General features: G+C 37.1%; 1 protein-coding gene and 2 long non-coding RNA genes across 3 annotated transcripts; all 3 read left to right on the plus strand.

Annotated features, from left to right (window-relative positions):
• Positions 1–22,877: 22,877 nt before the first annotated feature.
• LOC145131065 (uncharacterized) lies at positions 22,878–23,984 on the plus strand. The gene has a single exon (XM_079065803.1). The coding sequence runs from the start codon at positions 22,878–22,880 to the stop codon at positions 23,982–23,984; it is 1,107 nt and encodes a 368-aa protein (XP_078921929.1).
• Positions 23,985–46,245: 22,261 nt separating this feature from the next.
• LOC145128502 (uncharacterized) lies at positions 46,246–47,250 on the plus strand. Its single transcript, XR_013716942.1, has 3 exons — positions 46,246–46,640; positions 46,921–46,987; positions 47,094–47,250. It is a non-coding gene; the product is annotated as an uncharacterized LOC145128502 (long non-coding RNA).
• Positions 47,251–47,294: 44 nt separating this feature from the next.
• LOC145134400 (uncharacterized) lies at positions 47,295–49,252 on the plus strand. The gene is made up of 3 exons (XR_013719125.1): positions 47,295–48,294; positions 48,481–48,577; positions 49,075–49,252. It is a non-coding gene; the product is annotated as an uncharacterized LOC145134400 (long non-coding RNA).
• The last annotated feature ends 17,215 nt before the right edge of the window (positions 49,253–66,467 follow it).

The raw sequence follows: 66,467 nt of genomic DNA on the forward strand, positions 1-66,467 counted from the left end.
CATTGCCACTTTTTATTCATTCCTATTCGTGTGTCGGTTAAATATACGTGCTCCATTAACGACTCATAAAGTGCAATGTGTAAAATTATGGGTTAGCATACAAGTTGACATTTTTCCTAAGGTAACTAAGATTGCGAATTTTATAAAAATGTTTAGTTACTTTATTATTCATTATAATTATTAATGAGGATTAGGTTGTCCAATTAAACCTGTTTGGCTAACGACCCTCCACCATACAAGGGAGCGGTGGCTAAGAGGGGATACCGAATGACGATCATTTTATAGGCCGCTTTCTTAAACTCCCCTTATAGTACGAGTTCGTGAATAAGACGTACTAGCGGTTCGACTGACTTGAATTATACATATAGTAATATTATACTTTTAATGTTACATATAGTATAAGGGTGTACTTTTTTTAAAACTTTTCAAAAATACTAGGTCATATTTTAAATTTCGAAAAATTAAGAGATTAATTTTTAATTTAAAATTAAACCAATCATGAATTAAAGATAAGGATATCAAATTACTTGAAAAAATATTCAGTTTTATACAATTGAAACATTATTAACGGTAATTATCCTAATCAATTCATGAGATAACAATAAAACCGAATTTTATGGATGTGACAGCCCACCACGTCGTGGTTGAACAAAATCGTAGGTCTCCACGTAGTGGTGCGGGTCACCACGTCGTGGTGGCGGAACAGAATGACGATTCTGTTTTGCTTCTCCTTGTTCAAGTTCAACGATTGTATCAATCCAATAGAAAACTAAACCTACGATCTGATACCACTAATGGGTATTATGCAAAACATATAATTCCTATGTGTGCATGCAACCCTAATACTTGATCTATGTTTTCTCTAATTGAATATGGAAGTTTGAAGAACAAAATAGAAACCCTAGAACACTAGCATATTTTTGAAAATACAAATAGGATTAGGAGAAACATACCTTGATTGCTATTTAATAATAACAATGAAAATCCTTGTGTTGTTGAAGCCTTGAGAGCAAGCGCCACAAATGTCGCGCCTCTAGTGGTTCACACCCAACACTAGCAAAGGAAGATGATTGAGAGAGAGGAGGGAGGCTAGAAAATTCGGCTATCACTTCAAAAGAATGAGTGGTCGGAAATTCTAAGGTTGAAGCTCTATTTATAGTGCAGTCAGGAAACCCTAGATAAGCCCAAATTCATGATTATCTTAAACCGGGTAATTATCCACCTTCCTGTATATCCACCAGGGATAATTCTAGAATCCCTTAGGCTTCAAAAAACCATCCATTCCTAATGGAGGGTTCTAGATTGCCTCTTGCTCAACTACTGAACAATTGCACTTCAGTCCCTGCACTTTTAATTAATTCCTTTAATCCCAAATTCCAATTAATTTCTGATTAAATATTACAATTTATAATTAATATCTTATTCTCAGAATATATTAACAAATAATTTATTTCAATTTATTAATCAAATAATAAATAAATCTTTCTCTCCAAAAGTCATCTTGTCTAGTTGCTAGTTTTGAGGGCAACCCAAAAGGAATGTACTACTATCAATTCAAGTATATATCAATTATAGTTATGAGCTTAGACACCTAATACAACACCATCATCTCTTCCCCCTATACCGGTAAACCCTTATCAGTAATCTAACACTCACCCACACTAAGATTTTTTCCATCTCGTTCCTCCATTGGACTGCCGACGGAAATCTTAAATAAAAAACGGAGATCTGCAATATAAGATCTGGAACTCAAATCGAGGATCTTCATTGAACCTGTATCTCAAATCTCCCATCACCATCATCATCTTACTGAAGTTAGATCCATCACCACCATCGTATTACTGACCTTGTGATTTTATAAAATATGAAGCACCACCACCGTAGGTGGAGCAAGGTATCGCAGAATGAGAAAATCGAAGCTGCCTCGACGTCTGTTTCTTTCCATCACCACAGGCGACTGTTTCCTTCCACCACTGCAGGCGGCTGTTTCCTTTCACGAGCACCACCATAGCGTTAAATAAATTCCATCTAGCACCATCTCCTTTAGTGTAAACCCGACCCCCATCATCTTCATCAAAAAACTTCAAAATTGGACTGCCAAATCAAAAATTGCAAAGAGCATCGTTCACCTTTAACCCCGTTTTTTATGAGAATCATCTTTCATTTCTGAGATTTCATATGAGCTTTCTTTCATCATCGATTTTAGGGTAGGTTTTGGGTTTTGATTTTTAGATTTGGTTTTGATGTTGGGATTTGATCTTGATCTGGTTTTGATACTTGGGATTTGATCTTGTGATCTCACCTAATGAAACTGATTATGTGGAGGTGGTGGTATCGGAATAGATGGATGGTGGTAGTGTCGGTGACCGGTGGTGGTTGTCGGTGAATAGTGACCGGTGGTGGTTGTGGTGCAAGTGGGAGTTGGGTCCCAATAAATCACTTAATTGATTTTCTTAAATATAAAAAATAATAAAATAATAAAAAAAACTGAAAAGAAAAGAGAAAGGGTAATATAGTCTTTTCATTTCTAAAAGGGACGATAAACGCAATAAAATCATAGCTTAGGGACGGTCCGGGTGCAAAAAAAAACTTAGGGACCAAACCAGTAGTTTTTGCCAAACCACAAGGACGATTTCAATAATTTGTTCTTTCAGATATAAACTTGAGATACAAATAGGTAAGAACTATCTAAAGCCTTAATGATTATAAAGGATGATTTTAAATCATACTTAGTATGATTTACTTTCTAATCGGTAGAAATGTCCTCTTATTATTTCCTTGGGATAACATCTAAATCATTATCAATTGTACTTTGAATACAAATACCAACTAATAAGTAGATAAAACATTTTCTTTATAATATTTTATATGGAAAGACTCTATCCCTATCTTATTTAAATGTTTTGTGGATTTGAAACTTATGTTGGACTAAAGCTTCTAAACTCAATATCTACTAAATACATATTTATATAATACTCTAAATGTGGCTTAGATTATTATATGCAAACCCATCAAGAATAAGTTCTCTTATTCTTTTGAAAGCTAAGTTAGTAGAAAACAAGCTTCTAACAACAAAGCAAGTGGGTGGTACATGGAACTTGAAGCAATTCAAGAACCATAACCTGATGTAGTAACGGTTGGCACTAGCTTTAATAAGGGATTGTTAAACATTAATAATAGTCATTCACAAACACAAATTGTTCGCATTAGTGGTAGAAATCATCACTGACTTGATAAATGTGAAATCTCTCATTGATGAGCTTTTATTGATGGTTTCTGGAAAATCCATCAAATACCAAGATGCTATTTATGTTCTTGAATCTGATATATAACTTAGAGTCATGAACATGAGATGTAATCCATATATAATAATCAAGTGTGGTCTTGATTAACCTTCCTCCCTATAACAATGCTAGAAGGAGTGAGTTATTCTTCTAGAAAGAATACATTACATGAATAACTATACATATTTAAAGCAAGATTTGTTATAAAAGGATTTTATCATACTCATGTCATTGACTATGGTCCTCATCATACTCATGAATTTTTCACAAGTAGCTAGGATTAGATCAACAAGGATATTATTTACTATAATTTCATATTCTTAATATGAGATAAAGCAAATAGATTTCAAGAAAAACCTTTTTTTCTTAATAGACATCTACTAGAAGATATCTATATAGATTAGTCTGGATGTTTTATTAATCCATGTTATCCTAAAAAATGTGTAAAGCTTGAGTTCCATTTGTTGATATTAAACAAGCATCTCAAGGTTGCAATCATTATTTTAATATAAAATCATAAAGTATGCTTTTGTATCAAAATGGGTAGAACATGTATGTTTACTAAGAACTAGTAGGAGCATAGTGACCTTCCTAATCTTGTATGAATAAGACATACCTAATCACAAGAAATGACATTCTGACCATGTCAGGCTTTTTTAACTTGACTCATTTTTTGTTTCTAAAATGAAAGACTTAGGAAGGACAAGATATATTCTTGGAATGTAAAATCTATAGAGATAGATAAAATGAATGTTAAAAGTTTTACTCCCTCCGTCCCAAAATTACTTTCCGCAGACAAAAAACACAAAGATTAAGAAAACATTAATTACCACTAACTTTATTAAATGAAATGAAAAGTATAACCTTTTGTTGCATTTAATTCCATCATTCTTTTACATTTAAATTCATGGTAGGTTAACTAATAATGAGGGGTATTTTGGTAAAAGGGATATTTATTTTTAGAAGCGGGCTATTATTTTGGGACAAACCAAAAAGGAAACATGGACTATTAATATGGGACGGAGGGAGTATATATTTATTCATATATTGAAAGAGATCAAGATACAAGATTCCTTTGGAGAAATCTTGGCATTGTCACATGGTGCTAAGTTTGATCCAGCCTCAAAAGGACCTAGCTCATAGGTTTGAACTAACTAAAATGATTTATATTATATTTGCTTGGAAAATGAATTCATCATTTATGTCATGTTATACATTAGACCTAGTATATGATCATGCTATGATCATATCTTAAGATACCAATTAGATACATGATTAAGTCACCAGATGACTATAGGAGTATTCTAAGAGTACTTTAGAAGAACTAGGATAATGCATATGAGATAATTAGTTTAGAATAAAATCATGTAAAGAGCTACATAAGATTCTGATTTCTATACAAATATATGTACATTTATTAATTATAATTGGATTATGACTTTAGTGTGGGATGAAGAGTAGGTTTGGTTGGAATGAGGTCCAAGCAAAACATAATGACACAATATACTATAAAAATAAGAATACACAACTTTAGAAGTTGAAATCTAATATGATTGGATGAATGAGTTCATTGAAAAACTATATTGATTTCTGCCATTCAAGGATTACATAGAAATATTTGTGATTTCGAGAGTATACTAATTAAGCTAAGAAACTCTGTGTCACGAAAGAACACCAATCATATACTCCAACATATTTAACTATATCTAGAGTAAAGTCAAATATGGAGATGATAGTATTCACAAAATTCACACAAATTACGTTTATTCGAACCCATTAGTAAAGCCTTTCCTCTAAGCTAAGTATGAATGGTCACACTTCATCTGTAAGACTTTATTATTCTAGAAATAGGATTTTGATTTGGATTTATAACATTGTGACAACAAATATTATATAATATTTTGATATATTAGGATATGATCATAACATCAATACTTGTTGTGTTCTATACTAACATGTTTAATCCATGAATAATCTTATTATTCTAAAAGTTCATAGTTGGTTATAATTATGGGATCAATTATGAAGTAAGACTAATATGAATTAGATTGGTTGACTTTCACCAGTTGAAAGTAGGCAATGGGTTGTAACCAAGTTTCATAGGTACTGGTCAGAGAACTAGTATTGAACTGACCCGTGTAAAGACCACCTCATGGATCGCTATCATGAGTGATACTTGATTAAAAGGTACTATCTTTGTATCCTTAACACCTGAGATACATAGTGGGACTTAAGTGTAGGGAGTGTTGTGCTTTGCTATGGTCAAATGTTGGTCCTTAACCGGGCATTTATAAAAGCCATTTTCAGGTATGGTGTGAACTATGCAAGAGACTTATGTAGTTAAGATGAGATTGTTCCTATTACGTGTTGAGAGTTAGACATCTAAGGCGCCTTACCAAAATTTGAACACCTAATGCGATTGATTGCGATCCGTATCTCATGTTCAACATGATGTCTGTGACAAAGGGATAACTAATAAACATACCTTATACACCAGGTGTAGCTTTGAGCTTTTGGGAATTGGGCGTTGATACAATGGCACAAAGTCGTATGTTGATGAGGGCAGTGAAATGTTGCTAGACATTCACCATTGTCTATATTAGTCTAATATGAGTTTTGCACAAGTGGGAGATTGAAAGATCTAGTATGCTCAAGAATCATATTAAAGTGATATTACTAACTAACATATGATACTAATGAGTCACACTAACAACAACTTGATATAATTGATTATTTATTAGAAATTGATTTTAATAAATATTCAATAAACTCCTATAATTAAATGGAAATTATTTATTTCATAAAAATAATATTTTTTCATTAGCAAGTAACATTACATAATTCATATGGTATGAATTAATAAGTCACGCATCACATTTTGGACTAGATAAATTATTTTGTCTTTTACCAAAAAGTTAAAGTTTAATTTTTATAAACTTGGTTTATAAAATTAAGACTTTTCTCTTCCTTTTGTGAAGCATGGCCGAAACATGATTCAAGGGACAAGAGAATGATGTTTTGAATTATTTAATCAAAAGTAATAAGAAGCACGGGGGACAATATAGCTAGTAGAAGAATGATTGCTTAATGGTTGAAGACCCATGAGTATTATGCATACTATATAGATGAAAGAAAGGCTTTCACTTTTGGTTGCTTGCTTTTCTTCAAAACCATAAGATGTTGAGAGTGGTAAGACTCTTTCATCTTTTGCTCATGCATGAAGATTACTTACATTCCTTTCTCTCTTAGAGTTCATACTTTGGTTATAAACTTTAAGCTTAAGAGATTAAGAGTTTTCTTACAAAGAACTAGCATTCTACATCAAGTTAAGTCATTATTGGTGTCTCAAAAGTTCCTCATTATCCATCAAGTTCCAAGCCTCCCACGAGGATCCAAAGAACTACAAAGGTTGTTATTTCTTCAGCTTGTTCTTTGGTGCTTGTTTTCTTTCCAAACTTCGCAAGAATATCCTTGGTGGGTATAAACTTATTTTATGTTATTCAAAATTTCTAAGCCTTCCGTTGCTAAATCTTATGTTTTTGAAACTAATTTTTGAATAAAAACCCAACAATCTTTACGTTATCCTTCTTAAAAATCCAATCTTCAACCAAGGTAAAACTTGGTTTAATCTCTCACCATCTACCAATTTGACCCCAAATAGAGGAAGTCACAAGAAAAAAAAATAAAAGATGGTCAATCGTCTTATTATGGTCATCGCAAATTAGAACATGAATGGAGTCATCATATATACATATTTATCCGACAAAATTACAAATTTGGTTCCTGTGGTTTGTCAAAAATTGGGACTTTGGTCCAAAAAGTTTTGGAGTTGCACCACTGGTCCAAAATAAGAATTTTATTGTGATTTTGGTTCTTGGTAATTGTGAAAGTACTATTTTTCCTTTATCATTTTCTTTTTCTATTTCTTTTATTTACTAAATTATTTTTAGAACTCAAAAAAGCAAAAAGAAATTAAACCTTCCACCTAATAACCGCATCCCACCCAACCTAAGCCCTTCATCTTCTAACACACACCCACCCACACACACACAAACACTTCTCTTTCTTCCTTATCTCGTCGGACATCGATGGAAACCACCGGACCGTAGAAAATCACCACCATTCTCGTTGGAAACCAACGCCAAATCTTTGTCACCGTATTGGTTCATCTTCACCACACGCTAGTGCCGCCGGTGATTAGGGATTTTAGGAAATCCTCTAGCATCACCGTCCTCATTTTCTGAAACCCTATCGCCGCCGTCGATCCGACGAACATATCTGCTGCAACTTGACCCTATATGTAACATCCCGTTATTTTCTGTTTGTAAAGTCAACTCTAATCAACTAAAGTCAAACAAAGGTCAACTAAAACTCTTTTTATTGTTTGGGTTTTCTATTTAGGTTATAATAATAATAACCTTTATTTGTTAAAATCCTTAAATTATATACAATTGAATTTGGAAGGAAAAGGCTTGAAAATACGAGAAGCTTCGCAAATTATCCCTTCGCTTCGGACCGCAAAGAGTTTACGGCCGTAAACTCCTCGCAGACCGTAAACGAGGCTTCGACCGTAAACACCTTGCCGTAAACCCTCGGATATATTTTCCCCAAAAATCATACTAGTATATATATATATATATATATATATATATATATATATATATATATATATATATATATATATATATATATATATATATATATATATATATATAAGATTTAAAAGGCTTAGGGCTGATAACCCACTTTGGTTCCTTTTTCCTTGTTTGGATGTGGGATTACAAGTATCAGTTATTTGTCCGAGTGTCATTTAAATTTTAGTTATATATATTTGTATATGTATACAAGTATAAAAGTTTATTCAGTTAGATTCAATTACCCTTTGTACACGTTAACCAAAGGATCCCATACATGAATACTCGTTATCAAATCAGAAAGTACATATAAATTATAATAGGTATAATTTATGATATATAGAACATTAATTCACAATACTAGTATACTAGAGTACATGGTTTTACAAAAACAAAGGTTTAATTCAAAACTATTCAAGGGTATACATTCTTTCAAATACATGTTAAGAGTACTAATTCAAGGATATACTATCAATCATTTACTTTAGAATGATTGGGTTTTTCATTACTGTTATACATGTAACGTTATATGCTTTTATGAGACAAGTAGTATAGTTAGTTTAATTCATTTTAAACGATACAGTAAAGTCCTGATATTATAACCAGAGTCTCCAGCAGGGGATCGAAACAATGGGTGTATAGATCTATATTGGGATTGACAATCCCGCACTCGGACTGCTAGCTACAGTCAGGCATACACGCCTGTGAGTGACAATTGTTATCATCAACTTTCAGCGCATACATAGCGTTGGCTCAGGCCATCTAGTTAGTATGGTTATAATAACTCATTAAAAGATATTAACAATACGTTAGTGTATAATTAACTAAACTTAAGTACATTTTCAAAGTAGCAGTTTACAAGATACAGTTTACATAAAGATTACAAACACAGAACATTGGTTTACAAATTGAACAGTTTTATACAAATACAACTACTTTTCATATACAACAGAAAATATAGGATTTTTTGGAAACAGTTTACATATTCAAGAAACAGAAAGCATTTTTACAAAACATAAATACTTATGCACTCACTCAACTTTATGTTGATACTCTCTTTTCAAATTACTTGTATTCTCAGGGAACCCGTAGACAGGTACACCCCGAGCTTTTGAGAAGATGGAGCTGTTTATGTTTTGTCTTCGTCTTTTGTACAACTTTTAGTTTCAGTATACAATATGAAACACATGTAAATATTTATACTTTTTAATGCAATGGTTGTTTGTACTTTGATTACTATATTACATGTGTTGTGATACTACAAATGAAGTCCTCCACCCCCGAACGTTTCCGCCGTCTGGTTTGGGGGTGTGAGAGATTGGTATCAGAGCAATGTTTATAGTGAACTCAGTATATCAATCCATAAAAGATATACAAACTATAAATACATTTGGGGCTGAGAGCTTTGACTATAAGTATACTTTTAAAAATTTAAGTATTTTTACAAGAAGTGTACTAACACTCATACCTACAAGTACAGTATCATAGTCATAAGAACATAAAAGTATTTGGATGTTGAACACTACAGTCAAACCTGGACAGTTATGTAATCAAAGCTGGGATTAATATAGCCTGATCAACTATATTGATTTGAGATATGACCAACATGTGTTTGGGAGTGATAGTGGTGTTGTGGCATGTCTAAAACTTACCATACATACTCAGAAGAACTTTAGATCAGAACATAAAGATTAAAATACTATAGGGGTATTTTAGGCACTATATACTAATAACAAACATGTGAAAACAATAGAACAATTAAGGGTAGAACTATAAATATTAAGAGTATATTACAATTATATATAAATAAAGTTATATAGACTTAGAATATGTGATTTAGCTTCATTTCCTGTTCCTTGTTTGGTTGTGGATTTAGAGCCGGGTCATATAATCAAAAGTCGGTTATACCCAAATTATTTATAATTAGTATACACTTTATAGTTATAGAAATACCTAAGAACAAGTCATACATAATACATTACTTGATAACTATCGGTCTCTTTTGTAGTCAATCGTTACTAACTATATTCTATATCTCTTATCCCTATTCTCGCTTAGATAACACTGGCTGAGTTGAGATTTCATCCAAATGATACCCGTCGCCATTAGGAAATATTCTACTCGTTTCCTATTTCACTCTTTTGGTTATAGTTAAGTCTATGGATAGGTTTTAGTGTTATTTTTCAGGTTTTTCAGTAAGACCACGAAAATTTTATTTTCGATAGGTCTGTATGATGTCGATATTTTTCTTAGAATTTGGTGTATTGTAGACCTGTCTAGGGTCAATTTTTCCAGACTTATGTATTCAATATGCCAATGTAATCGACATGTATTTTCGTACTCTTGAAAAATAACCATTTAATTTCATATTATTCAGTTACAAGTTACACTTGCCATAGACTTCTATTTCCAATTCATTCCAAGATTCATATTGAACTATATGTTTTAGTTCAGAGATATCAGAATTCATATTCGCTCTTGATATCTTATCATCTTAGTATCTTTTGACTTTTATAGAAAAAGATGTCTCCTTGTAGAAATCCAAGACGTCAAAATGTTAATGAACCGCCGGTGCCACCTCCGCCACCACCTCCTCAGTTCGACCCCGCTATGTTCCAAGCGGCGGTCACGGCGGCTGTAGCTGCTGCTATGGCTCAGATCAATACTTCTGGAGCTAGTGGTTTAGGAGCTGGTGTAAATCCCCCTAATCAGGGTGAAGGTCATGGGCATTCGTGAGAATGCACTTATAAAGATTTTACTAATGATAAACCCAGGACCTTTAATGGAACTGGAGGAGTTATGGCATTAAGGCAGTGGATAGAGAAGACATCAGCAATTTTCGAAATTTGCTCCTGTCCTGACAACAGCAAAGTCAATTTCGCTGCTTGCACTTTTTCAGAAAGAGCTTTGACGTGGTGGAATGGTCACGTTAAGTCACTTACTCTAGTAGTGGCTAATTCGATCAGCTGGGAGAATTTCAAGGGTATGCTTATGCGGGAGTATTGTCCGCGAGGCGAAGTTCAAAAACTTGAGGATGAGCTCTGGAGTCTCTCAATGGTTGGTTCTGATATATCAACCTATACTAGTAGATTTTGTGATCTGGCAATCCTTTGCCCGGATATGGTTGCTCAAGAGAGCAAAAAGATTGAGAGATATATTTGGGGATTGTCGCCCCAAATTCAAAATAGTGTTTTAGCTTCAAGGCCTGTTACTTTTGACAGTGCCAAAGAGCTGGCACAATCTCTTATTGATCATGGAATCCATCAACACTCGGTGGTTGCTACATCAGAACAACCAAAGGGAAACAATTACAACAACAACAACAAGAAGGGTCGGAACAAGAGGAAGGGCAATTTTTCACATGATTCCTCAAAGAAACAACAACTGGCTACAGTCAACGCTGCGACTGTACCTAATGTTGTTCCTGTTAATCTAGCACCAGCTAAGCCATATGCTGGTAATCTCCCTAAGTGCAACAAGTGCAATTTTCACCATAATGGAAATTGCAGGGAAATGCAGTGTCGTAACTGCAACAGAAAAGGGCATACCGCCCGATTTTGTAGAACACCACCCCAACCACTTAATCAAGTACCTGCTGCTGGAGTAGGTCAAGCGTGCTACAATTGTGGTGAAGTAGGACATTTCAAGAGAGATTGTCCTAAAGCTGGAAATGCAGGTGGAGTGGGGAGAATTCTAGCCTTGGTCCAGGAAGAAGCAGTGGCAAATCCCACAGTAGTTACGGGTACGTTTCTACTCAACAACACTTATGCATGCATTCTATTTGATTGTGGTGCTGAGAAGAGCTTTGTGAGCCATAATTTCAAACACTTACTAAATCAAAACTCTCAACCATTAAAAGAAACATTCACAGTCGAAATGGCTAACGGGAAATCCGAATCCACCAACGAAATATACATAGGATGTACTCTTACCTTGAATAACTTTTCGTTCCCAATTGACCTTATGCCGGTCTCTATCAAGAGTTTCGACGTAATAATAGGTATGAATTGGTTGTGTCCTAACCATGCTGACATCCTATGTTATGAAACAGCTATTCGTCTGAAATTACCAACTAATGAAACTCTTATTATTTACGGCAACAAACCTGGAACGAACCTCCAAATCATTTCTTGCATCAAGGCATATAAGTACCTTCGCAAAGAGTACTGTGCTTTCTTAGCTGACGTGGTAGACAAAAAGCAAAAAGTGAAAGATATCGCGAAAATTCCTGAAGTCTGTAACTTTCTCGACGTTTTTCCCGATGATCTTCCAGGAGTACCTCCTGAACGACAAGTCGAGTTCAGAATCGACTTAATTCCAGGGGCTACCCCTGTCGCCAAATCTCCTTATCGTCTTGCACCTTCAGAAATGCAAGAATTATCCAGCCAGCTTAACGAACTCCTTAGCAAAGGTTTTATAAGACCAAGCTTCTCACCCTGGGGAGCACTAGTTTTGTTTGTGAGGAAGAAGGATGGATCGTTCCGTATGTGCATAGACTACCGCGAGCTGAATAAACTTACCATTAAGAATCGATACCCTCTGCCTCGCATAGACGATCTGTTCGACCAACTTCAAGGTGCGAGCTACTTCTCAAAAATAGACTTAAGATCCGGGTATCACCAGTTACGGATTTTGGAGAATGACATTCCCAAAACTGCGTTCAGAACTCGTTATGGTCATTATGAATTCGTAGTGATGCCATTTGGATTGACGAATGCACCTGCTGTGTTCATGGATTTAATGAACAGAGTGTGCCGTCCATTCTTGGACAAATTCGTCATAGTCTTCATTGACGACATCCTTATTTACTCAAGAAGTGAAGAGGATCATAGCCAACATCTTCATCAAGTTTTGCAAACTCTTAGAACAGAGAAACTTTATGCGAAGTTTTGAAAGTGTGAATTTTGGATCAGGAAGGTTGATTTCCTAGGTCACGTGGTCAGTTCAGAAGGAATACACGTTGACCCTTCCAAAATAAAGGCAATTGAAAACTGGTCAGCACCCAAAACACCTACAGAAATCCGTCAATTCTTAGGTCTTGCTGGCTATTATCGCAGATTCATCCAGAATTTCTCTCGAATAGCTAAACCTCTTACCACTCTGACGCAAAAGGGTGTAACTTTTAGCTGGGGAGAAAGACAAGAAACAACGTTCCAAGCACTGAAACGAGCTTTGTGTAGTGCACCAATCCTGTCTATCCCTGAAGGGACAGAGGATTTTGTAGTGTACTGTGATGCTTCAAATCAAGGGCTTGGATGTGTTCTTATGCAAAGAGGAAAGGTGATATCCTATGCCTTAAGACAGCTAAAGATACATGAAGTCAACTATACAACACATGATCTTGAGCTGGGAGCAGTGGTATTCGCTCTGAAGATCTGGAGACATTACTTATATGGCACAAAATGCACAGTATTCACGGACCATAAAAGTCTCCAGCACATCTTCAATCAAAAAGTGTTGAACATGAGTCAACGACGATGGGTGGAGCTACTGAACGACTACGATTGTGAGATTCTTTATCACCCTGGTAAAGCTAACGTTGTAGCTGACGCCCTTAGCAGAAAAGAATACTCGGGACGCCGAGTAAAGTCGTTGACCATGACAATCCATTCACATCTGTCCACACAGATCAGAGAGGCTCAACTCGAGGCCTTAAAACCTGAAAACGTGGCAGGTGAAATTTTGAGAGGAATGGATAAAAATTTCAAAGTCAGGGATGATGGAGTCTATTGTTTCATGAACCGGATCTGGACACCTAAGTTTGGTGGTTACAGAGAAGTAGTCATGAATGAAGGCCGAAATTGCTACCTTTGTGGGCAAGTGCCTTACTTGTGCCAAGGTGAAGGTAGAATACCAGAAACCTTCAGGTTTATTGCAACAACCTGAAATCCCTGAATGGAAGTGGGAGCGGATTACAATGGATTTCATAACCAAGTTACCCAAGACATCGGGTGGTTATGATACTATTTGGGTAATCGTCGATAGATTAACCAAATCCGCACACTTCTTACCAATCAAGGAGTCAGACAAGATGGAGAAGCTAACAAGAACTTACCTCAAAGAAATCGTTAGACTGCATGGTGTTCCAATATCTATTATTTCCAACCAAGATAGTAGTTTCACTTCTCGTTTCTGGCAGTCTTTACAAAAATCTTTGGGAACTAGGCTAGACATGAGTACAGCCTACCATCCTCAGACTGACGGACAAAGTGAGAGGACAATTCAAACTTTAGAAGATATGTTGCGAGCTTGCATGATAGACTTTGGTAAGGCGTTGGATATTCATTTACCCCTTGTCAAATTCTCGTACAACAATAGTTATCACACTAGCATAAAGGCTGCTCCTTTCGAAGCTCTCTATGGTCGTAAGTGCAGATCCCCTCTGTGCTGGGCTGAAGTGGGCGATACGCAATTAACTAGAAGTCAAGTTCCTGACGGTGCCCTCACTGGTCCGGAAATCATTCGCGAAACCACGGAGAAAATCGTACAAATCCGGGAGCAACTTAAAGCTTCCAGAGATAGACAGAAAAGCTACGCTGACAAAAGAAGAAAACCTTTGGAGTTCCAGGTTGGTGACCGCGTCATGTTGAAGGTCTCACCCTGGAAAGGCATGATACGTTTTGGAAAGCGTGACAAGTTAAATCCAAGGTACATAGGACCATTCGAGATTCTCGCTAGAATCGGTCCCGTAGCTTACAAACTCCGTCTACCTCAAGAACTAAGTAATATACATCCTGTTTTCCAAGTCTCAAACTTGAAAAAGTGTCTGTCCGACGAGACTCTTGTTATCCCACTTGACGAGATCGAGATCGACGAGAGCCTCAACTTCATGGAAGAACCTATAGAAATCCTGGACCGAGAGGTCAAGCAAACGAAACAAAGCCGTATCCCAATAGTGAAAGTTCGCTGGAACGCCAAGCGAGGACCTGAATTCACTTGGGAGCGCGAGGATCAAATGAAACTGAAATATCCTCACCTTTTTACGTAGTTATTTGTAATAACTTAGTTGCTTAAACTCTAAATTCGGGACAAAATTCTCTCTAACGGGGGGGATAATGTAACATCCCGTTATTTTCTGTTTGTAAAGTCAACTCTAATCAACTAAAGTCAAACAAAGGTCAACTAAAACTCTTTTTATTGTTTGGATTTTCTATTTAGGTTGTAATAATAATAACCTTTATTTGTTAAAATCCTTAAATTATATACAATTGAATTTGGAAGGAAAAGGCTTGAAAAACCGAGAAGCTTCGCAAATTACCCCTTCGCTTCGGACCGCAAAGAGTTTACGGTCGAAAACTCCTCGGACCGTAAACTCCTCGCAGACCGTAAACGAGGCTTCGGTCGTAAACACCTTGCCGACTTCGGACCGTAAACTCCTCGGCCGTAAACCCTCGGATATATATATATATATATATATATATATATATATATATATATATATATATAGATTTTCTTCATTTTTCATCATTTCTCTTCCATTTCAAGTCTAGAAACCCGATTTCTCTCTCAAGTATCATAGGATCTTCATCTTGATCTTCCAAAAACGTAAGAATTCTTTCCATTTGATTTGTTGATATCCTTCAATATCAAGTGAATACACATGAGTTCATCCATGAAATCTCTTCTTTTGACTAGATCATCAAGTGTTCTTCATTTCACCAAGAACACCAAGAACACACACTACTGTTTTTGGACCTTAATCACCCTATCAAGCTTCTAAATCGTAAGTATACTACCCTTAACTTGTTGTATACTTGAAATACTTGAAGAACACTAGGAAAACATCCAATTGACAAGAACAAAGGGAGTTTACGGCCAAGACAATCTCCTTTGGCCGTAAACCCTTAAAATGGTGCCATATTGACCCTAAACTCTTCTAGGAGCTAAACTTGTGAACTAGAATACTTTTTGGAAAACCATTAGACCTTGAAAACATCCAAATCTCATGAACAATAGGAGTTTAAGGCCAAGACAATATCCCTTCGCCGTAAACCCTAATTAGTGATGCATATGGACCACAACTTCTTCCTAAGGCTTGGATTTAGGGCTAGAACACTTCCTTGTGGATTGTAAGACCTTGAAACACCTTTTGACACAAATCATCATGAGTTTACGGCCGTAAACTCATGAGGCCGTGAACTCATGACCGTAAACTCATAGAATGGCCATACACCCTTAGTATACAATCATATGTGATTGTAGTACTTCAAGCCTAGGGTTTCCTAGTCTAATAGGGTATTATTTTTCATGATTAGTTGTTATAAACACTAATTATATCCATATATGTATCATTATATGTTAATAGGATCCGTTGTGTTCAAGACTTCACTTGACACTTAGCATCCTACACCAATCTTACATTTGAATAACTTACAACAGGTGAGTTCATACCCCCGTATTTTCATAGTTTTTACTGTTTTAAGGGGGGGAATACAAGTCTAACACAAAGATTTTTTGTTATAACAAATGATTTCAAATGGATTAGAGTTATTATAACAAAGGATTTCAAATGGATTACAGTTATCAAAACAAATGGTTTCAAACATCTTATCAAAATGAATTTCAGTGTCATCAAATGAAGTGGTTTAAAGTGTTTGTTTCAAAAAGACGTCAAGTCACCAAAATGGATTTCAAAATATAAAACTTCTTTTAAATGTTTATTACACTTATATTTTCCCCAAAAATCATACTAGTATATATATATATATTTATATAAATAAGATTTAAAAGGCTTATGACTGATAACCCACTTTGGTTCCTTTTTCCTTGTTTGGATGTGGGATTACAAGTATCAGTTATTTGTCTGAGTGTCATTTAAATTTTAGTTATATATATTTGTATATGTATACAAGTATAAACGTTTATTCAGTTAGATTCAATTACCCTTTGTACATGTTAAGCAAAGAATCCCATACATGAATACTCGTTATCAAATCAGAAAGTACATATAAATTATAATAGATATAATTTATGATACACAGAACATTAATTCACAATACTAGTATACTAGAGTACATGGTTTTACAAAAACAAAGGTTTAATTCAAAACTATTCAAGGGTATACATTCTTTCAAATACATGTTAAGAGTACTAATTTAAGGATATACTATCAATCATTTACTTCAGAATGATTGGGTTTTTCATAACTGTTATACATGTAACGTTATATGCTTTTATGAGACAAGTAGTACAGTTAGTTTAATTCATTTTAAACGATACAGTAAAGTCCTGATATTATAACCAGAGTCTCCAGCAGGGGATCGAAACAATGGGTGTATAGATCTATATTGGGATTGACAATCCCGCACTCGGACCGCTAGCTACAGTCAGGCATATACGCCTGTGAGTGACAATTGTTATCATCAACTTTCAGTGCATACATAGCGTTGGGTCAGGCCATCTAGTTAGTATGGTTATAATAACTCATTAAAAGATATTAACAATATGTTAGTGTATAATTAACTAAACTTAAGTTCATTTTCAAAGTACCAGTTTACAAGATACAGTTTACATAAGGATTACAAACACAGAACATTGGTTTACAAATTGAACAGTTTTATACAAATACAACTACTTTTCATATACAGCAGAAAATATAGGATTTTTTTGGAAACAGTTTACATATTCAAGAAACAGAAAGCATTCTTACAAAACATAAATACTTATGCACTCACTCAACTTTATGTTAATACTCTCTTTTCAAATTACTTGTATTCTCAGGGAACCCGTAGACAGGTACACCCCGAGCTTTTGAGAAGATGGAGTTGTTTATGTTTTGTCTTCGTCTTTTGTACAACTTTTAGTTTCAGTATACAATATGAAACACATGTAAATATTTATACTTTTTAATGCAATGGTTGTTTGTACTTTGATTACTATATTACATGTGTTGTGATACTACAAATGAAGTCCTCCACCCCCGGACGTTTCTGCCGTCTGGTTTGGGGGTGTGAGACTATACCCCATCGATCTTGTAAATTACGAACCCCAAACGTCGCTAGAAAATCGAGGGAAAAGGAGATCGTATGAACCGGAGAAGAAGGTGGTGTTCGCGGGTATGAGCTGGAGAAGAAGATAGGTTTTACCAGATCTAACCCTCGTCATACCGGCCTCGATCTAGCCTAAACTCTGGTGACTCTGACGCTGGCAGAGTGTATCTGTGTCGATGTATGGATACTTTGTAATTTGGGGTTTATGTGTTAGGTTAGATCTTCATCTTTTTAAGAAAAATCGAGATCCTCATCAGGTTTCTAGATCTTCAACCATTGTGTATTTCTGACATTTCTTTCCTTGATTTCTAAATTTTATGTATGAGATGAACACAAGATTAACTGTGGAAAAATAATCTGATGCTTATATGTGTGTGTTTGTATTGAATCTATTTCTAATCTTCATCTGGAAATGGTTTCCAGATCTTCATCTATTTCATCTTTGTATGTGTGTATTAATCAGGACGAGAAAGTGACGGTTAGGGTTTACAAATCTGATAGTTCTTGAGATTTGTTTGAGTTCATCATATGATGGTGACTAGTGGTGGTGGCAGCGATGATGACCATTGTTGGCGGCGATGGTGACCGGTGGTGGTGGTGGCGTTAATCGGTGGTGGTAGACCGGTGATGGTAGTCTGATAGAGAGAGAGAGAGAGACAGAGACAGAGAGAAGTAGTATTTTATTTCTTATTTTCTTTTTAATTATTGTAATAAAAGGAAAATGAAAAAAAAATTAAAAGGGGTAAATCCATCATTTTGAAAAATTTAAAAGCCTTTTGGACTAAACTTGCAATAACATAAATTTTTTAGAAAAGTGATGCCACTCCAAAACGTTTTGGACCAAAATTTAAAAGCCACATGAACCAAATTTTCAATTTTGTCATTATAAAATCATGTGGCCTCCATTTCACGATATTGTGCTACAAGGTATTGAGACTTGTGGCATGATCTAACATCATGTTTCCAAATCCAACTTAACGAATAAAAAAGGAAATTGATGGAACTGAGAGGAAAAAAAAAATCATATTCTTGAGTTTCTGAATGAAGGGAAGTCGAAAGATAATTTTCTCTTCTAACTTTCATTTCAATTTGTAAATTTTTAAAACAGAATTGAATAAAATGTTTATTTTTTTTTCACTTTTTTTTTTCAACTCGAAAACACCAAAATACAATTTTCTTTCTCTTTTGCTTTCTCTTATTTTCTCTCCTTATTTTCGTTCCTTTTTTTTTTCTTTGGTTAAACTCAAGAACAATGCGTAAAGAAATAGGAGTATGCCTACAAAAAACTAAAAGAGAATCTGAATTTCGTGTCGTCATAAGTGTGAATGATATCGTTAAGAAATTTATGTTTGACAAAATATGAAACTACCAATTCGCCCACACCTTACGCATCCTCCTAGTAGTTATAAAAGTTATATTGTAGTTTTCTAGATTTATATTGGGAAATCTCCAGAAAAGTCCCAATGTTTTGGGTTAATTTACGAAATAGTCTCATTTTTTTACAAAAGAGTCCTAAAAACCGGGTAACATGTTGCATTCTGACCTTTTTTGCCGGTTCAACCAGTAACATATTAATTTGATATTATTTAATAAACTGACCTAAAATATTGAGATTATTTCGTAAACCGACCAAAATATTGGAACTTTTTTGCAAAAACTTTTATTTTATTTTTATTATTTTATTGAAAACTCAAATAAATATATTATTTTTTAAATTTGCTATTATTAATAATATTAAATAAATGCATATAAATATATATATATATATATATATATATATATATATATATATATATAAATGTATTTATACGTAAAAAATACGTATAAATATAATAAAAACGTATGACATGTATTTATATATTTTTATACCTTGAAAATGTTTTTTAAAGTTCTTTTTTCATTAAAATATATGTATCCGTTGTTGAGAAAGAACTGGATGATGATAGAATATATCAGTACAATAAACATACCAGACCATGCTTAAGTCTGGTGGACTAGGCGATGCTTAAGTATGGTGGACTAGAAATGTATGGTGGACATATGACCATACTCAGTATGCCTAAGTATGATGAATATACGACCATACTCAGACCAGGTCATGCTTGAGTATGGTGGACAGACGACCATACTCAGCTTGCCTAATTAACACGATCCATACAAAAGATTTGATCAGATAAATGAAGTAACAAAAAGTACATCTCTTCAGTAAAGAGAATATCATAGACCAATCTTCAAATCACTTAAGGTCAGGAGTGTATTCACATCAATCTTCATCAGCATGTTCACAAAAAGCCCACACAATCTTATTATCATCAAAAACTTATCTCTACATGTATAAAAACGTTTAAATAAAAAAGAGCTTTAAAAATGTTATATATATATATATATATATATATATATATATATATATATATATATATATATATATATACACACACACGTTGTTGAGAAAAGAACTGGATGAATATGGTCGTATGTCCACGATACATATGAATGATGAGTATTGTCGTCTGTCCACCATACAGTTCTCGTCTAACATACTTAAACATATTCTAATTCATCATAGTTAAGTATGGCTTGGTCATTTCGTTACACATATATGTTCTATCATCATCCAGTTCTTTTCTCAACAACGTATAAATACGTTTAAATGAAAAAAAAACTTTAAAAATATTTTTAAGGTATAACATTATACAAATATGTTTTTATATGTATTTATTATTTATATGTATTTTTTTACGTATAATATGTTTGTATATGTATTTAAAATATATTTATATATGCATTTATTTAATAATATTAAAAATAACAAATTTAAAAAATAATATATTTATTTGAGTTTTCAATAAAACACTAAAAAAAAGAAAAAATAAAGGTTTTTGTAGAAAAGTCTGAATATTTTGGGTTAATTTACGAAATAGTCTCAATATTTTAAGGTCGGAATGCTACATTTACCGGTTTTTAGGATTTCTTTAAAAAAAAATTAATTTTGAACTATTTCGTAAACTGATTTAAAATATTGAGACTTTTCTAAAGATTTATATATATATATATATATATATATATATATATATATATATATATATATATATATATATATATATATATATATATATATATATATATAATCAAAAAAACGTTGTCATCGGCGATTTCGGATCCCTTCCTGTCATCGGCGGCCCAGTGTCCGGTCCATCCCTTCTTCTCCGGCGGGTTCAAACGCTGGCAGGGCCTGGGTCTCATATCTCTTCTCTGTTATGATCGAGTTATTTTGTTGGGGTGTTCCTTCCAGTTTCGACCCTGGGGCAATATATGTATTGTTGGCGAATCTGCTTCCAATAGTGTTTCATCCAATGGTCTCCATTCATCTCGTTCTTCGGTTGGTGAGGGTTGGAAAAAGAATAACAATCATATTCAAAAGATCCCCAATGAAAGACTCCATGCATCATGCAGGTCTGAGTCACATTCGTTTTATATTACAAATTTCCCAGATTACATTATTCATTCAGATATATGGCGTGCATGTTCTCGGTTTGGAAAAGTTTTTGATGTATTTATCTCTAAAAAACTGTCACGTATGGGGAAACGGCTTGGATTTGTCATATTTTCGGGTAATGTTAACATTGATCATATGATCAAGAACCTTTGTGATGTGTGGTTTGGGTATCACAAGTTGTTTGCTTCTGTCCCTCGTAATCATAAGAAAGAGTCTGACTCCCATAAGGAACCACCTAAGGTGGAGAAGAAACGGGAGAATCTTCCTGTTTCATATGCAAATGCAGTAAGAGGTGGTAAAAGTGAGAATCCTCCAGCAGACAAACAAGAATCAACCATTGTTCTTGAATCTGGGAACTTTGTTATTGAAAAAAAAAATTAGCGTGTTTAGCTAAGGCCCGTGATTTCAGTACTCTTCATAATCTGGGAATGTTGTGTCATGACGAAGGTTTTGATGAATTTATTATCCGCTATGTGGGTGGCTTGTGGGTGATGTTTGAATTTAAATCCAAAGAAGCATGCAAATTTTTTTTGACTAATGATGCGGTTAATCATTGGATCATTGAAAAAAGAAAATGGGACAAAAACTTTGTGCCATCTGATCGTATTGTATGGGTTGATGTTGAAGGCCTCCCGTTACGCGCTTGGAGTAAAAAATCTTTTAGACATATCTTGGCCAAATGGGGTTCAATTGCCCATCTTGACGATAACATTGGAGAAGATGTGTACAAATGAAGCCAGGCCGACAACAACTCAAGTTGTCATGGTCCAGTTCGTGTCGGTCACCAGAACCCCAACAATCACGATCCAACAACACCCTGTTCACAGAATGAAGCCAGGCCGACAGCAACTCAAGCTGCCCCTGCTGCTGTTAAATTTGCGACAACAGATAATGTTGCTATCAAAAATGCGACAACAGCACCTGCTGATGTTCCGGATTCTATCTCGACAGCCTCAACCCCTTTTTTCTCATCTAATCTTCGAAAAAATTATGCAGATAATCAGAATACAAGGGGCAAGAATGATGTTCTTATCGAAAACTTTTCGTCTAAGGACAGGGATCATATTAAACCGACGGGTTTTTCTGGAGGTTATGGACGAGTCTCGGGAATTAATTGTTCTGAAGACGATCTTTCGCATCCCCCGGGTTTCTCGAATCAGTGTTTTTCGTTTTCAGGGAATAATCAAAGTAGTTCAGGTGGCATTGATAAAAATAATTCATTTCTAAATGAATTACAAAAAACCATTGCTATGGGAGAATCGTTGGGGTATAATATGGATGGTTGCATGGATCGTGTTACAGAGATTTTAAAAGGGCACGTTGAAAGGCAAGTTCCAAAATGAATTGCTTATCAATTAACATCCAAGGGGCGGCCTCCTATAATAAGAGGAGTTGGATAAGAAAATTGAGTAATCGTTATAAAATTAATTTTTTAGCTATTCAAGAAACTAAGTTGGAGAGTGTTGACTTAGTTATGCCTAGATCTTTTTGGGGTAATTCTTCTTTTATGCATGCTTTCTCTCCTTCTCGTGGAGCTTCTGGGGGTATTCTTGCTATTTGGGATGTGGATTTGATTTCTCGTAATCAATTTTCCGTTCATGATGGCTTTGTTGTTATTGAAGCGGTATGGGTTCGTTCGGGTCTCCAAGTGAACTTTATTGTTGTTTATGCTCCTCAAGGGTTAAGTAAAAAAAGACTTCTTTGGATTGATATTTATAATATTATATCTAATTCTTCAGGGGAATGTATCATTATGGGTGATTTCAATGAAGTTAGGGATGAGTCTGAGAGACTGGGGTCAAAATTCAATACGTCTTCTGCGAGAGTTTTTAATGATTTTATTAATTCTCTTGACCTGGTGAATGTTTCTTTGGGTGGGCCTCGATTTACTTGGAGCGATAAATGGGGTTCCAAATTTAGCAAGCTTGATAGATTTTTGGTTATGGAGGGTTTTTTGGATTCTTTTCCTCACCTTTCAGCTATGGTTTTGGACAAGAATATTCCTAATCACCGCCCTATTCTTCTATTGGAGCATCGGGTAGATTACGGTCCGACACCTTTTCGTCTGTTTCATTCTTGGTTTGATATGGAGGGGTTTGATGATATTGTTCGGGAAGTTTGGACTACCTCATTGGTGGAGATGGAGTTGACTAACCCTTGGGTTATTTTTAAGAAAAAACTTCAGTTTCTTAAGTCTAAACTCAGGGAGTGGAACTCTAAACACCGGGATATGGCAGCTAGTAAAAGGAAGAATTTGCAAGATTTATTAGATTCTATTGATAGTATGCTCATGGTGGATGAAGGTTCTGCTAACTTGAGAGAGCAAAGAGTTTCTTTATTGAAGGAGATATCGGATCTTGATCATTTAGCTCAAGTTGATCTCGCTCAAAAAGATAAAATTCAGTGGGGCATCGAAGGGGATGAGAACTCTAAATTTTTCCATGGTATGCTTAATCGTAAAAGGAGACAAATAGCTATTCGTGGCTTGATGATTGATGGCGTGTGGGTGGATAATCCGGTCACGGTTAAAAAGGGGTTTCATGATTATTTTCAATCTTTATTTCAGAAGAGTACTTCGTGAAGACCGTTTATAGATGGTGCATTTTTTTAGTACCTTATCCCAAGTGCATGTTGATTACTTGCAGTCTCCTTTTTCTTGTGAAGAGATTAAAACGGCAGTTTGGGACTGTAGGTCTACTAAAGCCCCTGGCCCTGATGGTTTTACTTTCGGGTTTTTAAAGAGATATTGGGATCTTGTTGCTACTGATGTTGAGGCATTTGTTCACCATTTTTTCCATCATTCAGTTATCCCTAAGGGGTGTAATGCCTCGTTTTTCACTATTATCCCTAAAGTCAGAGATCCGAAGACTCCAAAAGATTTTAGACCCATTAGTCTCATTGGTTTCCAATACAAAATTATTGGCAAACTTCTGGCTAATCATCTTGTGGAGGTTATTCATAGTGTTGTTAGCCTTGAGCAATATGCTTTTATCAAAGGTAGACAGATCCTAGATGGTCCTTTTCTCCTTAATGAATTGGTTGCTTGGAGCAAGTCTTCCAAAAATCCTCTGATGTTTCTTAAGGTTGATTTTGAGAAGGCTTACGACTCCTTATCTTGGGATTACTTATTGGAAATCATGTCCATTATGGGATTTGGGTCTATGTGGTGTCGGTGGATTAAGGAGCTTTTGTCGACCGCTAGGGCTTCTGTGTTGATTAACGGTTCCTCGACTGATGAATTCCAAATTCACCATGGGTTGAGACAGGGTGATCCTCTTTCACCTTTTCTTTTTATTTTGGCTATGGAGGGTCTCCATATTGCTTTGATGAGGGCCCGAGCTGGGAATGCTTTCAGAGGGGTTTCTATTTCAGGGATTGAGATTTCTCATCTCCTGTATGCGGATGATGTTATGTTGGTCACTCCTTGGGATCCTGAGAATGCTAATTATATTCTTCGTATCCTTAGATGTTTTTACTTGGCTTCAGGGCTTAAAATCAATTTACTTAAAATTAAATTGATTGGTGTGGGAATTCCCTTTTCCCAAGTTCTTGTGGTGGCTAATAGGATTGGTTGTGTTGCTTCCATGCTTCCTTTTTTTCATCTTGGTATCCCGGTGGGTCAGCCTATGACGTGAAAATCCTCTTGGGTTTCTCTAATTGATAGATTTCGTTCCAAGTTATCTACTTGGAAGGCTAAGTGTCTTTCGTTTGGGGGTCGTCTTACGTTGGTGAAGTCTGTCTTGGGATCGTTAGGGAGTTAATGGATGTCCGTTTTCCTTGCTCCTCTTTCGGTTTTGAAGGCTCTTGAAGGAATGAGGGCGAGATTTTTTTGGGGTGCAGACAGGGATGATCGTCGTATGCATTGGGTTAGATGGGATAGAGTGTTAGCCTCCAGGGATGAAGGAGGATTGGGGATTGGCAGTCTTTTCTCTTTCAATAGGGCTATGATTTTTCGATGGTGGTGGAGGTTTTATCATTGCCCGGATCTTCTATGGGTTAGAGTGATAAAATATATATATGGTTTGGATGGTGCTTGTAGGAATTTGAGATATCCTACTTCTGGCTAAGGTCCTTGGGGTGGGGTTGTTCGTATGCTCTCCCAGTTACGCCAGAACGATATTGATCTACAATCTCTTTGCCCTATTAGAGTTGGAGATGGTACTCGCACTTCTTTTTGGCATGATGTTTGGAGGGATGATATGCCTCTATCGGCCTCTTTCCCTAGAATTTATGCGCTGGATTTGCATAAACATGTTTCTATCACAGACAGGTTGTCCATGGGATTGGAGGTTAATACTCTTAGAGTTGGTCCTAGAGGTGGAGTGGAACAGGAGCAATGGAATAACTTTATTTGTCTTATGCAGGAATTCCAACTCAGGTCGGTCCCAGACAGACTGGGTTGGGTTAATGATGTGTCAGATACTTTTTCCATATCTTCAGCTCGAAAATTCTTGGATGGTTTTACGCTTTGCAATGGAGGTATTTCTACTCGTTGGAATAATTGGGTTCCAATTAAGATTAATATTTTTATATGGAGGATTAGATTATCTAGTATCCCTACTAGAGAGCGTCTTTCTTATAGGGGTATTATGGTGGATTCCATCCTTTGTCCGGTATGTTCTTCTACAGTGGAGACTGTTGATCATATTTTTGCTAATTGCTCGGATTTGATTGCTCTTTGGTCCCGTATCGCGATTTGGTGGGGTGTTAATTGTCCTTCTCAACTGACTGTGGATTTTCTTTTCAATTGGGCTGCTACTACCACATGGAAAATTGGTCAACGCAAAGCTTTTGATGCAGTTATCTTGACTACTTTTTGGTGCATTTGGAATTTCAGGAACGGTTTGATTTTCAGAGCGGATACGCCTAAGAAATCTTTGTTTTTTGATGATGTTGTTCATAAATCTTATGTTTGGATTTCTAGTAGGTGTAGTAAAACCAAGATTAGTTGGTCCTCTTGGCTTCATAGTCCTATTTCTGCTACTAAGTTGATGTAATTCTTTTTCTAGCGTCTTGCTAGCTAATAATATTCCGCCGTTCCATATATATATATATATATATATATATATATATATATATATATATATATATATATATATATATATATATATATATATATATATAAAACGAGGTTTTTTAGGGAACTCTAGGAATCTTTATTTTATTATTATTATTTTTTAATAACTAGTTAAAATAGTGACCAACTATAGAATGTTTTTGTAAATTAGAATCGGTCACTAAATGGTTCGATAGCTAATCCGCTGCTAAATAATTTGATGCTAATCCGTCACAAATACACTGGCCGCAATTCCGACCCTAACCGTCCGTTGCTAATCGATTACAAATTTGTCTCTTTTGGTTTTAAAGTTCGTTGAGAGTTAGGTGTATCATATTAGCGTTGTTTCCGTCACTAAATCAAGTTTTATATTGCTATATATTTGCCATTGATCCTTATGTAGCAAACAAATTATTGAACAATAGTTCTTACTCTTTTAAAATAGATAATTTAATGGAAAACAATTTGTTGTAAATCATATCCATTTCATTTGGTAAATTGAAAGTTTATTTTGCTTGTGCAAATTATCATTAGTTGAAATTATTTCTTTGTTCAAACATATAAACCCGAGTAAAAGTACATAAAACCTGAGTAAAGACCGAAATTATATGTGTTGCTTGAAAAAACCTCCTTGCTAATATTGTATTTATCATATGGCGTGCTACCAACCATTCCAACCGTCAACTTAATGTATGGTCATATTTATTTTATCTAAAAACGTAGAGATTTGTGTGTATTCTATTGTGTAGTCCAATATCACTTTCATCATTCCTTTAGTTCGATAGTGATTTCATGTAAACTCTTCCATGAAAGAAGACATACGGAACCCACAAATACTGTTTTAAGTGGAAGAATTAGATTAAGTAGCGAGGTGATATTATTGCAGTAAACATGTAGCTTTCAACAATCTTATATGTGGACCAAATATCATGTGGCTGAGAAAACTTTGAAAACTTCATGAATTTATGTAATAAAATATAGTTTGTATGGGATTCATGAAAGGAAAAGGTCATGCATGCATAAGAAAGTCATGGAGGTTAGCTAGAAGCATCTCCCTTTCACATAAGAATTTATTGTTGGCAAGGTTCTACGAGAGTCCAATTAAGATTCAAAATCCCAGAGGACGATTAATGTATAACTAAATAGTCATGACGCATAAATGTTGCTAATTCTCAAAATCATCATGATCATGATTCATGAGATGCCAATTTTTCATAATTAAAATGGCCTTTATCACATCCATTGAAGATAGTAAAAAGATGTATAGGTGAACAAACAAACCAGGCTTTCTCGAGTTTTTTGGATTAGACTGGATGGACAATGATGTCATCAGATTGGATTAGTCGTGACTCGTGACGATTGAGGGTTTAGCGGGCTCAAGTTGTTCAATTTGGAATGCTCTTTATCCGGGATTGATCCTACTTTTCTTTGTCCTGACAAATTTTGACCATGTCAAATCTGGTAAACTTTTATAGTTCTGTTATTTTTTTATAATTATATCTATTTCATTTTTTTTATAATCATTTAAGATTTCGTTCATAATTTTCAAATTTCAAATATAAACTATATATTTTTTATTTTTCTAATTTATAAAGTTTATGAATTAATCATTTAATAGTCTTTCGATCTCATGTTACACGATTCCATAAATAGAAGCAAACATTGTCATAACAATTCTATATAAATAGAAGTCTTTTGATGCTTCAGGTTACAAAATTCAAGATTAGATATGATCAAGAACGAAGGTTAATATCTCGTACCTTAGAAGCTAAAGTTATGTTGCGTATGTGCAATATGAACCGAGACACAAGCATGGCTACCGACATTTGTTAAGTGTTGGTTCATTAAAATTACTTACAAATGCAAGTTGTTCTTCTAGGATCGTTAGATATAGAGATTATTTGCGCCAATCTTATATGATATTCTCTTTAAAATTGCATCCATGCATGGCGAGTTATGATGATGCATGTGAAAGGGAAGATAAATATTTATAATTGTAATGGAGCAAATATTATGATTTTTATCATAACGTACGTAAGAAGATTATGATGAAGTGCCCTTTCATCACGTGGAAGGTCATTGCCCCTTTTTAAAGAAAAAACTCGTCTCATTGCCCATTTTATTTCATACCTCGTCCATATACTAATATAAATGGTTGGATATTAGGTTAATAAAAATACTTATGGTCGGTAACAACGTATAAAAAAGAGTTTAATTCGAAAATTAGGATCCTTGTTAGTATTATAAGCGTTTATGTCAAATATCACGGAACTATTATCATAATATATAATAATTTAGTCTCTTTTTCTATTAAATAAAAAATGTCACATCTACTTCACGACTTTAATAGAACTTTTATAGCTGAAAACTAACTGTGTTTACAGAATTGACTTTATTACTCCGAATATTACACGACATTTAGCAAAATATATAATATTGATTCAAATTTGTGATACGATATAATTTTTTATATCTAAGATTGTTAAGATCAAAATCACATATAAGATTGTTTTCATTTTAGAAAACGTGATCGTATAATCCTACTAAAAGCATATTAACACTACTAGAATAGAGACCTTTAATGACATGCAAACAATGACATGTAAAAGTGTTTGTCCTAAAACTAATGTCATCTCTTTCAAAATTTGAAAAAATTAGGACAAGCATTTTTGTGTGTCCTAAAATTGGCGTCGCTTTATGTATATATATATATATATATATATATATATATATATATATATATATATATTAAGAACGTGCGTCTCCTTAATAGCTAAAGAGGAAAATGAAATCCCCACAAATTTTGAACACCCGCCTTCATCTACCTCTGCACTCTCTCCTCTAGATCTCCACCCGCCTTACATTCATTCTCTCTCTCTCTCTCTCTCCCTTCTTTCTCGTCTACCCGATGAAGATCGACTTGCACTCCCAAAAGTTACACAACTCCACTCTGAAACCAGACACAAAATCGAGACCAAGTGATCTTTTTTTTTCACCAACTCATTCCATACAACTCCACGTGAGTGCTTTGCAACCAGACAAAAAATCATTCAAAGAGATTTGAAGGTTCTCGATCCCCGCTTCACCTCCCCTCTACCCTAATCCATTTTGATCTGACGACTCCTCATTGTTATTTCATATTTGAGACTTCTCTTTCATTAGAAATAAGATGTAGAAAGGCTAGTTATGGGGTTTTGAAACTATAGGGATCAAATTGGAGGTTAAAGATTAGAAATAAAAGGTTGAAGGTTAGATTTTGGAGGCATCAGAAAGAAGGAAATGAAAACGGAGGGGGTATCAGGTTCGAATATTGTTCACTTCTTCTTCATGTATGTGCCCATTAGGGATGGCAACGAGGACGGGTATGCTTGGTTTCATGTTCCCCATCCCCATAACCGAATCCCCGTCCCCATCCCCTTACTCGACCCCATCCCCATCGGGGATTAAAAGTCTATCCCCATCCCCATCCCCGATGGGGAACGGGGATCCCGAATGGGGAATCAAGGATTTTTCCTCGTTATAAGGTTTTAAACTTTTAAGAAGAACAACTCAAAGTTTTATATTAACCAACAAAACAAAAACTAATACAAATAATATAAAGCACTATAATCACCGAATGTCTTCAAAAACGAACAGTAACATTCAAACAATAAGATTCAAGTTTACAAATTAAACCACTTTTTTGAAAAAAAAAACATAAACATCAAAAAAGTCTTCCAAAAATTACACAAGTTTGAATATTGAAAAACCTTACTGTGTCTTCTAACATTCACTTATGCATTATGATTTATGAATTGATTAAAAATAAAAACATAAATAATACTATATATATATATATATATATATATATATATATATATATATATAATTGGTGATTTTATATCACTAATGTTATTTAAGTGTAATGGGGTTAATTTGTTGATCAATGCCACTTTGACAATTATTGAACAAATCGGTATGGTGCGGAGTGCACATTTGTTTAATTTTGTCTTTGTTGAAAGTATACTGCTATTTAGGGGCGAAGCCCCTAAACCGACGGGGGTCCGGGGGCAGCGCCCTTGGGAGCGGGGTCCAAGGGGCGGCAGCCCCTAGCGGGGTCCAAGGGGCAGAGCCCCTGGCTGGAGTCGAGCTTATGACGTTTTGACAGTTTTATGACATAAAACTGTCATGTGGCAGTTTTAAGACTGGAAGTTTTTCTGGTTATATGATCATATCCGAAATCTGTTGTTGGTACTCTTCTTCTTCATAACATCTTGAACATTCTCTCTTCTGATTTCTCAATTCTGAGTCTTATCCCATTAAAGATTGGGAGTACCACCCAAATACTTTAATCTGAAAGTGAAAACCACAATTCTCTGAATTTCCAAGCCTTTTCTATACCCCAAATTCTTACAAAGATTAAAGTATTTCTGTGATCATGGCAAGTGGTGATTCTGTGAAGGAAATGACAAGTAAGTTTGAAAAACTGAACAAGTTTGAAGGGCAAGATTTTCGTAGATGGCAGAAGAAGATGAAGTTTCTCCTTACCACTCTGAAAGTGGTGTATGTTATGAGTACACCCATGCCAGTCTTACCAGAATCTGTTGAAGATGAACTTTTGGAGGCAACTAGAAGAAGATCAAAGTGGGAAAATGATGATTACATATGTCGTGGTCATATTCTCAATGGTATGTCTGACTCTCTTTTTGATATATATCAAAATTTTGAATCTGCAAAAGAATTGTGGGATTCTCTTGAATCCAAGTACATGGTTGAAGATGCTTCTAGTAAGAAGTTTCTTGTTAGTAACTTTATGGGTTACAAGATGATTGACTCCAGGCCTGTTATGGAACAATTCCATGAAATGTTAAGGATTTTGGGACAGTTTGCTCAACACAATCTAAAAATGGATGAAGCCATTTCTGTGGTTGTGATCATTGACAAACTGCCCCCTTCCTGGAACGATTTTAAACACAATCTGAAACATAACAAAGAGGAATTGACTTTGACTCAACTTGGAAGCCATTTAAGGATTGAAGAGTCCACAAGGACTCAAGAACTTGATAAAAATCCTAAAGGCAAGAACCGAGTTGATTCCTCTTCTGTGAACATGGTGGAAGGAGAAAGTTCAAAGAATCCCAAGAAGTCTAATGGAAAAAGGAAGTTTAAAGGAAAGGATGACAAGTCTTCAAACAAGAAGGCTAAGTTGGTTTGTTGGAATTGTAACAAACCGGGTCACTTCAAGAAAGATTGTCGTCTTCGCAATGTGAACAAGGATGGTGTTGGACCAAGTGGATCCAAGGATCCAGAAAAGCAACAAGGTCAGATTTATGTTTTCATGCAGAATTCTAAATATATAATCAGAATTATATTTCTGTGATTTCTGAAGCATTTTATGTGCAGGATGATAATGTTGCATGGTGGGTTGATTCGGGAGCAACAAGTCATGTCTGCAAAGATCTATATTGGTTCAAGGACTTTCAACCAATTGAAGATGGATCTGTTGTGAAGATGAGAAATATTGCAACTGAACCAATCAAGGGCATAGGATCTATTTTACTTACTTTTAATTCTGGGAAATGTTTATGTTTGAACAATGTTTTATATGTTCCAGGGATTCGTAAGAATCTCGTGTCTGAAATTGTATTAAATAATAGTGGTTACAAACAAGTGTTAGAAAGTGACAAGTATATCTTGTCAAAATATGGTTCTTTTATGGGATTTGGCTATATATGTAATGAAATGATTAGGCTTAATATTAATTATCCTTCTAGTGATAATTCTGTTTACATGGCTTCTAGTAGTACTAGCAATAATATTCATAAATCTGAATTATGGCATGCTAGACTAGGACACATTCATTACAAGAGATTAAAAGACATGTCTAAAATGAGTTTAATTCCTGCTTTTGATATGCAAAATAATGAAAAATGTAAAACATGCATGCTAACTAAAATCACTAGACAACCTTTCAAATATATTGTTAGGGAAAGCAAGGTGTTGGATCTTATACATAGTGATTTATGTGATTTCCATGCAACACCTTCCCTTGGAAACAAGAAGTATGTTGTTACTTTTATTGATGATGCATCTTGATATTGTTATATCTATTTGTTACATTCTAAGGATGAAGCACTTGATAAATTTAAAATTTATAAATAACAAGTTGAGCTTCATAAAAATGAATTACTAAAAGTATTGCGTACTGATAGAGGTGGTGAGTATTATGATCCCGTTTATTTTGAATCAATTGGAATAATACATCAAACCACAGCTCCATATACACCACAACAAAATGGTGTAGCTGAAAGGAAGAATAGGACTTTGAAAGAAATGGTTAATTCCATGTTGTCTTATTCTGGATTAAGTGAAGGATTTTGGGGTGAGGCAATGTTAACAGCATGTTACATCTTGAATAGAACTCCAAATAAGAGGAGTAAGAATACTCCTTATGAAATTTGGTGTAAAAAGGTACCAAATTTGATTTATCTCAAATTTTGGGGTTGTAGAGCAGTTGTAAGGCTTACTGAACCCAAAAGGAAAACATTGGGTGAAAGAGGTATAGATTGTATCTTTATTGATATGCTGAGCATTCCAAAGCTTATAGATTCTATGTTTTAGAATCTAATGACTCTGTTTCTGTAAACACTGTTATAGAGTCAAGAGATGCTATCTTTGATGAAGAAAGATTTACATCTATACCTAGACCAAGGGACATAATTCAGCAATCTTTCAGCAAGAGCACAACTCAAGCTGGAGATGATTCTGGTGGTACAAGTTCTGTGCCTGAACTTAGAAAGAGTACTAGAGCTAGAAAAGCTAAATCTTTTGGATCTGATTTTCAACTATATTTAGTTGAAGGAACAAGGAATGAGACTATTTCTCAACATCAATATTGTTTTAATATTGAAGAGGATCCAAAGGCATTCAGTGAAGCTATGGCTTCTAGGGATGTTCATTTCTGGAAAGAGGCAATTCATGATGAGATTGATTCTATACATAACAATACTTGGGTATTGGCTGATTTACCTCCTGGTTGCAAGGCATTAGGATGTAAATGGATCCTCAAAAGAAAAATGAAAGTGGATGGCACAATTGATAAGTATAAAGCCAGATTGGTTATCCAAGGCTTTAGAAAAAAGGAAGGCATTGATTTCTTTGATACTTGTGCTCCTGTTGCCAGAATTTCTACTATTAGATTATTATTAGCTCTTGCAGCTATACATAATCTTGTGATTCACCAAATTGATGTGAAAACTGCATTCTTGAATGGTGACTTGGATGAGGAAATATACGTGAAACAACCTGAAGGGTTTGTGATGCCTGGAAATGAACACAAAGTGTGCAAGTTGAGGAAATCATTATATGGTTTGAAACAAGCACCAAAACAATGGCATCAAAAGTTTGATGATGTTGTATTGTCTAATGGTTTTGCATTAAACCAAGCTGACAAGTGTGTATATAGCAAATTTGATACTTTTGGTAAAGGAGTCATGGTTTGCTTATATGTAGATGATATGTTGATTTTTGGTACTGATTTAGAAGAAGTTGATAAAACCAAGAAATTCTTATCATCTAGTTTTGATATGAAAGACATGGGGGAGGCTGAGGTAATTCTTGGTATAAGAATTAGAAAAGGAAACAATGGGATTTCAATTTCTCAATCTCATTATATTGAGAAGATATTGAAAATGTTTAACTTTGAGAATTGTTCTCCTGTTAGCACTCCTATAGATCCTAGTCTTAAGCTTCTACCTAATAAAGGATCTCCAGTGTCTCAACTTGAATACTCAAGGGCTATTGGTTGTCTAATGTATGCCATGATTAGTACTAGGCCTGATATAGCATATGTTGTGGGAAGGCTTAGTAGATATACTAGTAATCCTAGTTCACATCATTGGCAAGCTATGAATAGAGTATTCAAGTACTTGAAAGGGACCATGAATTATGGTTTAACTTATAGTGGATATCCTTCTGTTTTGGAAGGTTATTCAGATGCCAGTTGGATTAACAACTTAGAGGATCACTCCTCTACAAGTGGTTGGGTGTTTCTTCTTCGAGGAGGTGCCATTTCTTGGGCATCTAAGAAACAGACTTGTATTACTAACTCAACCATGGAGTCTGAGTTTGTTGCATTGTCTGCTGCCGGTAAAGAAGCTGAGTGGCTAAGGAATTTGATTTATGAAATTCCATTATGTGTAACACCTCGATTCTCAGATATTGATTTATATAAGAACTTCTTTGATTTCAAGGTCTACTCGACGAGTTGGTTGCCCTACTCGTCGAGTAGCAGCGGGTTGGTCCACGTAATTTAGTGACCTACTCACCGAGTCCAAGAAGGGACTCGACGAGTAGGAGCTGGCAGATGAAACCCTAAATCCCGGGGTATTGCATCCTATTTAAAGGATCATTGTCCTTCCCCATCCTCCCCTTTATAGTTACTTGACACCCTTAAACCCTAATTCGTGTGAGTGTACTCCATTTGTGTTCTTAAGCGTGGGAAGAGGATTTTTGGTGGGAAGAAGCTTGGAGATCAAGTGACTAGGAGCAAGGAACGTGTGGAACCAGAAATCTACCTCAGTTGGCATCCTTTTTGGAAGGTATTAAGCCGTTATCCTAACCCCCCTTTCATTCTAGATTTATTTTGGGTGGATTTTAGGGCTTTTCTAGCTTATTAGGAAGCCTTTCTTGTGTCTGAGCTAAGATCTGAGGTTACAACCTCGGATCTGAACTCTCTTGGGTCTCTATGTCCATAAAGTTTCTAGCTTTTGCAAGAATGAGACTCTCCTAAGGTGTAAAGCTCCATTAGAAGCTTAGATTGGTCATTTAGAGTCTCTAGGGCCTTGCATGCACGTAAAGTTTGCAACTTTACGTGATAAACATGCCTTAGAAGCTTGGATCTGCAATATGGAGTCGTTGCATGGCTTAAAAAGTACCTGTATGGATGAAGGTCTGAAGGGACTCGACGAGTTGCATAGTCAACTCGGCGAGCCACATGAAGATGGTCCTGTACTCAACGAGTTGGATGAACAACTCGGCGAGTCCGTTGAAGATTGTCGTAGACCCGACGAGTCAGTAGAATGACTCGGCGAGTCGGTTAGGGTTTTCCCAACCTTCGGACACGTATGAACTCGACGAGTTGTAAAGGGAAAACTCGGCGGGTTGGCCAAGGGGTTACGGCCACTGGTACTAGGAACTCGACGAGCCACTCGAGTGACTCGACGAGTTGGCGAGTCATGCCAGGAACTCGGCGAGTAGCTAAGGGTACTCGACGAGTTGAGGTCAACATGGACTGTTGACCTTGAAAGTTGACTTGGACTTTGGGCAAGGGTTGACTATTGGACTTCTGGAAGTATCTTGGGAACCTATGAACTTTGTGATGTGTCGGATATAGGTGGTGGTGTTTGTGGTGGTGACCCGAGAGTTGAGCTTTCTAGTTTCGGACGACAGTTGCAAGGTGAGTTATCCTCGCTATACTAAGGGGTCTAAGGCACCAAGGCCGGCCCATTGAATATGTTATCCAAGTAGTGTTATTATGTTGAGTGTGGATTAGTGATTGCATGCTAGTGGTTATGCCACTTGGGTAGATCTGTAGGGTTACCGGCGTTGTTATATGATTATTTGCATGCACAGTGGTTATGTTTATATGTGGACATGTTATGTTGGATGGGTTGAGGTGATACTGCTCCGTGCGGTAACCAACAAACCCGGGAGCATTCCAGATGCGAGCTAAGGGAGACTCGTACTGTGGGCTCGAGAGCATTCCAGTTACGAGCTGAGGGAGACTCGTACTGTGGGCTCGATGGCAAACCAGATGTGAGATGTGGGCCCGTAAGGCAATCCAGACTCACACTGTGGGCCCAGGGGGTAATCCAGTTTGTAAAGCTGTGGACCCAGTTCATGTTGTTGTTTATATATGTTTTATGTGCAGTGTATCGGTATTTTGGGGGAACTCACTAAGCTCTCGGGCTTACAGTTTCAGTTTATTGTTTCAGGTACATCAGGGGATCGCGGAAAGGCGAAGGCGTGATCGTACAGCTCCTCATGTTTTGTTTATGTTTCCGGGAAAACTTCGATATTATACATTTTGAAAACCGGTGTGTAATGTTTTGATGAATTTGGAATGAGTTTTAAAGTTAAATTTGGAAAAAAAATTATGGGTGTTTCAAGTTGGTATCAGAGCCTTGGTTTGAGTGAATTGGAGGAACATGCGTGTGAATCTAGTCTCAAATCAAGGAAAGGTTTTCAAATGATTTCTAAAAATGGTTTTTCAAAATAAGTGTAGGAGGATGAGGGTGTACGATCAGCCGGAGCCAGTAAGTAGACCCCAAAATGCCATACAGTTATTTGATTATGTGATATGTTAGAACATCATGCTAGAGATAAGCTAGGGATCTTCAGGAATTGCATGATAGAATTTCCTGATTATATGATGCCTGCTAGCCTAGGGTTTTCCTTATATGAAATTGACATCATTACTGTAGTTGCTTAGTGTATGCATTACGGTTATACATAATTAAGATCTTATAGCCTGAGAATGTTCGATTTGGCCTTATGTTCTGCTCTTGTTTGATTGGGAGCTTAGGGTAGGATTGGATATTCGAAAGTCTATAGGGTCCATCATTATGTATGTCTAGCATACACTAGTGCTGCAGGGTTGGTGAAAGTTTCATGGATGGGTGGGTTGTGAGAGACTGGGAGGCCAGTTATGAGATATTTAGCATTCCTCTAGGAGTGGAGATTGAGCGCTCTCTATGCTTATGTATTATTAGGGTGTTGTGGTGATACTTGATACAAATATGGGTAGGTGTGGAAGGTAGTATGGGCCCGTACTACTGAAAGCACAGGACGCATACGTGTATTAAGGAAGTCACAACCCCTAGGGTTAGTTGGGAGTTGGCTCCCAATTATTTATGTGGATTATCTGATATCTTGTGGTATGTTTCAGAATGGTGATGACGAGACGCTTTGTGGCTGGATCCGGTTCAGGATCAGGATCAGGAGATGAAGGCCAGGAGGGGCCAATAGCACCTGAGCCCGTGGTGCAGATGAGTACAGAGGAGTTGGATGCCAGGATTCGAGAGATCCTGCATGATGAGGTTGTTGTTGCGTACCGGGCACAGCTGCCGGAAATGTTCGCGTCGATTAAGACCGCCATGGTTGAGTACTTTGATGAGCACTACGCAACTCTTGCAGAGACAGCTGTCGCGGCAGCTGCATCAGCTGTATCCGCAGAAGGGGGAGGAGTTAGTAGGGGCTTTCAGTATAGGGACTTCGATAACACGAAGCCACCTACTTTTGATGGGACGCAGGACCCCATCAAGGCTATGAGGTGGATCTCAGATGTGGAGGGGTGTTTCTTTACCTGCTCGTGTCCTACTGACCAGAAGTTCAGGTGTGCTCTAAACCTGCTAAGCTCCGGGGCCAAGGACTGGTGGAGATTTGCGATTGGGTCGTACACTGATGATCAGAGAGCTGCTGTTACTTGGGAGCAGTTCAGGGACATGTTCCGCGCCCGTTACATTCCGCGGGTCGAGCGGGAACGTTTGGCACAGGAGTTTCTGATTTTGAGACAGGATGGGGAGTCGGTGACGGAGATTACCCGTATGTTCACTGAGAGGGTGATGTTTTGCCCAGAGTTTGCTTCCGAGCAGGCCCAGATTACCCGTTATTTGAGCATGCTCAAGACGGATATCTGTCAGTTTATGTCTACCCAGCGATGTGATGCTCTTCTGGAGTTGTAGGAGGCCGCTAGACGGCGTGACTTGGAGATTGAGCTGCAGTTAAGAGAGCAGCGGTAGGCCCCGACACAGTCTCAGCCGGCGCCGAAGCGGTCTAAGACCGCTGATACTAGGACCGGGGGTCAGCAGAGCCGCACTTGTGGGAAGTGTGGCAAGGGTCATTTTGGTGTGTGTCGAGCTGGTAGTGGGTGCCACAGGTGTGGCAAGGAGGGGAATTACGCGAAGGACTGTCGTCAGGCAGTGCCAATTCAGGGTATGAGGTTATGTTATCACTGCGATCAGGTTGGCCACGTGAAGGCCAACTGTCCGTTACTTGCCGCTAAGTCGGCGCAGGCTCCCGCGCCGGCTACACTGAGGATTACCAATGGGAGGTAGGGTAGGGCAGAGCCCCCGAAGGCTCAGGGGCGTGCCTTTCAGCTTACGGTCGAGGAGGCGAAGGCAGCACCGAATGTGGTTGCTGGTATGTTTCTATCCTTTATCTCATTCACTATATCTGTTGTATGCTTATCTGTTGTACCTGTGATTAGGTACGTTTCTAGTGAACTCCTTACCTGCATTGGATTTATTTGACTCGGGGGCGAGTCGGTCTTTTGTATCTCAGACATTTAGTAGGGAGTTCAAAGTGCCAGTAGGCGAGCTAGAGTGTCCGTTGCGAGTGTCTATCGCCAACGAACACGGGGTTTCTGCTTCTTCGATCTACCGAGGGTGTGAGATGGAGATCTTCGGGATACCTTTTCCGATAGACTTGATTTCGATCCCCATGAGGGATGTATGCGTGATTGTGGGGATGGACTGGCTCAGTTATTTCGGTGCCATGATTGATTGCAAGGGTCAGTGGGTAGTGGTTTGAACCCCAAGTGGGGGAGAGTTGATTGTATATGGTGAGGACACCAGAGTGGGATCAGGGTTTTGTTCAGCCGCCAGGGCTCGGCAGTATATTCAGCACGGGGGTGAGGGTTACCTAGCGTATGTATTGGATATGCGAGCCAGGGATCAGATTTCGGTTTCCGATGTTCCTGTGGTCAGGGAGTTTGCAGATGTGTTTCCGGAGGAGTTGCCAGGGATACCTCCGGAGAGGCAGGTCGAGTTTCGGATCGACCTGGTTCCTGGTGCGGCCCCTATCGCCAAGGCGTCGTATCGATTGGCGCCACCCGAGATGCAGGAGCTGTCGTCACAGCTGCAGGAACTGCTGGGCAAGCAGTTCATCCGACCTAGCAGTTCTCCGTGGGGAGCACCGATTCTTTTTGTCCGGAAGAAGGACGGTTCGCACCGGATGTGCATCGACTACCGGGAGTTGAACAAGTTAACAGTGAAGAACCGTTATCCACTCCCGAGGATAGATGATCTCTTCGATCAGTTACAGGGCACATCTTGGTTTTCCAAGATCGATTTGAGATCCGGGTATCATCAGGTTAGTGTGAGGGAGGAGGACGTGGAGAAGACCGCGTTCCGGACGCGTTATGGACATTACGAGTTCGTGGTGATGCCGTTTGGGCTCACCAACGCGCCAGCAGTATTTATGGCTCTGATGAATCCGGTCTGCAGACCGATGCTCGATCGTTCGGTCATTGTGTTCATAGATGATATCTTGGTGTATTCCAAGACCCGAGAGTAGCATGAGGAGCATCTACGGGAGTTATTGGGAGTCTTGAGGCGAGAATGGCTCTATGCCAAGTTCTCGAAGTGCGAGTTTTGGTTACGAGAAGTCCAGTTCCTTGGACACCTCGTTAACCAGGAGGGGATTTTGGTCGATCCGGCCAAAATCGAGGCGGTCATGCAGTGGGAGGTTCTGAAATATCCCTCGGACATCAGGAGCTTTTTGGGATTAGCGGGGTACTACCGGAGATTCATTCAGGATTTCTCCAAGATTACAGTACCTGTCACTCGTCTGACGAGGAAGGGGGTGGGTTTCTGGTGGGGCCCTGAGCAGCAGAGGGTGTTTGAGACCCTCCGACAGCGGTTGTGCGAGGCCCCAGTCTTGACACTCCCGGAGGGAGTTGAGGATTTTGTGGTGTTCTGTGATGCATCCATCACAGGTTTGGGGGCGGTCCTCATGCAGAGAGGACGAGTGATAGCTTATGCATCGCGGAAGCTGAAGCCGCATGAGACGAGATACCCTACACACGATTTGGAGCTGGGAGCAGTGGTGTTTGCTCTCAAGATATGGAGACATTACCTATACGGGGTCCGTTGCACCATATACACGGATCACAAGAGCTTGAGGCATATCATGGATCAGCCGGACCTGAACATGAGGCAGCACAGGTGGCTGGATGTAGTCAAGGACTACGATTGTGAGATCCTTTACCACCCCGGAAAGCAAATGTGGTGGCGGACGCTCTAAGCTGCAGGTCAGCTGGGTCTTCCACCCCAGCGAGATGTATGAGGATAGCGGTGGATTCTCCGCTTGTAAGTTTGATTAAAGATGCCCAGGTTGAGGGCATGCGACCGGAGAATTGGAAGCTGGAGAGGATCAAGGGTGAGAGTACCCAGTTTGTGTAGGATAGCCGGGGATTGTTGACCCGATGCGGTCGAGTTTGGGTTCCGATGTCCGGTGGGGTCAGGCAGACGGTCATGGAAGAGGCTCACAAGTCTCATTTTTCTATTCACCCGGGGGCCACCAAGATGTAGAGAGACCTGAGTTTGAGTTACTGGTGGCCATGTATGAAGCGATAAATCGCTTGGTATGTCGAGAGGCGCTTGGCCTGCAGGATGGTCAAGGCCGAACACCAGAGGTCGTATGGTAAGCTGCAGCCTCTAGAGATTCCCATGTGGAAATGGGAACAGATCACGATGGACTTCATTACCAAGTTGTCGAGGACGGCAAAGGGATTTGATGCTATATGGGTCATCGTAGATCGATTAACCAAGAGCGCCCATTTCTTGGCTATTCGGGAGAGTTCTTCGGCGGAGAAGTTAGCCGACGTGTATGTTCGCGAGATCTTCGCTCGCCATGGAGTTCCGGTATCTATTGTTTCCGACCGAGATGTTAGATTTACCTCACGATTCTGGCAGAAGTTCCACGAGGAACTGGGCACGCGGCTGCACTTTAGTACAACATATCATCCGCAGACCGATGGTCAGAGTGAGCGGACCATTCAGACCCTCGAGGATATGTTGAGGGCGTGCGTTATTGACTTAGGTGGGAGCTGGGATTCCCACCTGCCCCTTGCAGAGTTCGCCTACAACAACAGCTATAATTCCAGTATTGGCGCCCCGCCTTTCGAGATGTTGTATGGACGGAGATGTCGCACACCGGTTTGTTGGGGTGAGGTTAGACACAGGGATGAGGCGGACGGAAGTAGTCTTGCAGACTACTGAGAACAGTCAACAGATTCGGCAGCGTTTGCAGACCGCTCAGAGTCGGCAAAAGAGTTACGCCGACAGACGTCGATCTGAGTTAGAATTTCAGGTGGGTGATATGGTACTCCTGAAGGTATCACCCTGGAAGGGTGTAATTCACTTCAGGAAGAGGAGAAATTGGGGCCCCGTTACATTGGGTCGTTCAGGATCATTTCCAGGGTTGGCAAGGTGGCTTACAGGTCTATGAGCGCCTGAATTACGTAGAGAGGCCTGTGGCCATACTGGAAAGGAAGATGAAAGTCCTGCGGAACAAAGAGATACCTTTGGTAAAGGTACAGTGGGAACATCGGAGGGGGTCCGAGTGGACGTGGGAGCGAGAGGCAGAGATGCGGGAGCACTACCCGGAGCTGTTCGTCGCGACAGACTTCGAGGGCGAAGTCTAGTTCAAGTGGGGGAGAATTGTAACACTTCGATTCTCAGGTATTGATTTATATAAGAATTTCTTTGATTTCAAGGTCTACTCGACGAGTTGGTTGCCCTACTCGTCGAGTAGCAGCGGGTTGGTCCACGTATTTTAGTGACCTACTCACCGAGTCCAAGAAGGGACTCGACGAGTAGGAGCTGGCAGATGAAACCCTAAATCCCGGGGTATTGCACCCTATTTAAAGGATCATTGGCCTTCCCCGGCCTCCCCTTTACAGTTACTTGACAACCTTAAACCCTAATTCGTGTGAGTGTACTCCATTTGTGTTCTTAAGCTTGGGAAGAGGATTTTTGGTGGGAAGAAGCTTGGAGATCAAGTGACTAGGAGCAAGGAACGTGTGGAACCAGAAATCTACCTCAGTTGGCATCCTTTTTGGAAGGTATTAAGCCGTTTTCCTAACCCCCTTTTCATTCTAGATCTATTTTGGGTGGATTTTAGGGCTTTTCTAGCTTATTAGGAAGCCTTTCTTGTGTCTGAGCTAAGATCTGAGGTTGCAACCTCAAATCTGAACTCTCTTGGGTCTCTAAGTCCATAAAGTTTCCAGCTTTTGCAAGAATGAGACTTTCCTAAGGTGTAAAGCTCCATTAGAAGCTTAGATTGGTCATTTAGAGTCTCTAGGGCCTTGCATGCACGTATAGTTTGCAACTTTACGTGATAAACATGCCTTATAAGCTTGGATCTGCAATATGGAGTCGTTGCATGGCTTAAAAAGTACCTGTATGGATGAAGGTCTGAAGGGACTCGGCGAGTTGCATAGTCAACTCGGCGAGCCACATGAAGATGGTCCTGTACTCGACGAGTTGGATGAAAAACTCGGCGAGTCCGTTGAAGATTGTCGTAGACCCGGCGAGTCAGTAGAATGACTCGGCGAGTCGGTTAGGGTTTTCCCAACCTTCGGACACGTATGAACTCGGCGAGTTGTAAAGGGAAAACTCGGAGGGTTGGCCAACGGGTTACGGCCACTAACACTAGGAACTCGACGAGCCACTCGAGTGACTCGGCGAGTTGGCGAGTCATGCCAGGAACTCGGCGAGTAACTAAGGGTACTCGACGAGTTGAGGTCAACATGGACTGTTGACCTTGAAAGTTAACTTGGACTTTGGGCAAGGGTTGACTATTGGACTTCTGGAAGTATCTTGGGAACCTATGAACTTTGTGATGTGTCAGATATAGGTGGTGGAGTTTGTGGTGGTGATCCGGGAGTTGAGCTTTCTAGTTTCAGACGACAGTTGCGAGGTGAGTTATCCTCGCTATACTAAGGGGTCTAAGGCACCAAGGCCGGCCCATTGAATATGTTATCCAATTAGTGTTATTATGTTGAGTGTGGATTAGTGATTGCATGCTAGTGGTTATGCCACTTGGGTAGATCTGTAGGGTTACCGGCGTTGTTATATGATTATTTGCATGCACAGTGGTTATGTTTATATGTGGACATGTTATGTTGGATGGGTTGAGGTGATACTGCTTCGTGCGGTAACCAACAAACCCGGGAGCATTCCAGATGCGAGCTAAGGGAGACTCGTACTGTGGGCTCGAGAGCATTCCAGTTACGAGCTGAGGGAGACTCGTACTGTGGGCTCGATGGCAAGCCAGATGTGAGATGTGGGCCCGTAAGGCAATCCAGACTCACACTCTGGGCCCAGGGGGTAATCCAGTTTGTAAAGCTGTAGACCCAGTTCATGTTGTTGTTTATATATGTGTTATGTGCAGTGTATCGGTATTTTGGGGGAACTCACTAAGCTCTCGGGCTTACAGTTTCAGTTTATTGTTTCAGGTACATCAGGGGATCGCGGCAAGGCGAAGGCGTGATCGTACAACTCCTCATGTTTTGTTTATGTTTCTAGGAAAAGTCTGATATTATACATTTTGAAAACCGGTGTGTAATGTTTTGATGAATTTGGAATGAGTTTTAAAGTTAAATTTGGAAAAAAAATTTATGGGTGTCACATTATGGCCCAAACCGATATCTACTATTTCTATCAGATGTGATAGTGCTGCAACCTTGGCTAAGGCTTATAGTCAAGTGTACAATGGAAAGTTTAGACATTTAGGTGTTACACATAGCATGATTCGTGAGCTCATCATGACTGGTATGATATCTGTGGAGTTTGTAAGAACTCAGTTTAATTTAGCCGATCATCTAACCAAAGGGTTAGCAAGAGATCTTGTGCACAAGGCTGCTGTATGGATGGGTTTAAAGTCCACTTAAAATCTTTTATATTGAGATACCCAATTCCCATCTAATGTAATATTAGATGTTGAATTCAATGTGGAAAGCTTGATATTTGAAGATTGGAACACATTATTATCATCATCCCAAGGTATGTGTTCAGTACTGCAAGTTAAGGAGGTTGAATTTATATTCTTAATAGTTCTTTTGAAAAATTGCATTTGCAGGTGCAAGAATAAAAGGACTGCCTATATAAGCATGAAGTTTAGCTGCTTCAAGAAGTTAGGACTTGGCTTTGATATGCTTATTGAAGGATGGGACACAAGCTAATAAAATATAGTGTTAAGTTAGAACTTTGAGAATGTAAATTGTTGTGTATATTATCTTCATGTATTCACTTAGACTAGAAAGGGTTCAATCCTTAGTGATACCCTGATATTCGAATATTTGGAATGAGTAATATACTAATGTAAAATTCAATCGTCACGATATTTCATTGATGCATCAGTTTGTTGTTGTTATGATTTTAATGTTAAGTTAACCAAGATTACACTTAAATGGGGAGGTTTGTTGGTGATTTTATATCACTAATGTTATTGAAGTGTAATGGGTTAATTTGTTGATCAATGTCACTTTGACAATTATTGAACAAATCGGTATGGTGCGGAGTGCACATTTGTTTAATTTTGTCTTTGTTGAAAGTATACTGCTATTTAGGGGCGAAGCCCCTGAACCGACGGGGGTCTGGGGGCAGCGCCCCTGGGAGCGGGGTGCAAGGGGCGGCAGCCCCTGGTGGGGTCCACGGGGTAGAGCCCGTGGCTGGGGTCGAGCTTATGACGTTTTGACAGTTTTAGGACATAAAACTGTCATCTGGCAGTTTTAAGACTGGAAGTTTTTCTGGTTATATGATCATATCCGAAATCTGTTGTTGGTACTCTTCTTCTTCATAACATCTTGAACATTCTCTCTTCTGATTTCTCAATTTTGAGTCTTATCCGATTAAAGATTGGGAGTACCGCCCAAATACTTTAATCTGAAAGTGAAAACCACAATTTTCAAAATTTCCAAGCCTTTTCTATACCCACAATTCTTACACACACACACACATATATATATATATATATATATATATATATATATATATATATATATATATATATATATTTCAGGCACCCAGGGCCGGTTTCGGGTATGGGTATGGGTACCCGACAAGTAGAACCTTCCCCGTCCTCATCCCCGTTTTTTGCATTTGGGTAATACCCATCCTCGTCCCCGTCCCTGGTCAACTCGGCGACTTACTGGTCAACTCGGTTTCGGGTACCCATAGGGTACTTAGTTTTTTTTTTGCCATCTCTAGTGCCCACTACTCAGAAAAAAACATTGAATAACTAGGGATTTTTCTCCCAAAATGGGAGCTCGAACCATCATTCAAACGGACTCCCAATCGGCCTCCACCCAAAAGAAATCACAAACTTTACAATCGACTCAATAAAGATCATACAATGCCAAATTTGAAACCAACATTCGATTTGATTGGAACTTCTCCGGGTCTATAAGCTACGGCTAAATCTCTAATCTCACCAAAATCGCGACTCAGGATCTTTTCCTTTGGTTTCCCCTACAAGGCACATCCATGTAGACATTCCTTCATCTCGTATCAGTTACTTTCATGTTGGTGTTGTGTTTAAGAATTTTTCTCTCTCTTCGTTTGAAAGCCCCATAGATGGTACCCCCAACATCTTTCAAAATTGTACAATTTCAATCTTGCGATCACGTAAATTACACTCCAAAAGTTTAAAATTTGTTTGGATTTCATCACAAGAATACATCCAATTTGTTAAAACATTGTTATACATACGTATTTTGTATCTTCCATTTTCTAATCCAAGTACAAACTATCTTCTTTAGTAATTAGTCACTAAATATAAGAAACCTAGTTATGTGTCATCTAGTAATTAGGGTTTTTTTAATATCATGTTGTCAACTAGTTGATAAAATGTTTTTTTGCTCACCTAGTTCGAATAAAATTTAATTTTTTAGCAAGAGAATTGACATAGATACAACCTACATGTGTAAATTGACAAGGTATTTCAGTAATTTCTAAAAAGAATTAAATTTTGATTGAGGTAAGACATCATAAAATATTTTTGTAAAGATACAGGGCTACAAACATGGCATACAAAGCAATAGTTGAATATGGTCTCAATAACACCATAGGTCATATCTTATTCTCAACACTTTCAAAAGGTGGGATGGATGATTCTGATGGATCAATGGGTTTTGGAAGGGATCAAGTTTCATTTTACCTTTTTATCTTTTTTCTGTTGCTGAATCTCTTTTTATTTTTACCTTTTAAAATATGTAAGAGCATTTTACACATGATATAAGGGCATTTGGTGGATCTCGTTCAAAGGGATGCTAAGTTAAAGCTTCAATAAGCACTACCTGATGTGACCCTTTCTGTCATGCATGCAAATCCTACTGTTTTGGAGGGGCTTGGTAAAGTAATCACATGTTCTCATTATTCGTATTTGTGTGTTTCTTTCTTTTTGAGTTAATGGACTTGATGCATTAAGAACTTGATCTGGACAGTTATATAGGGTTGTCTCTTTCTGATGTAAGGGTATTTCTTTTTTTCTTAATAAGCTTAATGTTTTTTATTTTGTGGTTTTATGTTAAAAAGGATCAATGTGTTGTCAGTTTAGCATACCAATTTGTTATTATTGTGTATTGTATCTTGAATTTTGAATGGGTATGATGGTTCAGTGTTTTTGAATTCAACAGGCAAGTACAAAGTGGGAATTTTGAAATTAGCAAACCTAGAGTAGCAGTAGCAGAACACATATCACAGGTGCATCCAATAAGAATTTCAATCTTGATGCTTATCGTTTTGATTACTCTTTTCATTATTAAAGATGTCATTTTATGTTTCTTTGACTTTTTTTATTTTTGTGCAGGTCAATCGCATTAGGGAGCTTCCCCATAACATGAATATAGTAACCACACACACAAATAGTCCTGATGTATGCACAAGTACTCAACTTACACACTTCATTCTTTCCATGTTTAGCTTGTTTATATAGATAAACTATTTCATTATGATTCTTTTCTTATTTCTCGAGCTTAAATTATTTTTACATTTTCTTTCTTTTATAAATCAAGTCCTTATCTGGGATGTTGAAGCTTAGACTAATCTCCATATTGTTTTAGGAGCTACAGAGTCTATTCTTGATCTGGTGTGTCCCTTTAATAAAAGCCATAGATATTTACACACATTACTTAATTATCTTCCTTTTTTGCCTTTACCTCATTTTATCCTCTTTATATGCTTCTTTATCAATTTGATACTACTTCATATTGCTCACCTAGCATATTTTGACGGGTCATCAAGAAAATGCAGATTTTCTCTTACAATCTACTGAATTTCACCCTTTGAACTTTTTGGAGGTGATACATATGAAAAGACACTTTCTTGATCTACTATGCAAAACATGGCTATTTTAACGGTTTTTGATATTGATTGATTCATAAGAAGTTTTGATGAGAGATTTTTAAGGAATCAACAAATATATAATTCGGTTTTTTGTTTTTTGTTTCTTGTGTTGGAAGGTAAGGATAGGTCAGTTGTCTTGTGGAGTATTCATGATCATATTTCTAATTTGGAAACAAAGACAGGTAGGGCCTATTTTTTAAAATCCGGAGAAATTTGGGATTGATCGTAATAATGCTTTTGCATTCTGGGACTGGGTAAGAGGGTGATACAGTGGTAAGATAGTCTTTTATTACAATAATTCATAAAGAATTGAAGAAAGAAATGAACAAAAAAGAACCCATTTTTTGAAATGATTTTACCTACATGATATGTGATTTTTCATTTTGATTAATTTCACTTTGTAGTGATGTTGGAGTGTTACCTTTCTGGTAAGAAACTACTATTTGGTTCGAACAATTCACTATTTTTGTAATCAGATTAACTATGTGCGCAAAATCATATAAAAACTAATTTTTTACAAGCGTTTTCTCTATTTATGTTTGATTATTATATGTTGCAACAGGTATGGTCACTATAGGTATGCTACTTGCTTGGTCTTTTATGATGATCAGTCACTTCTATTTTTTGGAGCTGAGGATCGAACTGTTCGAGTCTTTTCACTTATGGTATAACATTCATGTACCCATTTACATCCATGAATTTCAGTTTTAGGGTTTATTCCAATAAACTTAACATATACAATAAGGGGCATGGTTTATCAAATGGAATTAATAATCAAGGATTATAAAGTTTAAGGTTGCATATATATTATAAGGTTTGTGCTAATTGCTAAATAAGCATGAATAATGTAGGTATTGTTGATATGTTTGAAAGTAGGCGTTAGAATAGGTAAGACGATACAAGATGCACAATAATAGGCTGCCGAAAATTCCCTTCACAGCTTGGCTGGTGAGAAATTATCTTCTTTACCTTAACATGATTGTGTGCTATTTCATGCATTTAGGCATTTTTTTAGTTAAAATGTAAGAAATTGCAGCATACTTTAATTGATTTGACTTGAAAAAAAACATAATTTACTCTTTTTACTACACAAGTCCTTTTATGTCCCCAAGTGCAAGAAATAGCAATGTACTTTGCTATTTCTTCCATTTAACTTTCCCTTTCCACAAATAAGTTGAAGTAAGTTGCTATTTCATGCATTATGGACACTTTTTGGTTAAAATGTAAGCAATAATAGCATACTTTAATTTATTCGACTTCAAAAAAACATAAAATGCAAGAAATAGCACCATACTCTTTTTTTTGGTTAAAATGCAAGAAATAACAACATACTTTAAAGATTTATATTATTTATTATTATATCATATACTAATTTCTTTTGAGTTTTGTGTTAGATCTTATTAGATATAAAAATTCAATTAAGTTTTGTGGTGTTAATATGCAAGGTGTAAAGTCGGGCAATAGTTCGAGTCAGTCAAACTAGTATCTACTAGTATCTAAGTCTTCTTTTTGTACCTCGATGATGGAACACGAATGGACTGCTGCCAAGTTCTTGTGGTTCTACTACTATTTGTTGATGAGTTTCATCTCCTTAACATTTGATGCATTACATTTATATACCATTGGAACAATTATTTATATGACATTAAATTTGATGCAATGTATTGTATTTTTTTACATATGCTATTTTATTTTGTATTACGAGACATTAAATGTGTGATTTAATTTAAAAATTAGTAAATCTATAAATAATATTTTTTAAAAAAATAAAATTATGACAAGCAAAAACATGTGTCGTCTTCCTTTGTGATAGAGGATTTAATGACACGTATTGTGTGTTGTAAATACATGTCGTAAGCTTATGACACGCAAATGTGTGTCGTCTTCCTTTATGACATAGGCTTTAGTAATACACATTTCCATGTCATCTGTACCCCTTTATGATAGACAATGTGTGCCATTAAATGTATGTTTTCTAATAGTGATTCATGAATCGATTAACCATTCAGTTGACAATAAATACTTTAAAACATGAAAATTATATAACATTTCAATAAACAATTCAAAATTAGTTATGGAGAGTTCATATAACTCAAAACAAAATATTAGATTTAAAAAAAAAAACAATCTTTCGATTTACGATCTTACACAAAAATGATCATAGCATGAATGTGATCAGTTTATCTAGATGAGATCTTACGATCGTACAATTAGGATTACAATTTTAACAACTTTGTTTAATATATATATATATATATATATATATATATATATATATATATATATATATATATATATATATATATATAAAAGATGATATAGAAACTAGTTATTCTGGAAAAACAAAAGAACCACGATCAAAATAATTCATAGATGTGATTAAGATAAAAAAATTTAAATAATTTTTTTAATTAAATTAATGGTTAAAAAAGGATAATATGGTAAAAAAGTTGTCGGTTTTTTCTGGAAACCACACCTAAATAAAACATGTAAGCCTTATTTATCGCAACCCTATAACCTATTCTCTCTCTCCTTTCTTAAATCACCGTCATCACATCCTTTTTTTAATAACCCCATCGATTCTTCATTATCTGACTCAAATCGTCATCAACTATGTAACACATTACTTTTTGTTAGATTAAGGTGTCTATGGTTCTAACTAAATTGGTATAATGTTGAAGAATAAAAGTAAAGTCTGTTTTGGGTTGCCCTTATAACCAAAAAATAGCTTAGATTGATTACAGGAAAGAGTTAAAATGATTTATTAATATATTATATGATTAATATATCAATTAGAATTAGCAATAATTAATTAAGAATTAGTTGTAATTAATTTGGAATTAATTATGGGTTAATTAGAGTTGATTAAAGGTACAAGAGCTAAGTTGTAATTGTTCAATAGTTGAACAGCGGGGTGGATCTAGAATCCTCTATAGATGGCCGGTTTTTAGAGCCCTTTGATAGAGTTCTGGAAGCCTTCATTTGATAACCAAGAAACTAGATAATTACCCGATTTAAGATATTATTATTATATGTTCAAATCTAGGGTTTTCAAGGTTTTCAGGCAGCTATAAATAGAGCCTTGACCTTTTTTATTTTCGGCTATCACATTCCTAAGAGGAATTTCGAAATTCTCCCCTCTCTCCTCTCTATCTTCGAGTTTCTTGCATTGTGGGTGTGAAACATTAGAGGCTCGCATAATTTTGGAGCTAGGTTTTACAAGGAGACAAGAAGACTTTGAGTAGCTTGCTTGGATCTACAAAAGGTATGTGTTCTAAACATGAACTTCAAATTCATAGGGTTTGGTTGTGTTCTTCATAAGTATGTTGCTATTATATGTGAAAAAGATATAGATCCAATTTTAGGTTGCATGTAGCCTTAAGTGTTTAAGTGAAATTCCGCATGTACATTGTATTGACAACCCAAAAATCCCATTATTTCTAACACAAAGTATACCCAAAAAATTTGTTTTTAAATCATAGTTGAATGGGTTTCGAATCAATAGTAGGCCTCATTCACGAAGCCGTGCCATAAGAGGGGTATAAGGAAAAGACCTATAAAATGACCATTGAATCAGTGTCCTTTTCACCCACCGCTCTTTTGTGTGGTGGAGGGTCTTTAGATGAATGGTTTTGATAGTACATAATCACATCAAGAGTATAATGTATGAAGTACTAGAACATTCTAAAATTCCACAGTAGTTACTTTAGGAAAAATGTGAAATTGTATGTTAATCCATATAAACGCACATCATTTCTTTGTGAGTCGTTAGTGGAGCGTATGTGGTTAACCGACACACTAATGTGGGACTACAAAGTAGAAATGATGGAACATACTCGAAATTTATGGTTGTTGATGGAGCGTGTGTGGTTTACAACCATGTCAATGTAAGATTATAAAGGACCTCGACCATGTCAAGCCGGTTAGCATGACTATTCACATCTTATTTGTGATCCTCGACATCCCAGTCGCAAATTGAAGAACATAATCGAGATTAAAAATGATATTGAAAAGTTCAATGAATCTCAAATAATCTAGGAATTTCATATTATATTGAAATTGGTAAATTGCATTACTTACCTAAAATGAATTCGTAATTAGATTAAGACATTCCTCTTTTTAATTTTGAATTGTATTTTCGGATCCTAGCGCTGAATATTAATTTGGGTTAAAATGTTAAGGAAATGAGTCAACTAACTAAAATCTTGTCTCTTATTTTAGATGTCACGAAACGTCAATCTTCCTCCTCCTCCTCCAACCACTCACAACTTCACTCTCTTGTCTATCTTTTCAAAAGAAAAGCTCACTGGTCCCAACTACATGGACTGGTTGCAAAATTTGAAAATGATATTGATATATGAAAATAAAGAGTAATGTCTTGATAATCATGTTCCTATGATTAATAAAGAAACTACTACTCCAGAAGAATTGGCTAAATATACCCAACAAACTGATGATACAACAAAGAGCGCTTGCATTATGATTGCAACCAAGGCACCAGAGCTTCAGAAGACCTATGAGGACTACTAACCCTATGAAATGAACCAGGACTTGTCTAATATGTTTCTGAAAAAAGTCAGACAAGATTGCTACGAAGTCGTTAAGGCCCTAATGGCATGCAAATTAAAAGATGGGGAATTTATGTGCGCTCATGTGCAGAAAATGCAGAGGCACGTAGAGAGATTGGAGAAGCTCAGCGTGAAATTTGATAAGGATCTTGCCATTAATATGGTGTTTAACTCCTTTCCCAATACTCATGATCAGTTCATCTTGACCTATCATTTGAAAAATACTGAGACCACGTTGATTGAGCTTCACAATCTATTACAGACAGTTGAAGCAGGAATGAAGAAGTCTCATTCCAATAGTGTTGCGACTTCCCCAATCATGGCCATCCAACAAGGAAAGGGTACGAAGAGAAAGGCCTATACCCAACCCAAGTGGAAAGGGAAAGGCCACATTCGAGAATCAAGTGGGTCAAAGGGAAAGCCCAACTGTGATACTCCTCCTGTTGCGGACCCAAAAGAGGTCATGTGGTTTCATTGTGGGCAAAGGGGCCATTGGAGAAGAAGTTGCCCCAAGTACCACCAAGAAGTGAAAGAAGCTAAGAGAAAGGTTTCAAGCTCTTCTGGGGCTAAAGGAAAGTGAAGAGGTTGAACATGGGAAGCTAAACCTGATCATGGGGAATAAGCGAAAGTCGGATGTTACCAGGATTAGAACTTATGAGCTCGTGTTTGATAGTGTTAGGATTGATTTAAACAATTGTTGTTATTCGCCATAAATGGCACGAAACATCATTTCATTTCATGCTTTATTTAGAAAAGGATTTCGTTATGGTTTTGATTATAATGATGGTACAATTTATTTTTATCGCAATGATGCATTTATTTTCAAAGTTTATCCTTGTGATGGTGTGTATGAATAGTTGTTTGTGTGAATGAATTAGGCAATAATGTTTATGACATTTATTCTTTTAATATCATAGACAAAGCATGCTTATGACATTGTCGTGTTGGGCAATTCAACAAGAAACGCATCGCCCAACTCAAAAAGGATGGAGTGTTGGAATCATTTGACCTAAAATGAAACATTGAATGCGAGTCTTGTTTGTTGGGCAAGATGTCTAAATCACCTTTCACTGGAACTTGTGAAAAGAGGTGAAGATTTGTTGGCTCTAATCCATATTGATGTATGTTGCCCGTTCACATCTTCCGCACGGGATGCTAATCGCTACTACGTGACGTTTACTGATGATTATAGTAGGTATGGCTATATCTACTTAATCAAGCATAAATCAAAAACTTTTGAAAAGTTCAAAGAGTTTAAACACATAGTAGAGAATCAATTGCTCAAGAAGATAAAGATGCTCTGATCTGATAGAGGTGGAGAATATCTTAGTATCGAGTTAAACGACTATCTGAAAGAATGTGGAATTGTTTCACAACTGACACCTCCTAGGACGCCACAACTTAATGGTGTCGATTAATGGCGTAATTGGACCTTGTTGGACGTGGTTCGTTGCATGATGAGTCGAGCTTCACTCCCAATATCATTATGGGGTTATGTTTTAGAAACAACAGCCTATATTGTAAATCTTGTTCCTACCAAGAAGTTTGCCAAAAACCCACATGAGATGTGGACAGGGAAACCTCCCTCGCTCGCACACATCAAGGTCTACGGTTGTGAGGTTCTTGTTAGGCGCGAGAACCAAGCTAAACTAGAACCCAGAGCTGAGAGATGTATTTTGATTAGTTACCCACAAAGGTCCTTTGGATATTTGTTCTACAGACTTAGTGACAATGCGGTCTTTGTAGCTCGTAGGGGCATCTTTCGCGAGAGAGAGCTCATTTCCAAAGAGGGAAGTAGGAGTAAAATTGATCCTGAAGAAATTCAAGAGACATCCAGTGAAGGAATCTTCGATGACACTACCTCTCAACCTGAGGCTGAACCTGTTGAGCCAATTGACACTTCATTACCTCTTCGTTGTTCCAGTAGGATTAGCGCACCACCTTCGTTCTATGCTTTCCATATAACGGCAGATGGGGATACGTTTATAAGTGATGAAACATTGGTAAATTTGGATGAGCCGGCTAACTATAAGGAAGCGATGGAAGGCCCCTGAGGCGGCTAAATGGAAGTGGCAATAGATAGCGAGATCCAATCCATGTATGACAACCAAGTGTGGACCTTCGTTGATTGAGCACCTGGTCGAAAGACTGTAGTTTGTAAATGGATCAACAAGAAAAAGAAAGACATAGATGCTAATGTATAGATCTTTATGGCAAGGCTAGTTGCAAAGGGATTTACTCAAACCCAAGGGATTGACTATTATGAGACCTCTTCACCAGTTGCCAAGATTAAATCAATTAGGATAATGCTTGACATGGTTGCTCATTAGGACAATGAAGTATGGAAAATGGATGTGAAGACTGATTTCCTTAATCAGAAACTGGATGAGGATGTTTACATGGCTCAACCAAAAGGTTTTGTGCATGCTAAATTCCCTAATAAGTTGTGCAAGCTAGAGAAGTCCATCTATGGACCGAAACAAGCATCTTGTATCTAGAATATTTTCTTCCATGAAAAGGTCAAAGAGTTTGGATTTTATAGAAGTGAGGATGAGTCTTGCGTGTATGTCAAAGCTAGTGGGAGTATAGTGACCTTTCTAGTCTTGTATGTGGATGACATACTACTAATAGGAAACAATGTTTCAACGTTACAAGAAGTTAAGTCTTGGCTTGGGAAATGTTTCACTATGAAGGATGTAGGAGAGGCTATGTATATTTTGGGGATTAGAATTTACAGGAACAAGCATAAACGCTTACTAGGACTTAGCCAGAGTACATCCTTGGATAAAATACTGAAGCGTTTCAGTATGGAGAACTCCAAGAAAGGGGACCTGTCCATGCATCATACTATAAGTTAAGCAAGGTTCAATGCCATATTAGGGATAAGAAAATAGATACTATGAGTTGAGTCACGTATGCTTCGGTTATAGGATCGATCATGTATGCTATGTCATGTACTCGACCTGATGTGACTTATGCTTTGAGCATGGTTAGCATATATCAAGGGAATCCTATTTTAGCTCATTGGATTGAAGTGAAAAACATTCTTAAGTATTTGGGAAAACAAAAGATACGATCTTAGTTCTTGGTGGAAAAGATTAACTTAAAGTGAGTGGATATAGTGATGCCAATTTTCACATAGATCGGGATAATAGTTACTCTCAATCTTGATGGGTCTTTCTATTTAATGGTGGATCGATAACTTGAAAAAGTTCCAAGAAACAAATAGTGGTTGATTCTACTTGTTAACCAGAGTACATCGCTACAAACGAGGCAGCAAAGGAGGCCATGTGGTTGAATAATTTTATTGGAGATCTTGGAGTTGTTCCATCAATCCAAGAACCAATAGAGATTTTCTACGATAACGAGGGTGCGGTGGCTTTGACCAAAGAAACTAAGTATCATGGTAGATCTAGTCACATCAAGAAAAAATACCACCACATCAGACATAAAGTTGAAAAAGGAGCACTCTTAGTGAATCGTGTCTCATCAAAAGAGAATCATGTTGATCCTCTCACAAAGGGTTAAGAAAGATCAAACACTTTGAGCATTCTAGGAGCATTGGGCTAAGAGATGATATTAGATTCTAGATTTTAGTAGTTAGTTGATGTTTTGAAACATTGTAGCAATAATAAATTGTAACTGAATGGTGACTAATTAAATATATACTTATTTGTATTCAAAGTGTATATTGCCATTTGTCAATTAATTTATTCTTGTGTTTCGTTTTGCATGTTTTACTTCCAGAATATTAGTTTATTGAAAATGCCACTGTAAGTCATACTTTGGAAGTAAGTATTGATTTAAGAATGTCATGAATCGTTTGTAGATTTTCCATAGGGATTGGACATAACATAGGGATTGCTGCAAGATTCATGAGTACTTTGAAAATAGGGATTTTGAGTATTGGTTAAACCCGCGCTTAGAGATTACTTCATGGATTCAATCACGGGTAATTCTAAGACGATAATATATTCTATTCTTAAAATAGTGATATATAAGTCATATTTTACAAAATCAGTTGTGCATTGGTTTACTCTAACGCATCTCGTAACTAGGTGTTATAAACTGTAATTCCATGCATGATTTAGTGAGTAAAATTAATGATTATATAGTCAAAGTTTATTCGTTCCTTTTTCCTTAACATGAAAAAGCAATATCTTTGGGCCCCTCGGTGATTTGATGTTGACATTATAATGATGGGCCCAGCTAAGACTAAATTGATGTGTTCAGTTAGTTCTAATGACGTCTCGCGTCCATACGATATCAGAAAGAATGAAGGGATAGTTGATCACTTATCTTAGGACCGACATCTAATCAGTATTTGGCAGTGTCTTTGGAAAATAATTGTTACTTGTTATTCAGAGTTGTACTTGCAATTGTAGTTAGCGACTTATCAGAGTGGGAGACTGTTGGATTAAGGTGTCTAAGGTCCTAACTAAATTGGTATAATGTTGAAGAATAAAAATAAAATGCTTTTTGGGTTACCCTCATAACCATGAAATAACTTAGATTGATTACAGGAAAGAGATAAAATGATTTATTAATATATTATATGATTAATATATTAATTAGAAATAGCAATAATTAATTAAGAATTACTTAGAATTAATTTGGAATTAAATCTAGGTTAATTAGAATTAATTAAAGGTACAAGGTCTGAGTTGTAATTGTTCAATAGTTAAACAATGGAGAGGAACTAGAATCCTCTACAGATGGCCGGTTTTTGGAGCCCTTTGATAGGGTTTTGGAAGCCTCCATTTGATAACCTGGAAACTAGATAACTACCTGAGTTGAAATATTATTATTTTATGTTCAAATCTAGGGTTTCTAGGGTTTCCATGTAGCTATAAATAGAGCCTTGACCCTTGCAATTTTTAGCTATCACATTCCTAAGTGGAATTATGAAATTCTCACCTCTCTCCCATCTCTCCACTCTATCTTCGAGTTTCTTGCGTTGTGGGTGTGAAACATTAGAGGCTCGCATAATTTTGGAGATAGGTTTTCCAATGAGACAAGTAGACTTTGACTAGCTTGCTTGGATCTATAAAAGGTATGTGTTCTAAACATGAATTTTGAATTCATAGGGTTTGGTTGTGTTCTTCATAAGTATGTTTCTATTAAATATGAAAAAGACATAGATCCAATTTTAGGTTGCATGTACCCTTAAGTGTTTAATTGAAATTTCGCATGTACATTGTATTGAAAACCTAAAAACCCCATTATTTTCAACACAAAGTATACCAAAAAAAAATTTATTTTTTAAACCATAACTCAATACGGTGTACACTTGTATTAACCAATCGATCGATACAAGAATTTATCAAAAAGGATCGTACATAAAATAATAATAATACAAGATCAGAGACGGACGTTACTATCTCTTTGCGACAACTTTATTCCCTTAATGAATCTACATGAACCTGAAAGGCACAACAAACACAAATGTTAAGCTATAAACCTTAGTGACTAACCTACAAATCATATAGATATAATTTCAACCACATTATTGTGATAGATAAATCCTTTCTCCAACACCATAACGACTTTCAGTTTATTACCGAAATTATATATATTTTTTACTAAATATAAATTATCAATAGTTACATCCATCTCAAATAATTTCCAATGATTGCACCATTACATATTCAACTATTAATAGGTACTTAACTTATAGCTCAACCAACGGCATGATTATATATTATTAATAGGTACTCGACTTACAGCTCAAATCATTTCCAATGATTGAATATCTGTTTCCAACAACATTGGATATCTCGCCAACCAAATGTATATTCCCCACTCTATCATCTTTAGAAAGACTATTAACATCCATTTTATCTGTCACCATAAAACTTCTAACACATAAATTTAATAAATAATATTATTAACTATTATATTGATATCTATTATACTCTACGGTCTATTAAGCCATAATTTAACAAGTACAACCATTTATTGATCCAATAGTTATACATAATTGTCTAATACACCCAGTTTATTATATAAATCACTAACTATTTAATAAAAATCCAATATTAATAGCAATTAGCACCAATTCATACATCGAACATATATTGCCTTAAGAGGCCCGTTGTAAGGATTACCAATACATCAAAAATACATCAATTCAATTATAACAGTAACACACCTAATGTATATTTACTTGAAACAACCTGCAAAGCCACATCATTTAATGGATTTTGACTTGCAACACACTAAAAGTTACACCATTTTCACTATGGTTTTGTACACCCGTAGGTAAGTCCTATCACACTATATAAGACTTCATTATTTATCACCCTGAGTATATTTACACCTAAAGGAATGAAGCCTTATGTAAGGTCGAACCTTTCAATCTGATGAGTCAAGTACTAACACACGCTGACCATCAGTACCAACGGAAGCGCCAACACCAACTCTAATGCACGTACTTACAAGCATCAGTGTCAGTGTGTGATCTATTATACTAGTATTTGTACTTTGTTCTTTGTATTTATAGTATTGATAGTTGTCAGTTAACTGATCCTTAATCTGGTGATTAGGATCAGTCTGTATATTTGGATTAGAATCAATCCCTTAATTTTGGGATCCATTGTTACTAGTAAACTATATATTCATGTAATTGGGTTGTTCTCATTGCAACCCTAATCGTCTCTTTGTGCTGCTTCTCTTTGTGAGAACCATTTCTTAGTGAAATCATGTTTGTGGTAACTCTGTGTTATTTGTTATTGTTCTTTTACTTGTTTGTATCCGATATATAAACCTTCATGTGGTATCAGAGCAGGTTTTCTGATACATTCAAGATATCATGTCTTCTTCGTCGCAGTACAATCCAAAATCCTTTGCAGCAAACAAAATTCCATTGTTTGATGAAAATAATTTTGCTATATTGAAGACAAAAGCCATGGTTGTTCTTAAAACCATGGACTATGACATGCTCAACATCATTAATCATGGTCCTCACATTCCTATGTATCAACCTATGATGGATAATGTGCCCACTGGCGGATTGAAGTAGAAGCTGAAAGTCAAGCTACAATGAAGAAGATAGAAGACTCATTAGATGTGAAAGCAAGGGCTGTCATAGAAAATTCTCTTCCTTACCAAATTTATCACCTAGTTCAAAATTGTGACTCTACACAAGAAATGATGGAGATGCTGACAGTGGCATACGAAGGCACTGTATAAGTTCAAGCAACAACTATCAACAACTTGAACCGGAGATATGAGCATTCTTTGCTCAGCAAGGTGAGACACTGACCCAAACCTTTAATAGGTTTAACTGTTTAGTGAATGAAATGCACAGGTTGGGCACCACTAAACACTCATCTCAGTTGGTGCTAAAGTTCTTAGACTCTTTGGGAAAAAAAACTGGGAACATTACGATGATTTCCTCAAGAACAGCGATAAGATCCACACTATGGACCTTAACACCTTGTTTGGAAATCTGCGCAACTAAAAAGAAACAAAGGCTCTTCGTAAATACATAATGAAGGAATCTAACAATAAAAATATGTGTCCATGTTCTAGAGAAAGGAGATGCTTGTCTGTGTTAGTGACTCTAATGTTGGATTAGTGTCTAAGCATGTAACCATATCTGGTAAGTACTTGACCCGGTTGTGCATGGTCCTTTTGGGTTGCCTTCACCAAAGCAACTTGACTGGAGAAATAATAGAGAAAGAGGTTATTATGATTTATTAATATATTATAAGAATAATATATTAAGAGAGAAATCATATTTGTTTAATTAACATTGGTCAAGAATTAATTAAGAAATTAATTTTGTGATTAAAAGAAGTTAATTGAACTAGGGGGACTGAACTGTAATTATGTGATAGTTACAAAGTTGGGCAAGGAAACCCTATGGGATAGGGTGGATGAATTCAAGGGGTTAAAGGCCTTAGAATTCGTCCAAAGATAGGGCTTCTATAATTATCCTTGGGATGCTTGGTGGTTAAGCAAACAGATAAGGATAAGGACCGAAACCCTAATTCCTACACTTATATAAAGGACCCTTGGCATAAGAAATTCGGTGACTTGATCCCTAGAGTTCCTAGAGCTGAATTTTACCTCTCCTTTCTCTCTCTCTCTCTCTCTCTCTCTCTCTCTCTCTCTCTCTCTCTCTTACTTCTTCAATTGCTCTTGGTGTTTGTGAGCCATTAGAGGTACTACACTTCTGGTACTTGCTTTAAAAGATAAGAAGATTCAAGAAACAAGTTGTTATTACAATATAACAACAAGAGGTATGTAATTCATTCTTCCTTATGATTTTCGAAATTACTAGGAGCATGCTAGTTTTTCTTTTTGTGTTCCTAATGTTGTATGACTAATAGTGAAAACATAGATCCATATCTAGGGTTGCATGCACACATAGGATTGTTTGTATAAAACCCATCAGTGGTATCAGAGCGTTTGGTTTTTGTTTTCAATTAGTTTTATTCAAAAGTATTAATTTGACATATTAGGGTTTATAGCCAATAAACCCTAAAGGCATAATTTTCGAAATTAGGGTTCATAAACCCTAGATTTCGAAATTTGATAGGGTTTCCCAAACCCTTTCCTTAGCCTCCAAGATTTCGAATTTTAGGGTTATCCAACCCTAGGGTTTTCGAAATTGCCTCCTCCCCAAGATAAGATTCCTAAATTTAAGGAATTTGGATAATGCCATATCTTGTAATTATCCCTTTAAATGTTTAATATGGTAATTAAAGATTTTTGAATTATCCCATCCCAATTTTTGAATTTTAGGGGATTTAAGGGATTAGGTTAAATTAATTGTTAATTTAATAGATAATCTTTCAAGATTTTATAATTCAAATTAATTGTTTAATTTTGGGATAATTATTAAATCAAAGTTTTAAATATTTAAGATTTTAAAATTAAAAGGTTGTAATTTTCGAAAATTTTAAATATGATTAAAACCATAGTATTTTGAAATGCTTAAAATACACCCTTATACTATTATAATATTATAAGATTAATAATTATATATATGTATAAGATTAAGATAGTCTTACCGTTAGTAGGCCTCATTCACGAAGCCAATCTATAAGGGGGTATAAGGTTATGGCCTATAAAATGGCCGTTTAATGGGTGTCCACTCTCACCCACCGCTTCCTTGATTGGTGGAGGGTCGTTAGCCGAATGGGTAGGATAGGGCAAACCTTTCTCATTAATAAGTATAATGAATTATAAAAGTAACTAAATGTTTTTCAAACAAGTCCCAATCTTAGTTACTTTAGGCGAAAGTGAATTGATGCAATTCCATGAAATTACACTTTGTACCCTTGCTAAGACGTTAGTGGAGCGTGTGTGGTTAACCGGCACACTAATTGGGCTCTAAGCAAAGGTGGCAAAGGGTGACTCAATGTTTGTCATAGTTCGATGGAGCGTGCGTGGCTAACTGGCACATCGAATAGGTCACTGTAACAATGAGGGCACCATGTACATTTGCATGGTTATTCACACCCGCTTTGTGATCCTCGGCATCCCACTCACAAACTAGAGGGGCATATCGAGATTTAAACATGCCATTTAAAAGTTCAATGAATCTCAAAAGATCTAGGAGTTTTCAATACATTTAAAACTTAATCTCTTTTTTGTTTTTCATGGTGGAGAATTAGTGAATCGTCATTCACTTACCTTCAAATTATTTACTTGTTAGATTACAGCATCCCTCTTCTAATTTGTAAATAATGTTGTTGGATCCTAGCCCTAATTTCTCATTTGGGTGTTTAATTGGGGATTCATTTCTAATCAAACTTTTTTCTTTGTTCTTTTCAGATTTCGAACGTCAACAACAACGCTTCTGGTTCAACTTCCTCTGGCTCGTTCTCACTCATGAACTTGTGTGGGAGAGTGATCTTTGACGGGACCAATTTCAATTATTGGATCCACAACATTCGAATGGTCACTCGTTACGAGGACAAAGAGTATGTCCTCGATGAGAAGCTGAAGGAGATTGATATCAACACTGCCTCTGCTGAAGAGATCGCGGCCTTTGAGGCCCATGAGCGTGATGCCACGAAAGTTCATTGCATCATGTTGGCGACTATGACTGCAGAACTCCAAAAGTCCTATGAGGACATGTACCCCTATGAGATGCATCAAGATCTGCTGGACCGCTACCACCAGAGTGCTAGGCAAGAAAGGTACGAAATCATCACTTCGATGATCACTACCAAAATGGGTAATGGAGAGTCCCTTACCGCTCATCTGCAAAAGATGCAGAGATATGTCGATCGCCTGCTAAATTTGAATGTGAAATTTGATGAAGAGCTGGCAATTGATATCATCCTTCATTCCTTGCCTTCCTGCTATAGCCAGTTCCGCATGACCTAGCACATGAACAAGGAAGAGGTCTCTTTGAGCAAGCTTCAGGGATTGTTGAGGACTACTGAGAGCAACCTCAAGGACAAATCTGTTGCATTAACTCCAAATCCCGCTGCTGCCCCTGTCTTGGCAATAGGGCAAGGGAAGGGTAAGAAGAGGAAGGCTCCCTCAAAGAGCCACCACAAGGGAAAGTCCCAAGATGGTACCTCTTCTAGTGGAACCAAAGTTGGTTCTGCTAAACCCAACTCTAACCCTAAGGAGGCAGAGTGCCACAACTGCCACAAGATAGGGCATTGGAAGAGAAGCTGTCCAGAATATCTGCAAGCCATCAAGGAAGGGAAGATCAAGCCATCTTTCGCAGGTATTTACACAGTTAAATCTAAGGATGTTGTTTTCACATATGTTCTGATTTGCAGGGACTAAGAAGAAATAGGGATGTGGAGCATGGACGGATAAATCTAATCATGGGAAACAGAAGATCATCGCATGTCACCAAGATTGGAGTTTATTCCTTAGTTCTTAGTAATGGATTAGGTTTAGATTTAAACAATTGTTGCTATTCGCCAGATATGGCAAGAAACATCATTTCATTTCATGGTTTATATAGACAAGGATTTAGATATTCATTTGATAATGAAAAGGGTTCTATTTATGCTTATATTAATAGTGTTTTATATTTTGAAGCATTGCCTTGTAATGGAATATATGAAATTGTGATGGTTGTAGATAACTTAGGAAATGATGTGTTGTGTGTCGATTCTTCCAATTGTATGGATAAAGCATGCTTGTGGCATTGTCGTCTTGGACATGTCAACAAGAAACACATAGCCCAACTCCAAAAGGATGGAGTATTGGAGTCATTCGACCTTAGGGACGATGACGTGTGTGAGTCTTGTTTACTTGGAAAGATGACCAAGTCACCCTTCACTGGCACTTGTGCGAGGGGTGAGGGTTTATTGGATCTCATACATATAGATGTATGTGGACCTTTTAGATCCACCACAAGGGACGTGTGCCGCTTCTACGTGACTTTTACCGACGATTATAGCAGATATGGCTATATCTACTTTATCAAGCATAAGTCAGAAACCTTTGAAAAGTTCAAAGAGTTTAAACAAGAAGTGGAGAATCAATTAGGCAGGAAAATCAAGATGCTTCGATCCGATCGAGGAGGAGAGTACCTAAGTCTTGAATTCCACGACTACCTCAAGGAATGCATAATAGTTTCGCAATTGACTCCACCTAGGACACCGCAGTTGAATGGTGTGGCTGAGAGGCGTAATCGAAACTTGCTAGACATGGTTCGTTCCATGATGAGTCGTACTTCACTACCTATCTCATTCTGGGGGTATGCCTTAGAAACTGTCGCCCATATCCTTAACTTAGTCCCTACGAAGAAGGTTGCCAAAACACCTCACGTGATGTGCACAGGGAAAGCTCCCTCGTTGGCACATATCAAGGTTTGGGGTTGCGAGGCTTTCGTAAGACGAGAGACTCACGACAAGCTCGAACCTCGTATTGAGCGATGTATTTTCATCGGCTACCCGCAGAAATCCTTTAGATATCTCTTCTATAGACCGGGTGACAATGTTGTCTTCGTTGCGAGGAGAGGGGTTTTCCGAGAGCGAGAACTCATAAGCCAAGGAGACAGTGCGAGGCAAATCGATCTTGAAGAGCTTCAAGAGTCGAGCGATGAAGGAACCTCTAACACTGGCGCTCAACCCGAGGAGGAAACTCCGGTTGAACCGATTGACGAGTACTTACCTCTTAGACGTTCCGAAAGGGTTAGTGGTCCACCCCAGTTTTATGGTTTTCATATTACTACAGAAAGGGATACGTTCATTAGTGATAGTACACTAGTGAATCTGGACGAATCGAACAGCTATAAGGAAGCCATGGCAGGCCCGGAGTCTGCGAAATGGAAAGAGGCTATGGACAGCGAGATTCAGTCCATGTTTGACAACCAAGTTTGGAACTTGGTTGATCATGTACCAGGTCGTAAGACGGTCGGGTGCAAATGGATCTTCAAGAAGAAGACCGACATGGATGGGAATGTGCACACTTATAAGGGTCGATTGGTTGCGAAGGGCTTTACTCAAACTCCTGAAGTTGACTATGATGAGACCTTCTCACCAGTTGCAAAGATAAAGTCTATTAGGGTGATGCTGGCCATTGCTGCATTTCATGATTATGAAATATGGAAAATGGATGTCTAAACCGCTTTCCTTAATGGAAAGTTGGCTTAGGATGTTTACATGGCTTAGTCAGAGGGTTTTGTCAATGCAAAGCATCCAAATAGAGTGTGTAAGCTTGAGAAGTCCATTTATGGACTTAAGCAAGCGTCTCGCAGATGGAATCTTTGTTTTGATGAGAAGGTCAAAGAGTTTGGCTTTCTGCGAAGCGAGGATGAAGCATGTGTATATGTCAAAGCCAGTGGGAGTATAGTAAGCTTTCTTGTATTGGGAAGTGTTTCGCTATGAAGGACCTCGGAGAAGTTGCCTATATTTCGGGAATAAGGATAGTGAGAAATAGGAGTAAGAGACTAATAGGACTTAGTCAGAATACTTACTTGGACAAGGTACAAAAACGTTTTAGTATGGAGAATTCAAAGAAGGGAGAGTTACCAATCCAAATTAATGCCAAGTTGAGTAAGACTCAAAGCCCGAGTACCGAAGTCGAGATAGTAGAAATGATCCGAGTACCATACACTTCCGCAGTTGGCTCAATCATGTACGCTATGACTTGTACTCGCCCTGATGTGGCCTTCACTTTGAGCATGGTCAGCAGATATCAAGGGAACCCTAGAAAAGCACATTGGACCGCAGTCAAGAATATTCTTAAGTACCTTTATAGGACCAAGGAATGGTTCCTAGTCCTCGGTGGGAGTGATGACTTAAAGGTGCAAGGGTACAGTGACGCTGGTTTTTAGACCGACAGGGACAACTACCGTTCACAGTCGGGCTGGGTCTTTACCCTAAATGGAGGAGCAGTGACTTGGAAAAGTTCCAAACAGGAGACCGTAGCTGATTCAACGTGTGAATCAGAGTATATAGCGGCAAGCGAAGCGTCAAAGGAGGCGATATGGTTGAAGAACTTCATCGGAGACCTTGGAGTTGTGCCGACCATACAAGAGCCTACGGAAATTTTCTGTGATTACGAATGAGCGGTTTCCTTGACCAAGGAACCGAGGGATCATGACAGATCTCGACATATCGACAGAAAATATCATTTTATTCGACATCGTGTGGAAGAAGGACTCCTCGTAGTAAAGAGGGTATCGTCGGAGGATAACCTAGCACATCCCCTTACGAAGGGACTGGGTAGGGTTAAGCACTTGTAGCACGCTAGGAGCATCGGGCTGAAGGACGATATTAGTTTAGATTAGATAATTTAGAAACGTGTAATAGATAAATTGTAATTAACATTTGATGATTAAATAAAAGAGTATTATTTATTAGTAATGTTACTGTCTGATGTTAATTGTTTACCTATTGTTTCATTTTGCATGTTTTGACTTCCTGAATAATAAATTTATTCGAACGGTCCACAATCGTTCTTATGTTGGAAGTAGGTATGAATGAAGACTGTCATGAATTGGTGTGTAGATTGTCTAAAGTGTATTAGACATAGCAAAAGCTTGCTACAACGTTCATGAGTGCTTATGAACAAGTTTTGAGCATTGGAATAAACCCACGCTTGCTGGAATCACTTCATGGAATTTATCACGAGTGATCGCAAGACGATAATATCATATGATCTTAAAACCTAGATATATGGTTTATTGTTTGCTAATTGGTTATGCATTGATGATGCGTAAATGCATCAGTAACTTGATGTTATAAAACGCATTGTTGTGTACGATTTAATTAATAAATAGTAAATGCATATAAGTCGAAGTTTATCTGTTCCTTTTATCCTAAGAGGGTAAAAGCGAT

Source organism: Lactuca virosa, chromosome 8, assembly GCF_052849685.1.
Source record: "Lactuca virosa cultivar CGN04683 chromosome 8, Lactuca_virosa_CGN04683_v6, whole genome shotgun sequence".
Lineage (NCBI taxonomy): Eukaryota > Viridiplantae > Streptophyta > Magnoliopsida > Asterales > Asteraceae > Lactuca > Lactuca virosa.

Excerpts from the sequence above, each read along its gene's own strand:
- LOC145131065 (XM_079065803.1), top strand. The coding sequence starts at position 22,878 with ATGCCTAGATCTTTTTGGGGTAATTCTTCTTTTATGCATGCTTTCTCT.